General features: G+C 40.2%; 3 protein-coding genes and 1 long non-coding RNA gene across 6 annotated transcripts in view; 2 read left to right on the top strand and 2 right to left on the bottom strand.

The window, feature by feature from the left end:
- The first annotated feature begins 2,021 nt into the window (after positions 1-2,021).
- LOC105057691 (uncharacterized) lies at positions 2,022-13,716 on the top strand. 2 transcript variants are annotated; one of them, XM_073248798.1, is made up of 5 exons: positions 2,022-2,460; positions 5,218-5,327; positions 5,409-5,780; positions 8,002-8,662; positions 11,465-13,275. In XM_073248798.1, exons 1-5 carry the CDS (start codon positions 2,220-2,222, stop codon positions 11,482-11,484), a joined length of 1,404 nt encoding a protein of 467 aa, XP_073104899.1. In that variant the 5' UTR covers positions 2,022-2,219; the 3' UTR covers positions 11,485-13,275. The 2 variants fall into 2 exon arrangements, with proteins under 2 accessions (XP_073104899.1, XP_010938679.1); XM_010940377.4 differs by lacking the exon at positions 11,465-13,275 and adding an exon at positions 13,283-13,716 and having other exon boundaries at positions 2,024-2,460.
- A 1,631-nt stretch (positions 13,717-15,347) lies between these two features.
- Positions 15,348-34,754, top strand: LOC105057692 (4-alpha-glucanotransferase DPE2). Of its 2 annotated transcripts, XM_010940378.4 has the most exons (23): positions 15,348-15,575; positions 16,366-16,743; positions 18,197-18,314; positions 18,410-18,465; positions 18,684-18,811; positions 18,967-19,096; positions 19,221-19,417; positions 19,588-19,666; positions 19,815-19,853; positions 22,360-22,479; positions 22,620-22,721; positions 22,919-23,002; positions 23,127-23,369; positions 23,484-23,609; positions 23,710-23,784; positions 23,880-23,951; positions 32,100-32,219; positions 32,381-32,478; positions 32,688-32,847; positions 32,932-33,030; positions 33,672-33,869; positions 33,944-34,037; positions 34,321-34,754. In XM_010940378.4, the coding sequence occupies exons 2-23, from the start codon at positions 16,390-16,392 to the stop codon at positions 34,527-34,529; spliced, it is 2,901 nt and encodes a 966-aa protein (XP_010938680.1). In that variant the 5' UTR covers positions 15,348-15,575; positions 16,366-16,389; the 3' UTR covers positions 34,530-34,754. The 2 variants fall into 2 exon arrangements, with proteins under 2 accessions (XP_010938680.1, XP_073104819.1); XM_073248718.1 differs by lacking the exons at positions 33,944-34,037; positions 34,321-34,754 and having other exon boundaries at positions 33,647-33,846.
- A 10,086-nt stretch (positions 34,755-44,840) lies between these two features.
- Positions 44,841-48,424, bottom strand: LOC140853694 (uncharacterized). Its single transcript, XR_012136750.1, has 3 exons — positions 47,224-48,424; positions 46,046-46,226; positions 44,841-45,964 (listed from the first exon to the last, which is right to left on the bottom strand). It is a non-coding gene; the product is annotated as an uncharacterized lncRNA (long non-coding RNA).
- A 12,029-nt stretch (positions 48,425-60,453) lies between these two features.
- The window catches only part of LOC105057693 (RNA-binding protein BRN1), a 16,812-nt gene continuing 5,176 nt past the window's right edge, over positions 60,454-72,089 (bottom strand). Inside the window, 7 exon segments of the mRNA XM_019854905.2 lie at positions 60,454-60,875; positions 60,951-61,094; positions 61,197-61,545; positions 63,731-63,913; positions 70,860-70,942; positions 71,121-71,246; positions 71,407-71,458. Of these exon segments, the coding sequence (XP_019710464.2) occupies positions 60,748-60,875; positions 60,951-61,094; positions 61,197-61,545; positions 63,731-63,913; positions 70,860-70,942; positions 71,121-71,246; positions 71,407-71,458 (1,065 nt within the window). The 3' untranslated portion in view covers positions 60,454-60,747.

Raw genomic sequence — 72,089 nt, forward strand, 5'->3', positions numbered from 1 at the left:
GGTATAATAAAACTACTTGTCTATGTTAAGTTGAACATCCAAAAGACAAGTTTTCCATTATTTTTATATCCTTCAATTTTAGCTCAAATTTTTTCCCCATCAAAATTCGATATCTTGCATCTCTTGAGTTCATAATTCCCTTTGATATTCTCATTTATCATCATACAAATAATGTAACACAACTTGGAATTCTAAAAATAGATGCAATTTATAATCATTGCATAATAAAACCTTTCCTCTTATCTGCAGGACCAATTATCATATATATGGGATATAAAAATGCTCATTTCTTGCACATAGTGCATGTAATGCTATTCAAAATGCATCTGAACATTAATCATCATGGAGTATCTAATCCTAGTATTTGGCTTGGATTTTTTTTTTTTTTCCCTTGTACCTTTCTTTTTATTGAAACATAACTTAGTCTTGCATTTGCCTCCATGATCACAGTAAAAGCCATAGAAAAAAAAAAACGTTTTGAAATTTGAGACATATCCGTTCGTAGGCAATCGCCACGCTATCCGGCTTCGTGCCGGGTGGCCCATCAAATCGACCCACCAACTATGGACATCCCAACGCAAAACGATTAAAAAAATACAAAAAAAACACGTCAGTCTCGTAATTCCCACCAAACCCCGCCCTCGGTTCCCAACTCCTCCACCGTCGCTCGTCACTCCCATCCCGTTCAGCCAAAAGATGCAACCTGCGGCCCCACGTCACGGGGTTTATTCTTCGCACACCGCCAAAAATTTTGCGCAAACGCGGTAACGTTCATTGTTGCACATAACGGATTCTTTTGTCTAATAATCATGGATCAATCATTGCTTTTGTGACGAAGTTATCCGATGCTTAAAGACTGGATTTCCTTCCTGCATCCAATTCCCACCTCCTCAGTAACTGCGGTAGTGTTCTTTTCTTAAAGTTGGATCTCTTTTTTCCTTTTTTTTTGTCAAAGTTCTTTAAAAATTTATTGTCAAGAATTATATCTATGCATCACACGTGTAATATTTTACGAGCGCAGATGAAGAAGCGGGAGCAAGAAATTCTTTAGGCCCGTTAATGGCTTTCTCAAGTGATTATTCCGCAAATGGTCACTCGCCCTTAAAATAATAATTATTATTATAAAAAATTATAAAATTAAATTATTTTTATATTTTTTGAATATTTATAAATAAAATAAAATTTTAAATTTTATATCATATTAAAAAGTAAATTTTTATTAAAAATTACAGTATTTTAGTTGCTAGCCGGTAACAGCACACATAGCCCTTCATAATTTGAATAATCTTATCTATAATCATAATACTATTTTTTTAAGATTAAATTATATATTATTATATAAATTTATTAGAAAAATATGTTTTTTGTTATATCTTTTGTACGGTAGAATGGTTAATTTTTTTTTGATGATAATTTTTAAAATAAAATATGATCTATGCCATAGGTAGAAGGCAAAAATTAGATCACATTGAAAGCTGTGTAATATTCGATCCGATAATTAACATTTCAAAAAAAAATCATCCATCCTCTAATGCAAAAGATATAATTTAAATTTTTTTATACATAATTGAGGATTATATTCATCTTACATCCAATGCGCATGCGGTGTTCTAATAAAATATTTTTTTATTTATTATTTTTATTATTTATAAATTAAATAAATCATTTAAATTTAAATCTTTATAATGGTAAAAAAACAATTTTTATTTAATAAAACAGTGATCCGACGAGGGAAAAAAAAAGGCCGTTATTTTTCAGTTAACAACCAGTAACGGCAGTTACATCAGTTAACACGTTATTCCCAATTCCACTACGACGGGGGAATGCCAGTCTCGCCTCGCCTCGCCTCGATTCTCAATTGGGCTTTTTTTAAAAAAAATTTAAACTGATAAAACCACGCTTACCTCCACGCAAAACGGAAAGACGGAATAAATAAATAAATAAATAAGGAAACCTCAGTACTACTCTACACTCATCTGCAGTTTAATTCTCCCTTTCTCTTACCTTCATCCCCCCTCGCCACCCCCCTTCTCTTTCTCCTCTCCTCCTAACACCCCCCCCCACAAAAAAAAAAACCCAAGAAAACGAAACCCTAACTCCAGCCCTAGATTTCTCCCTTCTTCTTCTCCTCGTCTTCCTCCTGTCCTTGGATCTCTTTGTGCGGCAATGGGAGGTTTTGATGAGCAGAGTGGCGATGGGGATTGAAGAGATCTGCGGCGATGGGGAAAACCGAAGACGAGCAATCCTTATCCACCGCTCCTACGTCATCAGAGGCTGCCGAGGGGAATGCCGGTGGTAGCTGCCCCCAGTGCCGATCGCTCGGCAAGATCGTGCGGTCGCGGTGTGTTTTGGCATTGGTTCTTGGTGTTGCCATTCTGCTGCCGGCCGTGTTCTGGCTTCCCCCATTCTTCCGGCATAATGGGAATCTGATGGATCGGAAACGGGACCCGCTGTTTAAAGGTGAGGATTTGGGAGTGTTGAGAGTGGTTGGGTTTTTTTTGGTGGATTTGGGGAGGTTTTGGCAATAGCATTGGAGTGCATTGCTGGATCGTGGCATGATTTTGTTTTTGTAGGGCAGTTTGAATTGGTTCATGTTGTGATTGGTTTGATGCATTCTTTTTCGGGTTAATTGGTTTGTGTTGATGTGGACTTGCATTTGCTGATTTATAGGTTGAAAAATGCAATATCTTCATCAATTGGTTGTTTTATTTCTTAATTTTCGTTAACTTTTGGTGGGAATTTATTTTCCTATTCTTGGATTAGTTAGAAAGGAGTGTGAATTTCTGATTTGATGAAATCACAGTTTTGGATGCTGGATTGATTAGATGGATGCAGATTGTAATGTTGACGGAAGATATTATGCATAGTTTCCTTTTAGGATCGTTGATGAGAAACGCTCATCTGTTTCATGAAGTAAGTTTGGATGGTTAGTGAAGTTTACGGTGTTGGAATGGATCTAGATTTTGAGCGTCATCTAAGTTAGTGCTTGATTGTAGATCTGACTCTGATGATTAAGGACTCTTGATGTTTCTGTACCCAAGTATGTATTTGATCTGAATTTATATCGGAGATTATAGAGTGATCTGATTCGGTTGCATGGTATTAGGAATTTTAATATGTATATGTTGGAAGCTATTCTGGTTGCTTTCCGTATTTTTTATGTTACGGAAGATGGATTATGGTGTTATTTAATATACTTCATCTGGAAGTGGCGTTGCAGATTGTCCTTGATTTTAAGCATTGTTTTCAAGATTTGGCATAGTTTTAACAACTGTGGGGGATTTTTTTTTCATCATGATGGCGGCTTTCTATATGAGAGCCCAATGATGTTCTTCATGTAAACTCAAGAGTGAAGGCCCTGAAGGCTTATGCGAGCTTTGACAATGCCTTAGTTTTGGTTGTAGGGAAGTTCTATCCTCGGACATGTTTTGATCACTGTCAAGTATGCCAACTTGTAAAGAAACTAGCAAGGAAATGTAAGGCTGTGCAAGTATTTTCATTATGAAGTGTCTTTCACCACCTGCAAAAACTTGGTTTTCAACATCCATAAGAGTAACAGCATGGTGGTTAAGGGCACGTAGATTGCACGATTAATTTCTACCACATGACACGCGAATTACATACTTAATTCACATTTATGAGCTTACCTTTGTGAGGACCCCCCATTTCAGTGGACTTTGCATTAACCACTCGCAAGTGGCATTCTTCTAGGATAGCATGTACTTGAGCATCTCACTGCATAAGAGAAAGTTTGCTATATAGAAGAGGGCATGCTTTTGCTTGGGAACAATTTGCTTAAAAGATAATATAATCAATTGAATGATGAGTGGTGCTCCTTTCAAATTGTTAGCAGATTTTATAATTAAAGATTTTGAATGTTCTGGCTATTTGCTTAAGATAATGAAATGGAATGCTGTTCTTTATGCATGTTGAATTTAAAAATGGAGTACTACATGCAGTCAAATGTCAAAGTAAATGGAGTAAGTAGGTATTATCTTTTTTGTTATATTTTCGGGAATACTGTAGAGATAAGTGTTGAGGGATCAGTAATTGTGAGGATGAAGGTGCCAAAAAATTGAATGAGCCCATCCTTTGCTACTTCATTAACAGAGAATGCTAAAATGTTTTCAAGCTCCCAAATGAAATTTGTTTAATTTGATGAACTGGCAAAAGCCCAGCTTCATAGCTTCGGTTCTTGTGTATCTAGTGGAAGAGAGGTTGGAATTATTTTAGCCAGTAATTAGAACCGCCACATAAACCCCATTAACTTTCCCATATGCAAATGACCAAATGACACTTCACTGGATCAGACGAAGGCATGAGTTATAAGCTGAGGCGGTGGTAACTCAATCTAGTGATGGAGATGGGTAGATCTGATATTGTAGGTCTACAAAGCTTGTTGGAAGGTTTCATGATGGGGATCCATTCTCTGATATCGTAAAACTTTGAAGAAGAGATGTTCAAATGCATTCAGTTTTATAGGGCATATACCACTTGTGATAACATGGACTTGTAGTGTTTTAGGAATTTGCCATAGACGTTGCAAATGTAGGAAATCTATGCAACATCTATTTAACTAATAGAAAATAATGGAGACAGCAGATATGGATAAGATGTTTTTATTTTATTTTATTTTAAAGTTTTGATGCATATAAACTGCTATAGCTACTTACAGCCTTTATCAATATTATTTGCTTCCTGATTATAAATATGGAAGGCCCTATAGATGACACTACAGTGTGAGTGCAGACATACCTCTTACTAATTTCATGCATGTTTTCATAGTGCTAGTGTGGAATTTTGTCCAGCAGTTATGGTTAAATTTGGTTGACAATATTACACAGAAACTGTTAAGAGTTTATCAAAGATCATTTAACTTCTTACTGGTGCATCCTTTTCCTAAGAGATTGGATGCTGTAACTAGCAGGCAACACCAGATGGAGATGTATGATGACAAATTGCTTTGTGTTGTCACCAATAAGAGCTGGCTTGTTCAAGTATTCTGCTTTGATGAAGTTGAATTTTTGGGCCATGACTTGTCTGAATTATACCTTTAATTAATTGAAGTTTTTTTCTTTTCCAGAATTCTAGATATTAAAGATGTCAGAAATCAAGAATCATAGTACAATATTTTATGATTTTTCCTGTCTTTTTTTATTAATATTACTATACGTCAAGCATCTGAACCTTTCTTACCTAGAGAGTTAATCATGGCAGCTGATATACTAGCAAGTTTCAGACTGCAAAAGCCTGTAGCTCAGTTAAGTGCCAATGCCTCAAAACTTCAATATGATATCTATGAAGAAATTGGTGTTCCTAATTCCTTGGTAAGTTTGTACTTTATCTAATTTTTTTATTGTCCATCCAAAATGTGCACATGTCCTTACCCAACGGTTTCAATTAATCAGGTGGTTGTAAGTTCTCTTGAACCTTTAGCTGGATCAAATTGGACAACCGTAGTGTTTGGCATTTGGCCTTATCCAAGAAATTCAACTATATCTTCAGCTGAGATAAGTGTTCTCAGAGAGTCTTTTACATCCTTGGTTACGCGGCAATCAACTCTCCACTTGACCACATCCTTGTTTGGGAACTCGTCCTTCTTTGAGGTTCTAAAGTTCCCTGGAGGAATTACAATTATCCCTCCACAAAATGCTTTTCTCCTGCAAAAAGTCCAGTCTCTTTTTAATTTCAGTTTAAATGTCGCGATCGATCAAGTACAAGACAAGCTCAGTGAACTGAAGGACCAGATGAAATCAGGGCTGCTGCTCCATTCTTTCGAGGTTTGCCCACTTATCACATTCTGCTCCATGATTGTTTCTTTCATATGAACTCTTTCTGGCAGCCTATCTCTAGTAATGCTTAAATTTTCTTAATAATTTAAACCAGTGCCTAGTGTTATATATATGGTGTTAACTGGACCTTGCATCTGGCTCAAGGAATCTGTGTCTAACATCTATTGATGAGTCATATACGTGTCAGACAGCGGACATGCTTATCAAATTTCTAGATTGTAACTTTTTAAGATATTAGCAGCTCTTCAAACAATAAGATGACCAAGTAGAATAAAGTTGAAGAGTCCAATTTTTGTCATTTTTTGAGCTTGGTTAAAGATGGATTTTTTTTAATACTTTGCAAAATGTCATGCTTCTTGCATATTTGAGCTCATCTTAGAGCCGAGCTGAGGAGCATGCATTTTGATAACTAATCAACTATCCTTTGTAAAAGCATAATTCTAGCCTCTTTACCTTTTTGAAAGCTTTTATAACATGTGCTATCATTCTCGACACTGAACCTTTAGCAAATGAGCCATCTGATATATTGTTATTTATACTTTTGACTGTTCCACAAGATCACATCACCAATTAACAGGCATTACACCTTCCAGAGTCCACCTCAAACAAGTTGCAACTATTCAAATGTTCAAAATCAACAGTAGCATCATGAATTGACCAATAACTTATAAGATAGCACTTAAAAAAATTGAGCTATTTTTCACACCTTAATATAGTCAATGTTTTATGATGTTTGAGAGGACATACGCCCGAGTCTAACTTCTGTATCTGGGTGAATGCACCATTATATATATCATTTCTGGGAGAATATTTTAACATGCATCATAGTAAAGCCTTTCTGTGACCAGGGGATCTCTATCAAAACATAATGGAGTCTTGATGCTAGCCCTTTTCATTCCTAAAGAAATCGTGATGTTAGAATATTGCTGGCTCAGAATACTTTAGTTAGTGAAAATTGTACTGAAATACTGAAGTCTTTCATTTTCTGATGACTCTCTCAAAACATGTATCTAGTTATAATTCTAATTGTTTTCATTTCTAAGGTGGCTTCTGATGATCCAAATGGGATCATCATGGTGATTTAAGATTGTCGATGATCTAAATCCTAAGATGATTTATTTTGATCCTTAGTCTACTATGGTCCAATGATTAAAGATCCTCAAATATCTATGAGTAACTTATTTGGTACTCCATAGGAATCCAAGATCACTGACCATATAATATCAAAATTATCTCTGATATATTTCATAAAATATATTTATTAATCATATAAAATATATTATAATATATATATATATATATATATTAATTTTTAATATATTCTATGAAAATTATTTATTAGTCCTATAAATTATTAATCCTATAAAGATATAGTAATTATTATTATAGAATTAATATTTTTATTTATACTTATAATATATTATTTTTAATACTAATATTTATTTTGATTAGGAAAATAAAGCAGATAGAAGTAATACATTAAATAATTTTGTTATATAAATATAAATTATAATAATATATTTCTACCATAGTTAAAAACTATCATTGAATAATAATATGATAATGATGTGTTTAATAATACATTATAATATAATATATCATAAATAAAATATATAATATCAATATAATATAATATCATATATATAATATTGGTGTAATATATTAATGGTATATTGATATACTATTTTTTTTTGCTAAATCGAGGAATATTTTTGTTCTTAAATTTTAGTCCAAGATCATTTAGGATGATCTTAGATTCCCGACCTCAAGGATGAGTATGCTATCACTAGGTTGGGTGGTGATTTGAGGAGTGTGGGTGACTTGGAATTACTGCCATGTAAGATTACCGTGGTGCAACCAAACATGGTGATCTCATTGCCTCCATCTACATCACTCTTGATCTTGGGATGATCCCTCCATACCAAATGCCTTCTAAAGAGTTTGTGATGTTAGAAATTTTCTGGTTGAGAAGACTTTAGTCTCTCCATTTGCTCAAAATGCTGGCCTGCTTCTCGAGGCATATAACTACTTTGAAGAAAAGAACAAAACTCCAATTTTTACTGGAGAAACAAGCATCCATCTAGGGGAATATGTGATAATTTTAGAGCATTATTTACAATTGCTAAGCATTCATATTTTAAGAGAAATTTGCTAGAAATTATTGCCTAAACTTACTAATAAACTAACATCCTCTTTTCATGTATTGCAGAATCTGTATGTTAGTTTGACAAATTTAGAGGGTTCGACAGTGGCTCCTCCAACAATTGTTGACACCTTCATTGTGCTTAAAGTTGGGAATAATCAACCCTCATTGCGAAGGTTGAAACAGTTGGCTAAGACCATCTCTAATTCTTCTGCAGGCAATCTTGGTCTCAACCACACTGTATTTGGTAGAGTAAAGCAGGTCCAACTTTCCTCATTTTTTCAACATTCTTTGAATAGCGGAGGCAGCAGTTCGCCTAGTCCAACTCCTCAACCCCGGCCAGACCATCACCACCACCATCACAGTTATCCAGACATTCATCGGGCTCCTGCTGCTCCTCCTCAACGCAGTTACGAAACTCCTGCTCCCTCTCATTGCCGATTTGGTTATTCTAACAAGCCCAAGGGCAAAGCTTATTTTCTAGTTCCAGATGCTGCACCTGCCGCTGCTCCACAGCATTCTGCTGCAGCTGTGGCCTCTCCAGAGCATTCAGCTGCACCAGAGTCTGGCACACAGCATTCTGCTGCACCTGAGCCTGTACCACAGCATTCTATTGCTCCACCAGTGCCTGCTGTATACTTTGCTCATGTACAACCTCCAAATGAGAGTGTAACAGATGTCAAACCTCCTGACAGAAAGCCATCAATTTCACCTGTGCCACATTCATGTGAGTTTTTCTTACCAAAGTATTTTATCTTAAACTCCGAATTTCTGTAGGTTTTCTTGTCATTAAGAAAAACTGTATGTTGTTATGAAAATCCAATGAATGAACAATCAAAGAGAATCAAATGTCCTAAGCTTATTAAGATAGCGTCATTTCTAAAACAATGGCATGGCCTAGTCTGAGTTTATTTTCAGTACAATGCCAAGAGCATATGAAGTCAGCACCATACCCCAATTTACTAGTTAGATCGAAGGTTCTTTTGTTCTTGTTTATAATTTGTCTGTAGTCATAAGTTATTTTCTAGTCCTGGTTAAGTTGCAATTTCACTGCATAAATGCTCTTAGATCCTGATAGGTTTAGTCATTTGTTTGCTGTTTGTATTAGGAGTTTTTAGCGGTATATTTATGTAAGCATGAAACTGTTGTATCCATCTCATGCATGGTCATAGTCGTCTCTTGTCGCATGTTTATCATTCAGCTTGAGGGTTGCATTTTTTAGATCAAGTCCCATGCTGTGCTGTTAATCCTAAGCATGTGGGCAGAAATGTGCTGGATTTTACTGCAATTCTGTTTCCATAATGTTTGACAGTGAGACATGTCATGGTGCTGATTTACTAACCTTTTGATGATCCTTTGTATGATATTGAATACCAGGGTATTATGTAATGGCATGTTGCCCAAGCCTTTTGTTTTGCAAATGGTGTATGCAGCGACTTGGAAACCTGTATCTATTCATAGATCAGACTGCTCCTTTCCTCATGGAAATATTTCTGTCCTTGCTTTAGCAAATTTAAATGTTTAGTACCATCCAGTTTTCTTTTATGCTAGTTGAGTCCTGTTGCATGATGTCATAGATTATGATTTTGTGAGTTCTGAAATAGATAAACTGCCTTATTCGTTCCACATCCGGTTGAGGCAAAAAGGCATTCAAATGTGTGCAAGATCATGCCTGCCATGCTTGTGCTTGTGCATAAAGTGACACATGTAGGTGTGGCATGTGTTTGAGCATGTGTGCTCATGCCGTGATGCATATGTGCTTATGTGTGCATGTATAGAGGGAGTACATGCGTGAAACATTTTGCGCCTGAGTCCCATACTGGCACATTTTGCAGCACTAATTGTTCCAAATTAGGGCACACTGAATGCAACTTAGTGGTATTTTATAAGAGATGGATGTGCTGTAAGAACTGCACAAGCAAGGATTTCGTTAGTTTGTTTTCTCCACCTTGGAATATATTATTTATAGTGATAACAAGAGCAAGTCTAAGTAGTATTAAATTAGGGTGGGTGTAGGTACAAGCATACTTAGACTGGAGATTGACTTGTCTAAGAGTCTAGGGCACCAGGTTGCCAATTCCAACTTTTGGGTCAACCATTCAGATGAGATAAGAATTAAATAATTACGAAAAAAAATTTGTATGTCATTGAAACTTTTTACTTTTGTCCAAATCAATCTGTTTCAGCTGAAATAAATAATTTTTCAGTGGGACTAAATTGAAACCAAACCCTAGTTTTGGGTCGGGTTGGGAATGCTTAACCCAGTTAACCCTTTTAACTTGAGTCAACCTGTTGTGGGTTGGGTTAGGTTACCTGGTTAATAAAATAGTCAAGTTTAGGTGATCTTTGACCCATTTAATAAACAGATCAGGTTCAGGTTGGCTAATTTTTGACCTATCATGTATTTGACGTGATCTGTATTCTGTCCTACTGGACCCAATTGCCACCACTAGTTTTGTGTTTTGGTCAGTGTCGATATTTTGGCCCATTTCCATTAGTTTTGTCCCATATTTGATTGATTTGTCTAGGTTTTGCAGAACCGTAGATGCTTTATCTTTTAAATTTTGTTTGGATTTGTTTGGTTTTCATAAGGTCTTCTCTTCTTTTTTTTTTTTTTAATTTGTTTATTAGGCTATACAGTGTTATTCTTCGTTCTTCTTTTGTCTTTTCATAGAGTTAAAAGCAGGGATAGATGATCGGCATAATCCTTGATGAGCTAAGACTTCTGCAAATGCCCCCATTGTAGTAGTTTACAAAGATTAATATGGGGTGGGTCTCCTTCCATACTCTCAAGAATGCAAAGATTAATGTAAACAACTAAATGCAAGACACCATCGTTCACAATAGTCTCTTTTTTATGCGAAACAACATTTTGCAAGTGATGTTTTATCAATTAGCCAGTTGATAAAATGACATTTTATAATTAGCATGTTTTAACTGGTTGGGTTTTGCTGGTTCCTTCATTTAGGCAGTCTAAAAGCTAATCAGTCAAAGGGCCAATCCTTTGTTTCCTTGGTGGAACCAGAACACTTTGGTCCACATATCATAGCAATTTTATGAGTTAAACCCTTGTTTGGAGTCCTGAACCTAGGAGAGGCTGTATGGGCCATGTCCAATATACTGGAAATATAATCTGGCAGCTACTAGACTAATTTGCACAAAACAATGTAGAAGGGATCGTGACTTTAAGGTGGCATGTGGGAGATTTAAGAATGATAAATTTTGAACTCAGTGCATTATAGGAAGCTTAATAGTAGTGTAATTGTGCTAAGCTCTTTTGCATATGAAGCACTGGTTTGGCTGCTCGATCGCTATGTGTAACATCTCAAAACTTGAGTGATAAGTTGTTACAAGAAGAAGACAAATTAGTGGAGGCCATTGTGTCTTAGTCCAAATTTTTTTTGGATACAAAATCCATTTAACAATATCCAGTTTTTTGAAAATTAGGGGTGGCAGTGTGTCAGTGAGCTTAACCCTTGATAGCAAGGCCTACCTGCCCTGACCTGAACTTGATCCAACCTGTCTGCAGGTCAAACTTGGCTGACTTGAAGCAGCGGGTTGGTTGAGCTGGGCTCGACCCAAATGAGAGCCAAAGCACATGGAAAAAGGGAGAGGAAAGGGTGCATCAAAACATTGGATGTCACTGACAACAAGGTAATGGTTTTAGTAGTGGGGTTGCCAAATGATGGTGGGATCGGATGTCTATACTCAGAGTGTGGTCCCATGGTCAGAGGTGGGCTGGCGATGGCATCTCGATTCCAGGTAGCAGTTGAGCGACTGAGAATTGTTTTGGTGGTCCTTTTTTTTTTTTGTGTGTGTTGGGGTGGGGGGGGTGTGCATGTTGGAGATCAGGTCAAGATGGCTAGGTGGTGATAACAATGTTGAGGCAGGTTTGGAGATTGGGTCTGGTTGGCTGGCTGGAAACACAAGATCAATATTGGAGGTTTTGTCCGGGTTGATGATCAGGCCAGAATAACTGGAGCAGCAGAGGCAGCCCTTGCAACTTTTATAGTCGAACCACTACCAGATCTCCCACAAAAATGACAGGGCTGGAATGCAGGTAGATGGAATGAAGGTGAGGATGAGACAAGATGGGAAGTTAGTGGAGAGAAGGGAGAGAAGATGGGAGAGGGCAAGAAGAGGAGAAGAGTGAGAGAGAGGAGAGGGGAGGAGGACTACGGGGAAGGGGATGTTCAATTAGAAGTTAGCTGGGTTAAATTTAGAGTTAGAGTCTAGATTTAGAATTCATATTAGCTTTTATGTCATATATAATAAGAGCTGATCATAGGCTGGGCTTGGGCATACAGAAAATATCAAATTTTAAATAGGCCAAGTCTGAAGCCCGACTAAAAATGAATATAGTTTTAGGCCTGAGGCCCGGCTCATGATCAGCTGTATGTATAATCTGTTTTTTATATAGGTGGAGTAAATTTAGAGCTGGGTGTTTATATGTAGATTGCATATTTGCTTTTTTGTCATGTATAATATATTTTTTAAAATATTAATAGATTAATTCTACATATTATCTTTATACATTATTTTAGGTGGTCTGGACCCACCTGATCTTACAGCTGGTAAAGTTTACAGGCCTGAACCCAACCCTATGGGCCCAACAGTTCTTCTGAAATGGGTTGGGTCCAGATTTCTACCCTTATTACGAATCTTGTGATTGCAATCCATGGACCCCTTTGATTCTTGGACTTCGCCATCCTATGTCCTTGTCTCCTTGTATGTAAGCTGTCAAAAAAGGCTGCAATGTGTGAGAGTGTATGCTGGTTTATTTACATGCATGATGGGCAGAGCATAAGGATTTGGATTAGATCGATAGGTCAAAAGTTGAAACAAGAAAAGGAATGGGCCTTGGATGCTTGTTTAAACAATGGATTTGAAGACGCTTTTTGTTTTAAAGAATCAGGCCTTGGATGATAATGTTTAAGCACAGATGTCTGAATATGCAAGCCTTGTTATACTTTTACCGATGCCCTGAGACATGGTTTTTTGTTGGAGGTGGATGGTTTTGTAGTACTTGCATGTTGCTCGACTGTCTTACCAAATCAGATGCTATAAGACATTTGGTTTTTGAGGGCTTACATCTTTCATTCAATCCTGCTTTCAAGTTCAATAAAAGCTTAGAAAATCATGTCGTATTTATGCATTCATGCTAGTGCTTGAGGGAATAACAGGAAAACATGGAGTCAGTATAACTAGATTGGAGTAAATAGCCATACTTGCCTCTTATAGCTCTTTTTAACTAGCTCATAATTCATTTGTGATTATCATGTTTTTTTACCGTTAGCTTTTACATCTGAATTTCCTCAGCTTAAAGCTATTGGCATTCTCTGTGCAGCTTCTGCTTCAGGCCTGTCTTCTATCCATTGGGTCCTTGCACTACTGTTCTATTTGTTGATGCGTTTATAACAAACAAAGGAAACATTTTTTTTTTCTAGAACTAAATTACTCAGGTTTGGAGAAGCGGGGCACACTCCTCTGCGGTGCTGCATAAGAGAGACTGTAACTTTGCATGTGGGTGCAACAAAAGTGTTGCATTTTCATTCAGGTGGAAAATTTAATGTATGTATATATTGATATTAATGCATCGCAAATGTATTTTCTGGTCAAAGCCACAGAAGTGGCAGGCCCTTGTTTATGTGTTGTTTCTTTGTACTATTTCAGAGAAAATCAAGTTAAAGGAATATATTTTGCCCCTAACGAGGGCAGGTGCTTGCTCCTGAATGGGGAAGGAATTCTGTTACATGAATTTTGATCGGTTATTTCTATCCTCATTTCTTTCCAGCCTTGTTTCCTTCTCTTGGGTCTTTTTCTAGGGTAGATTCCTCTGTTTGGGAATGGTGGCTTTTTGTTTTACCATTTAAATATGAACTAGGAGGGGAAATTTTTAGGGTCACCTGTTGACAAACCAGAGCCAACATCAACTGACAAATATCTTGTTTGTCGTCTGAGCTCAACCTGTGGAAGTTTTTGAAGATTGAATGTTTTCGCCATACCATATGTTTCATTGGTTGAATATTTAGGTTTTTTGTACTCGGTTTCCTAGTTCACTTTTTTTTTTTTGTTTGGCAAAAGGTTTCCTAGTTCACTTAATAAAAGGAACTTGTGGAGATCTTAAATGAAAGTTTATAAGGTTTACTCGAAGAATTTTGATGTCAAAAAAAATTATCTCTACTAAAGCTTAGTAGGTTCTAATAGCAAGCAAGAAATACTAGTTTTCACGAGTAATGGATTACTGGGGATCATCATGAACACACGGTCCTTCAAATGCATCTTAGCCATCGGTGCATTCGTCACGCATCTCAAGGTAAGTCAACAAGTACTCACTGCCTAAACAAGCCATTTTGGCGGGCTGATGAGGCCAGCCGACAGCTAAGGTGAGTCAAGAAGTGCTTACCGCCGAAAGAAGCTATTTTTGTGGGCCAATGGAGGCAGCCAACAGCTATCATAGAAGCCAGGGACAATACAAAACGTGCATCAAGTTTCGTACTTGCTTATGATCCTACCAAAGCTAGTCACTAATGTTTTTTAAGAAAATTTCACACAATGTTACATGGTGTACAACTTAATTTCAGAAATTTGGACCTAGGCACGTTCATGACCACCTTAGCAGCCACATTACCCAAAAAAAAAAAAAAAAAAAACCACATTACTTCGCTGCAGTGGTATAAAAGATAAAATCAACAAATATCTTTGATTTCTACCAAAAAAAAAAAAACAAATATCTTTGATCATTTGTTTTGGTAAGTTCAGGCAATGACTCGTTTTCAATAGCATCCTATTTGCTTCGTCTTATTCTTTTTCTGCCTGATGGTAATGGAGCTGAGACAAAATTTCTTGGCTGTCATCATAGGCACAAGTTCCCTTTCCACGCAAATACAAATAAGTCATTTTCGTCACTTTGTTCCCTTTCTTCTTTCTTCCATAATATCACATGCTTCCCCCCCCCCCCTTTTTTTTTTGTTTTTTTGTAGATTTATATCCATCGTCATTTATTGAAGGGGTGGGATACAAATTTGGAAAATGGTTTTTTAAGTCTGAGTTTAACTTGATGTTTATCAAAACAAACTTGAACAGTCTGTTGCTAACCCCAGCCTGGAATGTTCATGAACGATTTGATGTCTTCACAACTAATAAAAGTTTTCGTGACATTACTAATGATTGAGTTCGGTTTCTCTCCAATTTGGAGTTGCAACGGATGGGTGGAATACCCATCATCACCAATCGTTCAATGATGGAGAAAAATTTAAACAAAATGAACTCGATGATCCGCTGTTTGATAATAAATGGATGGCTGGTGATTGTAAACCAGATCTTTCTGTTCAACCTGAACTCCATTTGTTAAATACCAATTATTCCTTCCGGAGATATTCACGGAGATCAGGAGAGCAAGAGCAATATCCCATCTCTCTCTCTCTCTCTCTCTCTCTCGTTCACGCTCTCTCCCCAGCCAACCACGCTGCATCCAATTTTGTTTCTGTGATCGCTCTCCCACCACAGATTCATAGATTTTTTTTTTTTTTCCCTTTTTGTTGCGTCTCCTCACTACAAAATACTTAATGCTATCCCATTTAAGAGAGAAAAGTCGAGAAAGGGAGAGTTGAGAAACCATTCGTATTGTTTCTGATTTGGTAATTCACAGATCTCATGCTCTGTTCTCTTTAGCTCTTCATGTCAGCTGGATTTTGCTAATCTTCAATTTGTGTTTTTAGTGATTGTTGCTTTTTGATTTTTGGTAGATGAACAGGTTCATTTACCTGAATTGTGATTGGTTACAGCTAGGTCCACTGCATCTTTGCTTTTTTTAAAGAATCATTCTCGATTCTTTCTTGTATAAGAATTAGCGCACTTGAGTTGGCTTTTGATGAGTTCTGGTCTGCTTTGTTTGCTTCCATGGAGTTATCTGGGGTCCTTCTGTGGTGCTAATTTGGCTGGTTCCCAGGAGATTTCAACTGATTTCAGATGCTTTTTACCTTTTTGCTTGCTAGGAGTTCCAATAACTTCTTTGTGGATTCTTATTGTGTTGAGCTGGTTTTTATGAAGTTGGTTATTCAATCACATTGCATCCTATTGTTGCAAGATTTTGGATCTCCATGCTTGTATCATTTAGTGGTGGAGTTGTGTATGGAATCTGATATATTTTCCACATGGTGAATCAGTTTTTTGGGGAATGATATGACACACTGTAATAAATTTTGCTGTATCATAATTTGATACGTCAAACTGTTCTTATAAAAATTATATCTCATGTTTGGATAATTCTCGTCATACAAGCATAAGTTGTTCGATGTTATTTTTATTTTTCATCATCTGCAAGAAGATTGCACCTCTTTATTTATAGACCATTTCTGTTGTGTTATTCCTTGACAAAATTCTTGTTGATGTATTAATTAGGATGTTTGTGGTTTGCTATATTTTTAGTTGGTTGACTTAATTTAAGAAGACATGGTGAATTTGGGGTCATATTCTGGAAAGAAGTCCTTGAGTACAGTGACTTTGCTCTTCAAAATACCATATTATACCCAGTGGGGGCAGAGCCTGCTTATTTCTGGCTCTGAAGCAGCGCTAGGATCTTGGAATGTGAAGAAGGGTCTGGTTTTAAGTCCATTTCATCAAGGCAATGAGCTTATCTGGTGTGGAAGAACTTCTGTCCCCATTGCTTTTACATGCGAATACAGTTACTATTTGGTGGATGATGATCGGAATATTTTGAGATGGGAGGGAGGGAAGAAGCGGAACTTAATCCTGCCTGAAGGACTTCTGGAAGGAGAGGTAGTGGAAATTCATGATCTGTGGCAGGTATGGAGATTTTCTGCATTTCTTCAACTTTCTTCTTTTTTGCTTGGATCAGAATTTTCATTCTGTTAAGCTTGTTCTTATCTGGATTTTTTGTAGCTTCTTTGACTTTATTGACTAAATTTGATCTTCATTTTTATACTCTGTTGCGTTTATACTGTTGTTTGTTTAAGTGTAGACCTACCTTTTATTCTCCTGTGTTTGTATTTGCTATAATCAACATTAATTTCTCAAATCTGGAAATTCTACACTTCAACCTACAACTTCATGGTGTCAAATCAAAGGGTCCTTTTTTGTGAATTGCAAAGGATCAAATATGTCGTAAGCAAGGTTAATCAGCAAGTTGAGAGTGGATATCTTGATGATTTAACTTCTGCAAAATGGAACGGTTATGTAACTAAAACCTAAGACACCATCGAAGTACAAGGCTGAAAAATATTGGCCATGAAAGCTTGTGTAATCCTTTGTTGCCATGCATGATGCTGTACTTATAATATTTATGGCAAATATACCCAAGTTACTAGCAAATTCATTGAAGTGCTCATCCTTTGTGTGCTACCAAGTACCAATTGATAGTACATAATAATGTTAGATCCATATGCCCATGAAAGCAAAGCATACCTATATGCGCTTTGCGCACAGAGTTTGGTAGTTGCTGTCTGGGTCTTAGACCAAAAAATCTCTGTGCTGAAAAATCCTTGGATTGGCATGGTAGATTTTAAAGGTGCCATTCACCTCGTTGCATGTCTAACTTGCCAGAAGTTTGAATCTTGAAAAAAAAGGGAAAGGATCCATGAGCTGGATGCAATATTCGTAGGAGCGAAAAAGCAAGTATTGAGTTTAAAATGCCATGAAGTAAAGCAGAAAAGAATTTTATGAATAAAAAATATGATAAAAAAAATAACATTAAAAGATCAGCATTGTCTCATTTATTTGGGTTCGGTTTTATTTTCTGTTCTCGTTAATGAATCTGTTAAGGGCTACATTAATTGCGATTGCAAGTTTGCGAAATCCTTTGTCGTGATTGCTTTCTTAGATTTTTTGCAAAGTCACTCACTGTGCAATATCTGCATCATATTTTTCTTTTCATGGGCTACAAGGTAGAAGATTACTTCTTAAATGTGCCAAGCAATGCAAAAGCCCTTGTGGCTTGTGATGCTGCATTTCTGCAATCTTAGCAGCTATAAGATGGCAATATGAAACCATGGAAGAAAGATAGGGAAAAAGTAAGGATCGACCTGGAATTTATAAGACTGAGACATGATTGGAGGCTCTTGAGAAACTTAAACCAACTATTCATGATTCAGTTCTATTCTTGTGGATTGACTTTGCACCTTTCCCTTGCATGTTCTGGCTACTGTCCAAGATACCCAACTTAAAGTATTATGCTGGAGCTCTTCACTTTCTTTACATTTCCTATTTGCTTATTCGATGTCTTTTTATAATCTAAATCCAGAATGCTTCAGAAGCTCTCTTCCTTAGAAGTGCTTTCAAAAATGTCATCTTTGGTGGAGATAAGAACTTGGAAGCAGAAACATATTCTGGGGCTCTTCAGAAAAACCTGGAACGGAAAGGTATATCTCCTCTAGGTCTGAAAAAAGTTGTTTGGTTTTATTTTTATCATTTTACTTCCAAAGTTTCTTACTCTTGATTCTTCAATTGCAAACAGATTCCATTGTTGTCCAATTTGTGATTAGCTGCCCATATTTAGAAGTTGGATCATCTGTAAGCCCGAATCTTATGTTTTTTTACTTGTTTTCTTCTTGCTCATTACCTTAAACGGGGACATGCTTGAATATCCCTAGTGCTAGTGTTTGTGCCTCTCTCTCTCTCTCTCTCCCCCTCCCTCCCTCCCTACATCCCTCCCCCACTCTACCTCTCCTGTCTCTCTCTCTAGTGCATTCACATTGTACTTAGATATCTAAAGAATGGCAACTTTGCAGGTTTGTGTTACTGGTAGTGTGCCACAATTAGGACAGTGGAAGGCTGAAGATGGACTGGAACTTAGCCATGCAGGAGGATCTATATGGAGAGCAGATTGTTTAATGCGAAAAGATGACTTCCCAATAAAATATCCTTTTCACTTTCTCTCTCCCTTGAGAGATCATAGCATTTGATTTTTTTTTTTTTTAAATACACATTGGTGATGGTTTAAAACATCATTTTTTTTTAATCTATGTTTTTATAATTCAACCTTCTATATCTATTTCCTTAACAGTATTCCACATACAAGTATTTCCGAGTTAGCAAAGTTCAAGGTGCTTCTTTGGAAGTTGGCCCTAACAGGGAGCTAGTTGTTGAGTTGGCATCAAAATCTCCACCAAATTATATTATATTATCTGATGGTACCTTCCGGGTAATGTATAAAATTGGAGCTGGGCTGACGTGGAAACATCTTGTTTACATTCTTGGAATATAAATCTAATTATTTGATAAGCAAGTAACAAATAGATCCTTATCAGTTAACCTTTTTCCCCCAGGAAATGCCATGGAGGGGTGCTGGTGTTGCCATACCAATGTTCTCTGTTAGGTCCAACGATGACCTTGGAGTTGGAGAGTTTCTCGATCTAAAATTACTTGTTGATTTGGCTGTGGATTCAGGCTTTCATCTTGTTCAACTCTTGCCAGTAAATGATACTTCAGTCCATGGGATGTGGTGGGACTCATATCCCTACAGGTAATTGAGATATCCTTCTTTGAAACAATAAAACATGCATAAATATGTGTTTTATTCTTAAAAATTTTTATTCTGGAAACTTCAAGCTTATAAATGTTTAAACTAGAAAAACTCATTTTAATCAATGCTCTGGTATTGAAATAGTTCTCTGAAACTTCTTACATTGACAGCTCTCTTTCTGTATTTGCATTGCATCCCCTGTATCTGAGAGTACAAGCACTTTCGGAAAATATTCCAGAAGAGATAAAGGTGGCCTCTTTAACCCTTTTTAAGTCAACATGTTGAGTTCATGTCAATATGTGGGGTTCTTATCTAGCCTCTTCAAGTTGAAAAATTCAGTGTGGAACATTTACTTGAGGTCTTTGACATTTAGCTTCCATATCCTCTGTAATTGCAGCAAGAGATCTCGAGGGAAAAAGAAAGGCTGAATCAAAAGGTAATGCTTTTTCTAGGTCAACATCATTCATATTGCAAAAGCAAAACATTGATGCTTATTTATATAGAATCCTTCTTTTTATTATTACTCTGAAATAGCCAAAATGTATGAAATGCACCAAAACTATAATAATTGGCTTTTGGTTGGCACAAGATGGACCCGACTGCTCAATGGATTGGTTGTCGGTGCTAGTAACTTTCCATAGATTTCTTTGGTTTGTCTATCATGGATGTGATTAGCCTTAAATTTGTAAACAAGCTCCCTGCTTGGTTGTTGAGGTAGAGAATATCAGTGACTATTAACCCCCAAGGCATCAATTTTTGAGAAGTCACAGTAACTTGACCTACAAACTTACCAATCACGAGTTATGGAACAAAGAACAATCTCTTAAAAGTTACAAGCTTCCTAAGTCTGTCTCTACTTGATGTCAAACCCCTATAAAATGATGCTGAATTCATGACCAGTGGGTTTTTTGGCAGGAGATAGGTTTTTCAATGAATCCTCAGACACAAGTTTGATGGAAGAGAGATCTTCCTAATCTATGCACTTTAATTTGAGCTGCAGGTTTTGATGATTCAAGATTACCATTGACTTGGCTGACGGGACATAGTTTGAAAGGAAAAGAGCAGGGGATTTTTAATTATGTTTTTGATTTTTGTCCCTGTAACTGAATGAATGTCATAGAGGCAGAATGCCAGCTGGTTATTTTTAAGTTAAAAACTAATCATGCCTCTTAAATTCTCAGGTAACTAAATGTATAAAATTACTAAGTTTTTGTGATCCAAAATGAGGCCATGTAAAGGCCTCAGTATTCTAATGTTTGCATTGTATAATTGATGAATGAAGAGATGCTCAATGAAAACTCTGACAAGAGCATGCATTGAAGCCATGGATATGTCAAATTAAGGGTAAACAATTCTAGTAGCGCATTTTTTGTCGGTTGAGATGGTTTGGTTGAAGGGTGAGAGGATAGTTCATTGTCAACCTCTTTCGCTAGTGAAGGTTAGGATGGAGAAAAGAAGGATGTATCACAAATGTTTCATCATTGGAGACCATTTTGGGCGTCCTTAAGACTAATTGAACTATAGTTCCTTTGAACTTTCCAGAATGTGAATGCTTTTCCAGTACCATTTGACAACCAGGTCCTTGATTACCAGTTACTGACCTGAGTGCTGAATATGAACCATGGGGATGTCATGATGATTTAATCCAATATGGGATATCCTCCATAATTCGGCAGGTCAGACATGTTAGCCCACTAATGCTTCCATGGAGGTCCCAAATGACTTCCTGTCTCTAATACAATCAAACTTCAACGATAGCAATATTTCATTATGCCAAGTAGACATAATTACAAAGGATTATCACCATGCAAATGGTGAGAACCATGTATAGGATTGATGCAATCCATATATGACTCATATAAAGCACAAATATTTACATATGTTGATGACATGCTATGGAATCTGTAAATGCCAAATATTTCTGATATGAGAATTTATTTGTTTTGTAAAGCAAAATTTGCATGACATGAATCTAAGGTGGCAATTTATGACCTGACTCATGAATGACCCATTTTAAGTAGGTTCAAGTTTGACATAAATGGGTTTGGGTCATAAACAAGTCAACCCATCTAGAACTGTTTATTAAATGGGTTGAATTCAGATTTGGACTTTTGACCCGTTTAACTCGTTTCGACCCATTTAATAATTGGGTCAGCTTATAACCTGATCCATTTAACATGTTTAAAACTTATTTAACCTTTTTAAAACTTGCTTAACATGTTTCTTTTTTTTTAACCTGACCCTCTTAACCTGTTTAAATTCATGTATTCTGTTAAAAACCTACTTTATCCGTTTAACCCATTTAACATTACTTGACATTTTAATAAATGGGTTATGTGGGTTAGGTCAGGTTACCTTTTTAATAAACAGGTTGAGTTTAGACCTGAATTTTTAACCTGTTTAGTAAACATGTCAGATTCAGGTTAACCAATTTTTGATCCGACCCAACCTATATCTAACTCGTTTGCCACCCCTACATGAATCCTGATTTCAGATATGTATATTGTTGAAACAAAGGTTAGATATTACACACTTACAGCATGATGTTTGTCAGTCCAGCAGAGTGCCTTGATTGTTATACTCCCCTATATATTGCCTTTTGATTGAATCTCCCCTATATTGTTAGCAATGTATATATGTATAGTTATTCTTTTATCTCTTGTTGTATCCTTACCATGGTGGTGACCACATCCTACATGTGTATTGTGCATGTAATTGAACACATTTTCCACATATTTGGCTCCTCTCATTTCTCTTCAAATCTATCATAGTATCAGACCGTTCATGATAATGAATCCTAGACAACATTAGACCATTATCATCTTATCAAATTAAATCAGTTGATGTTGGTTGCTTCTGTGATTTCAAAACTGTCTGATTGCAATTTCTTGTATTTAAATTTTATATTCAGATTCTCTAATATAAATTGTTTATTTATCCAGAATGTTGATTATGAGGCTACAATGACTGCTAAATTATCAATTGCAAAAAAAGTATTCAATCTGGAAAAAGATAAAATTCTTGATTCCAGCTCCTTCAAGAAATTCTTCTCTGAGAATGAGGTATGTCTTATACATTTTGTGGCTTATGTTTTCTCATATATTTACTGTCATGATAATTTCACAATGCAGCTTGTTTTGTAACAGAATTTCATCCTTCTAACTTTAAAATTTACACATTATGAATCTGTCACTGTACACAGGAATGGCTGAAACCCTATGCAGCATTTTGTTTTTTGAGGGACTTCTTTGAGACATCAGATCATACCCAATGGGGTCGATTTTCTCATTTTTCCAAAGAAAAGGTGTGCAAGCTGATAATTTTCTCATTAGATGTTTTAGAGATTTCTCTGAATGGTTTGTCGAGCAGGTGCCTGTGGATTATTTTGATTTGAATTTTTCTTCTATTATTTGAGTTTTCTTCTCTGTTGTTAATAGCTTAGCACCTAATAGTGCATCTGATACAATTTTTTCCAAGTTTTCACAAGTTTTCTTTTTTCAGCTTGAGAAACTTGTTTCAGAGGACAGTTTACACTATGATGTCATATGCTTTCATTACTATGTTCAGTTTCATCTGCATTTACAAGTAAGTATAATATCCTATTGTTTTGAGGCAAGCATTATGAGTGTCAATCGTTAGTTTGCTTGCATCATTGCTTCTGCTAGGACGTTGTATAACTCCTTTCATTTTATTTTTTGCCCATTATTAGTTATCAGAAGCAGCAGCCTATGCGAGGAAGAAGAAAGTAGTCTTGAAAGGAGATTTACCAATAGGTGTGGACAGGAATAGTGTGGATACTTGGGTATATCCTAATTTATTTCGTATGAACACATCTACTGGAGCACCTCCAGATTATTTTGACAAAAATGGACAAAATTGGGGTTTCCCCACATACAACTGGGAGGAAATGTCAAAAGATAACTATGCATGGTGGCGAGCCCGATTGTCACAGGTTATCTAGATTTAATCCTTATTTTTAAATGTTTGATCAGTTTTTTTTCCCCTTGTTTCCTTCTGCATGTTGTTTTTTTTCCTCAAGCTGGCCTCCACTTTTGTGGTCTAACAGATGGCAAAATATTTCACTGCCTATAGAATAGATCATATCTTGGGTTTCTTTAGAATATGGGAGCTTCCTGATCATGCTGTTACTGGTTTACTTGGAAAATTCCGTCCATCCATTGCTTTGAGCCAGGTAGCATCATATGGTCCTGGGTTAAGAAAAATAATGCAAAATGTATAAAAGAAGCAATTTTTCATCTTATCTTACTTCATCTTTAAAATTGCCTTCTTAGGAGGAACTTGAGAGGGAAGGCATTTGGGATTTCAATCGCTTGAGCCGTCCATATATCCGGCAAGAAATTTTACAGGTTCCTATGTGATTCTTTTCTGTGTATTGTTGGCTTCTGAATAACATTGTACCTGCTCAGTCATTATTATTTAATATTAAATAACTTTTTTTCAGGATAAATTTGGATCCTTGTGGACTGTTATTGCTGCAAACTTTTTGAATGAATATCAAAAGCTATGCTATGAGGTATGTCACTGCTTGATTCTTGGATAATACATTTCATAGAGGAGAGATCTATGAGTATATCAGTTTAACTGGAACAATTGTCCAGCTGACTGTGGATAAATGAAAACAATGGAGGACTTTTTAGACTACTTTTCCTAATCAAGTGTTTGCATAGTTAAAACTGAAATCCCGTTGTTGCATGAGTTCTCATAGAGAGATTCATGCAGAAGAATTGCTACTTTTGAATCCAAATGATGGGCTGATTTGAACCACGAATGATGAAATGATGCATTTACTAGCACAAATATGACCTATCACATGGAGACCTCATCAAAAATATGTTGCTTCAGGTAGGTTGTTAATGTTGTATGAATGCCAATTGCTCAAAAGCACAACTAGTAACCACAGGAAACATCTAGAAAGGAGCTTAGACTTTGTTTAGATATTTGGCCATTTTGGATTTGTTAACCTATCTTGCTCATGAACTTTCTGTTAAGTATGACTAGCTGCTCTTTAGATGCCATTAACACAATTCTTTATAGATATCTATAGAAAGATCTTTTTCATTGCACAAGTGACCCGGCTTCTCACAGGTAGATTCTGCTACTCATGGTTGCATATTTGCACACATGTTATGGACTCATTTGGTTTGCAGGGAAAACTTTTCTTCCTGGGAGGTTATTTATTTACTTCTCAGGAATTTATATTTGGTCGATCATAGAAAAATGACTTGTTATAGAGTGGTATATGTCTGGTTGAGCATCTACTTTCCTAGAAAAACTGTATAAAATATCTATTATATCCTTAATATATATAAGACCATACCTTTTTGCTCCCAAGTTCCAAACTCTATGTAAATATTAATATAATATTTATATTATATTATATTATATAAATATAATATAACAATAGATCATAATAATTTATTATATTAATACAACATTAATATATATATGTTGATATAATATTAAATATTTTAATATAACAAATTTATTAATATAGATATTAATATAATATTAATATAAATATTAATCTATTAATATAAATACTATATTAATATTAATAAAAAATAATATTAATATATTATAAATATTATAATATTTATAATAATATGAATATTATGTTATATTAATAAAATATTAGCATAGTATTAATATAATATTATATTAATATTTATAAGGATAATATTAGAAGGTTATTTTCGGAAAGAAAAGAAGACCACCAATTCTCATCCCATAAGAAGTCTCAAAACCCACCTCCTCCATAAATCTATACTTCCTATGAAATGTAGGGAGTGTTTTTCCATAGGAAGAACTTTTTATATTCTCTCTCCTCTTAAAACTCCAATCAAACAAGGAGACTTTTCTCCACTGCCCAAGAATTGCCACTGCCCCCCCTCCCCTTCCAGCGAACCAAACGAGCCTATATGAGTTCAACAAGCTCCACTGATATGTTTTTGAGGAATTAACAATGCTCTTAAAGCATTGTATAAAGCCATAAATAAAACAAACCGATTTGATCACTTTCTTCAAGCACCATGCTAGGAAGAGTCTTTACATGCTCTTAGTTTATGCAAGTGATATTATTCTTATTGAAATTGAAGAAGTTGGAAATATGCTTAAAGTCATGGAACAACACCCCGATTTAAGGTTTGACATGAAGATCATTATTTCCTAGGTGTGAAGGTAATACATTGTTGCAGGAATTTGTCATGTGCCATAGGCAGGCTTAAAAACATTTCCAATGAAATTTTAGTCATAATTAGTGAGAAGCCTGCTGACAGCCTTCGATATGTCACCTTCATTGAAATTGATATTATTCTTTATATTAGCAGATTCCTAGCTATATTTGTTGTATGACAAGCCAAGTCTGGTCCTTTGGACTGCCACATCAATTTCTTGATTCCCGGCCTATTCAAAATAGACTGAGCTTAAGTTACCATAGTCATTCCAATCTTCATTCTGGATTGAGATAGAGGACTCGGCTACCAAATGAGGCCAACTGGTGGCGAAGCTAGGTGGCTGGTAAGTCAACAAGTAGCAATGCACACTGGCATAGTGTGGCAGCTGGTAAGTCAACAAGCAGCAATGCAGTGCTACAAGCATATGATATTGGAGAAATGCTGGAAGGAAGTTTTAACCACAAATGAACCATCCATGAACACTAACCATAGTGAACAAGATACTTGAATCTCAAAGAATATCAAGTTATCAACTCTTTAATTTGGCAGATATCCAGGTGGTAAAGACAATGGTTTGGTATTTGAAGTAGATAGCTTATTATGTAATAAAGTGTGAAGCAAGGTTGGCGGAATCGGTACCGGTGGCCGGATCGGCCGGCCGGCGGTACGGCACACCTCTGTTCCATTTCGAACCGAGGCGAACCGATGAAGTAAAACACGGACGAACCGGAGAAGAAAAAGAGAGAAAGAGAGAGAGAGGGAGGGAGAAAGAAAAAGAGGAAGGAAAATCCGTCGGAGGGGCCGTCGGAGGGCAGCCGTGACCGTCAGGTGGCGGAAAAGGCTCCCGCGGCTCCGCGCGGGGAACAGAGGCGATCCGCCCCTGTTTCTCGGGGCTTTTTTTTAAAAAAGCCTCTTCAAAGTGAAGTCGGCAAAACTCTTGCCGGCTTCACTTAAGTGAAGCCGGCAAAACCCATGCCGACTTCACTTTGAAAAGGCTTTTTTAAAAAAAAGCCTCGAGAAACAGGGGCGGATCGCCTCTGTTCCCCGCGCGGAGCCACGAGAGCCCTTTCCGCCGCCCGACGGCCACGGCTACCCTCCGACGGCCCCTCCGACAGATTTTTCTCCCTCTTTTTCTTCCTCCCTCTCTCTCTCTTTTTCTTCTCCGGCACCGGCATGTGCCGTTTTGCATGCCGGAACCGTCTCGGTTCTCCGTCGGGACGGTTCGGCACGCCTCGTACCGGGCGGTTCAATCCGGTACGGCATTCCTTGGTGTGAAGGATAAGTTGTCACGTCCCAAATCCGGGACATAACACCATCATGCTACCGAAAGGTACAGTCTATGATAACACGAAGCCAATCAATCATAATCAATTAAAATTCTTCATAAATAAAATATAATAAAAAATTCAATTCTATTGTTCATCAAGTAATTAAACTAAAATTGGTTTAGAGCATCTAAATCTGAAACCAAATACCAACCCATATCTCAAAATTCATAAATAAGTAACTACAAGTTTATGAACATTAAATAAACTAATTTTTAGCTACAAAATAAATAAGCTTGCTACGCAGATCCTCAAGCCTAAATCCTTTATCGATCCTAATCTTATTTCTCTGTAAAAGAAAAAAAATAAAAAGATATGCGCTATACTAGCTCAGTAAGTAGAACCTACACTTCTTTACCGGATCAAGCATAAGTTTTTCGATGATAATGCAATATTTAAAAAATAACAGATATTATAAAAATTAAAGTATTTCATAGAGCATACAATAAAACAAACAATAAACCAATCATGCATGCATAAATCATGAACATTTCATAAACATGAATTGTAAATCATTCTTATCATATGTCCATATCATGTTTCAAAATGTTGCTCTCAGATATTCATGCTACAGTTATTGTATATCTGTGATAGGGCTAGTGTTCTTAATCAATAGAATTCTTATTTCGTATGCCAACTTTATACCCATTGGCAGGGCCTATGTTCTTATGGATATTAGTTCCGGATGTTGATCTTCCCAAAAAAATTCATTCATAGCTACCTTAGAACCTTTTAAATCTTTATATCTTTTTTTTTAAACATACATATATATAGGCAAAAAAATCATAAATTCAATCTTCATAAACATACTATTTTTATAAAATATATTCATGAAATCAATGGTCATAATAAAACATGCTTTTTCATATCTCATATGCTAATCTTTATTTTTTAAAAGATATGATTCATCAACGAGAGGTCATATGCATGAAAAATATAAAAATTTAAAAACAGATAAGGAGTGTGATCCACTTACCTCGTTCGTTCTAGATCTTCAAACTTTGTTAGATGAATAAGATAATCTTATTTAAAAATATTAAATTATAATTATTTTTTTTTAATTTAATTAAATAATAATAAAAGGAGGTTGTTGATCAGAATATTGTCCTGATAGACCATCTGGGCATCAAAGTGATTCGAGGTTATCTTTTCGGGGTCAACTCAAGTCCTTAGAAGAGGAAGGTATGACTCAACACTAGAGTTTTTAGATCTTCTTAGAGAGAGAAAGTGGAGAGAGAAAATAGAGAAAGAATTTTCGTATTCCTCAAAAAAAGAATCCATGATTCCGATCATTAGGGGTCATGTTAGGGTGACTCAATAGGGGTTAACTGTGATCAGATGCTATGAATTTTTGAGAAGGATCGGACTGGGATTCGATAATCTATACAACTATTGAAGCAGTCCCCGATCATCTTGTTTTCATCTCAAGTCCGTACTGGAGATCATAGATTAGATAGAGAGAGAGCGGATGGAGAGAGAAACCCTAGAGAGATAAGGAGAGAGACAAGAGAGGGAAAATTCTTTTTCTCTCTTTCTTTTTTTTCTTTTCTTTTCTTCTTTTCCTTTTCTTTTCTTTTCTTTTTTCCTTTCTTCTTTTTTTCTTGGCCAATCAAGGAAGGACTTGGAGGTGCATGGCTGGAAGTTTGGCAGTGGGCGGCGAACAGGCGGCCGGCGGCAGCGGAGCAAAGGACAGCTAGTGGCAAGTGGCCGGCCAATAAGAAAAATTTGGAAAAATAGGAGACCACCCCTTTCCTTGAACTTTCTTCAGTCGTTGGCCGATCACCGACAGTCATTACCTTCGGGGAAGAAGGTAGGGAGGTAGGGGGTCGTGATCTAGGGGTGCGGCACCACAGGCGGCAGCGCCAGTGGTCGGAAGCAGGGGAAAAGGGCTCGGCCAAATAGTAGAAAAATAGGATCTTCATTCTCTTGAGTTTTCTGGCAACTCCGATGGTTGGTAGCCATGCGCATTAGCATGGGAAGAAGGGGAAGAAAGAGAGGAAGAGGGGCCGGGCTTATCTCGGGCTCTGGTGAGGTCTTCGGCCAGGATTTTAGGCCGACACAGTGAGGGTATCCATGGCTTCAGTGGGAGAAATTGAGGAGAAGGAAGAGGAAAGACTAGTGCTCGTCATGACCGGCTTTGGAGGAGGGAGGGGGAGATTTTATAGAGGACTTCCCAGGGTCTTTGGAGGCCCTTAGGAGTCCAATTCTAGTCGGACATGAGGGAGAAGAAGACTCCCATTGGGAGTCTTTGTCTCAGACTTTCCTTTTTTTTTTTTTTTTCTTTTTTCATTTGGCATGTGGCTGGGTATGGGCTAGTCCATGGTGGACTGCCCCAATTGGACTGGGTTCTTACATAAGTGAACCAAAAAATGCAGCATGAACCAATAATAGACTCCATGTTGGAGATGAGAGCTAGGCTATTGTGCATGCAAAAGCCTGAGTCCTAAGAAGAGTTTATAAAATGACAATAAAGAAGTGGTACCAGAACATGTTAAAAGGAAGATACTGTGAGGCAGGCAAAATTGGAAAGGTCAAGGACATGAAAAGGCCAACAACATCTCTGAATGAAGTGTTAACCATGATTCGGTCTGTGTTAAAGTCCAAAAATATAATTTCGAGGTAATGGAATACCTGAATGCATGATTAGGAATGAAGTGGACAAGGTGCTTGCAATAACTTATGGAAGAATTCAATGACAATGGAAGCACTTAAGAGTTTTAGATATAAAAAAAGCCCATTAAAAAGAATTGAGCACGTCTACAATCTGCTAGATGAGTTAAGTCTTTCAAACAAATGAGAAGGATATACTGAAGACTAAAAACTCAAAAAACTTTTAATTTGGATTGTTAAAGCTCCAAGGGCTACGAGGAGGTCATAGATCTTGCTAGATAAATGTTGGTTCATATGTAACCCTGGAGCTGGTGGAAGGTTTCTTGATCATGTAAAATGGAGAATAGAAATTGTTATGAATTAATGGCATGCTACTCTAGAATATATTTCATGACTTGGCAAGGTAGTATTCCAAAGTGGGATTTACATAGATAAAAACTGTGGAAGGTACCACAAGCCCAAGAAAAGATGACTAAAATGAAAATATTACAGTAGATAGGGAGCAAAAAGGTGATGTTAGAGTTAACTTGGGTAGGCTTTCATGGGAGTTAGAGAGAAAAAGATGGCTTCATAATCAAAATAGGCTACAAAATAGAAAAGGGAGAAACGGTTAGGGTAGAATTGGAGATCAATAGGGCTGAAAGGATAGCTTAAAAGATCCTGGAAATTATTTTGACCAAAGACAAATTGAAGCCTAAAAAGTCCTAAATTTCCTTGATTTGAAGCGAAGGGGGATGAAAGCTTGAAGATATCATCCTAAACAACCATGATATAAAGAAGGAATCCTAATATGAAACAATCAGATCATAGGATCTTGATACAAAAATTGATTGTGCATATTAGGTTGCCAATTGACATATGCTTGCTACACTTTAATAGGGGCAAGATAGGACTGAGGAGTGGAGATGAAGGTTTGCCGTGCCAGATTGAATCAGACATTATGAGGTGTGCAGTACCATACTGGTTTGGTACCAGAATGCGGTATAGCGAGCATACTAACATTCGGTATGCCGAACCAGCCTTGTACCAACATAGTAACAGGTTGGCACCGATACAGGGCCTGGTACCGAGACAGTAAATCTTAGTGGAGGCTGTTAAAAGATAAAACAGAAGGTTTATGCTTCTGTTTTACTGAATTTCACTAGTTCTTTGTTGGCTACAAGAGGGAGAAATGGCCATATAGAATGTCTATAATAGCAAATGTGCTAGACTAAATGTTCTATCAGAAGCTCTACAAGTGGTCTAGAAGCTATGGATAGTCTGCTAAGATAATAACTCCAAGATGCGCTGCCCCAGCAGTTTTAGACTTTGACTAGCCTAAGTTTCCAGATTCTGGCAGCTGTTGCTGCATATACAGGCATTAATAACAGTGGAGGCATCATTTATTCATTGTAGAACTGAGATTAGCCTAATCATTGCTAAAGTGCCTTTCTGAAGCTTTTTGATGATGCGTGTTGGGATTTGGGTCTTTGATGGCATGACAAATAAAGAAAAATGTTGGATGTGTACTTTCTCTCATTAGGTTATGAAACTGGTGCTTACATCACAAAATTTACACTCTTGGACAGCACCATGCTAGGATGTAGCGTGTACAAAGTCTATACAAAATCCATCACTAACTCATACAAAGAATAAAAGAATGCATGAATGGATGGATTGGTCAACATATACTTGCTATGGAGGTATGAATATGATAACCTGGCATTCTGTCTATAACAGGACAACATACTCCTTTGTTAGATCTTAGTTATCTAATAAAGACTCATGAAATTTAAGCTAAGGAGGTGCAAAAGAAAGCCAAAAAAGTTGATCATAGATTGGTTTTGCCAGTTCTCTTTTCACAACAGTGTCTTTCATGATCATTTACCTCAGTGTTAGCCATTCGTGACTTATCATCTGCCTAGAGTTGTGCTGTAATGTTGGTATGCATCAATGCTATTTGTAGATATTTTGAGTGTTCTAGTTTTTGGCTATTATTGTCTAATGCACTCTGCCCATACCTAAGCCACATGCAAGTGCATATTAGCCTTTCTAAGTTCTGATTTATAGAGTTAATATACATGGCCGGTTTTTATAATATGATTTGCATTCAATATGTTATGACATACCGGTCTCCACATGCTGTGTAATATAGTCTGCACATATAGCATAGTCTGCACATTTGTGTAGCGGGCTTGAGCCCAGAAGTTGCACCCCTCCTCCAAATGGAGGCGGTTCCTTTTACCACTCTTCGAGCTGTTTTATCGAGAATGACGTGCAGGTAATCCTTGCATCAATTCGTTTAAATGATTTTTGGCCCTTACGGTGTTTTCTTGATAAAAATTATGGTCTGTGTGCATATTTGAATAATCCAAAATATGATCCTGCATGTTTTTGTTCCCCAGAGTATCCTCTGTCGAAAAACCAAATATAGTCTTCTTAATTCCAGTTGTTTGGTTCTGCTGTGTTTACATTCTTATATATCACCTGATTTGTTCTTGTTTTACCTGATTAAATCAACACATTATATTACTAGCATTTTTCTGTTTTTGTCTTTGGTTTTGATTTTTTTAGTTCAAAGAAGACTGCAATACAGAGAAGAAAATTATTGCGAAGCTTAAATCCAGTCCTGAGAAGTTATTGTGGTTGGAAAAAGAAGACAAGATACGGAAAGACCTTTTTGATCTTCTACAGGTAGATCATCTTGACATGGAAAGAAGCCAAATGGGTTTGCATGCTGTAAATAGTTTTTGTTTAGCTATCAGGGCTGTTAGTCTCATATTACAGTTAACTTCTTGAGACAGCATTTTCTGGACATGTTAATGATTGCTCTGCAAATTCTGTTGTCTCTGCAGAATATAGTTCTAATTAGAGATCCTGAAGACTCAAGAAAATTTTATCCTCGTTTCAATCTTGAAGATACCTCCAGTTTTAAAGATTTAGATGAACACAGGTACTTCTACCATGCTATATTACATGAACCTGTAGTGCTTTTTTTTCAAATGAAGTTAAGAACTGATATCTGTTTGTCCAAGATCTCAAATGAATAAGGTGATTCAAAAAGTTTTCTTTTCTTGATTTCTTATTAGTTATAAAATATGGCATCATACCTTCAATTTGCTTTGTGGTAACTTATTCCTGACTAACTCTTCCTTGTTACAGTAAAAATGTTCTCAAAAGATTGTACTATGATTACTATTTCTGCCGGCAAGAAGCTCTTTGGCGTCAAAATGCACTGAAGACTCTGCCTGTCCTATTGAACTCATCAGATATGTTGGCTTGTGGAGAGGATCTTGGCCTTATTCCTTCCTGTGTCCATCCAGTATGCTCAACTGCAAGTTTAACCCTGGTTTAAGCCTATGAATTACTTAATTAATGAATATGTACTCTTCATGCGCTTATCCAGGTCATGCAGGAACTAGGGTTAATAGGTTTACGTATTCAAAGAATGCCAAGTGAGCCAGGCCTAGAATTTGGTATTCCATCTCAGTACAGCTATATGACGGTACACTTCTTGACCTTGTGTAATGGATTAATATAGTCCAATTTTCTTTCTGTTAGTTTATTTTTTTGCTCATGCATTTATCATACATGGTAGTTGCTTTTAAATTAGATTCAATAAAGTTTACATAGTATTGAAAGAAAGCTTTCGTAGAATGTTGAATACTGTGATAGATTCTAGATTTAAAACCTTTCTTTGCTGTGTCATTTATGATATAATTTAATTATGCAAACTATTCTATCAAAACATACCTTTCAAATGACTTATAGCTATAAATATCCATCTTTCAAAAGAAAAAACATGCGTAGACTTGGATGGTTTGAACAAAAAAATTGTGGATTGCTAATGGGTCCAAAAGGTGAACTGGCACTTGGGGCGTGATATCTGATTATCTTTGTAAATTAGTCAAATGCAGCATCCTTCCTCTGTCCTTACTGAATTTTAATATATCAGTCTTAATTGAAATGATATTATATGTATTGAATTTAAGCATTTAACTTCTCAAATAATAGAATGTGATTGAGAATTGTTTGATGTGATGTATCTATATATATATATTTTTTTTTTTTACTGAAGAGTTAAGTTGATTGTCTTTAAATTTAATAATCAGCAAAGATAGATTGGGTTCCTATGAAAATTTCTAGGTATGTGCACCATCATGCCATGACTGCTCCACTTTGCGTGCTTGGTGGGAAGAAGATGAAGAGAGAAGCTGCCGTTATTACAAGACTGTGGTTGGATGCAATGATGTGCCCCCTTCTTGTTGCACCCCAGAAATAGCATACTTCATCATTCAGCAGCACTGTCAAGCTCCATCAATGTGGGCAATCTTCCCACTTCAGGTACTGAAACCTGAAATATACTCTGTACTCAGACCACAATAGAAATTTTGTATTCATCTGAGTGCTGTGATTAGGACTTGCTGGCACTGAAAGAGGAATACAGAAGTAGACCAGCAGTAGAGGAAACAATCAATGATCCCACAAACCCAAAGCATTATTGGCGATACCGTAAGTAAAATTTTACTTAACATATTCCATTTTTTTTCTTTTGTCTAATGGGGCTGAAGTTAAATTACCTAAACCATATAATGAAATTAGTTAAAGTGGAAAAGTTCGTTATAATTAGCAAATTTTCTGAGCACTAATATTTATTGATAAAGCCTTACTGATATGATTGCTTACCATTATATGAGGACCAACATTGCCTTTGTTATTGCATATGAACTTTTAGACTACAAATGAATATTCCTTGTCATACCCTCATTTTTATGATCTTTGATGGTGCATGCAGGTGTACACGTGACATTAGAGTCCTTACTGGGTGACGAGGATCTAAAGACAACCATAAAAGATCTTGTGAGAAGTAGTGGGAGGTCATTTCCTGTGACTGTAGGGTCTGACGTGCAAGAGAACCAAAACGATATTGCAGGCTTGGTGAAGAAGCAAATTAAAAATGAGCAGGAAAAGATTTCTATGGTCCATTTAAATGATCATTCATAGAACAGAAGCCTGTGATTCCATGCCATCCTGCTTTCTCTCTTTTCTAAGCTATATTGTAGAATGTTCATAAGAAATAGTCAGTACAAGCCAAATGCTATATCTATTAGAAGATCCAGATGACCCTAATCGTGGCATAAACTTTTATAGAATTAATGTAGCCTGCACCGGATAAATAATTTGAATATGTCTCATCAAACATCTATATGATTCCTTTTTTTATCAAAAGATACTGCTGTTCCTTTGTCACAGTGAAAGATGAGGAGATAAATCTATTTGTAAAAGCTAAAACCTATTTACCGGATAATGCAAATTAAGTGGCTATCAGTCCGATTTTTTTCCCTGTAAGTAATTTTGTGATGATGCGGACAGAGATGATTATGGCATCTAAGTTTTGTTTCCATCTAAGCTGCTGATTAGCTATAGAGCATTCGTTACAGTGAAAGTATTGCCTTATAAGTGTCAGTGGTTTCTTTTAAATTTAAGCGCACTTCATCTACTGTTCTGTTGAATGAGGATTTTGTTGCTGTCAGAGTACACTGTAGTCCAAGGGGAAACAATGCTCCAGAATGTACTTAAGGATAAATAAATCTACCAAATCCTATTCCATTTGGGTCTGTAATATCAATATTTTATCTATCTTTACAGTATACTTGAGAAAAATGGGATATTCAATATTCTATGCCTGAGGATGGGGTGTTTGGTTTACAAACGATATAGGAATCGGAATGGATTAAAATCGAAATTGGAATAGTCAAATTAGAGTCGGAATGAGAATTTGAATCTTTAAGAAAAATTGGAGATTGAGTTTTAGATAGATTGTCATTCCATTCCGTCCTGAAATTAGAATCAAAATAGGATTTCTCTCAATCAAACAGTCAAAATAGGAGTCATCTATTTTTATTTCAATTTCAGACTTCCAACTCTCCCCAGTCAAACACCTCCTAAGTGTTCTTGAGTCCATTCTGCTTCACTCTAGCCCCTCCTACCACCCTTTTGGAGTGGGGCCTTGAGTTCCCCAAGAAGGATCTTGATCTCATGATCAAGGTTGAGATCAAGGTTCTTCCGGAGTTCCCCAAGAAGGATCTTGATCTCATGATCAAGGTTGAGATCAAGGTTTTCGCGGAAGAAGGCTGCATTTGCTATCAAATAGCTCTGTTTGCTATCAAATAGCTCTGTTTTCTTAATGCGTATCCTATCTATTTCAGTTCCTTCCATTATCGGTTTTGTATAAGATGTTGGTTTCTTCTTGTTGCTAGGTGTTAGGGTTTATGGTGTTTGTATGAGTTATATTGGTGCTTGTGCTGGATTTGATATTTGTGCAAGATCTAGTTGTTCTCTCCACCATCGATTCTTCTCTCTCGAAGCTGTTGGTTGGTATATTCTATATCTTCTCTCTTCTTTATTGTACTAGTGTACAAGGCTCGTGTCATTGCAGAGTTTGGGATACATGGAGAGACTGTTTTTTTATTTCAAATCCATAACATCCAGGTTATAAGGGAGCAAGCTTACTATTGCAACGAGGAGAAATTATATCTTGCATCACGTCACCGTGTACCACAGGAACAGATGGGGACAAGATGCGCAGGGTGGCAATTGGAGACAAACTCATGGTGAATGGTTTCCTGTAGTGCACCTATTCACCATTTACCATGCATTCGTCTTCGGTTGCCACCCCATATTTCATCTCAGTTTGTTCTACGATGCACCTCTTTATAGTGTATGTGGTATAAGATATAATTTGTCATTAACAACCATGCCCTCTCTTTCTCTCTCTCTCAATTCTCCTTTTCTTCTTCCTCTTCCTCTCCTCCAATTCTCTCTCTCTCTCTCTCTCTCTCTCTCTCTGCCTCCCTTCTCATGTTGAAGTCAAATAATAACCATCAAAGGCCTCTTTTATTGCTCCATCTTCCTCGCTTGCATCGAAGCCAAACTATCATCACCAAAGGTCTCTTTCACCACCACTCGGGCGTTAGCCTAGTTGGAACGGGCCAAATACTTCCACTCTCTCGACCACAATTCAAAATGCGCATGCGTCGATTAAATGGGGGAGCGGGTGCCCTATACCTTGGTCAGGGTGTGTGGAGTGGCACCTGATCCGACCGGCGCTCACGCGTGGCACCAAGGTGGCATACTTACTTTCGTGGTGGGGAGTAGCGGCCTGATGCTATGAATCAAACATTCCTTGATGGGAGGGGGCCCTCATATTGGAGATGTCTGGTTAGGACACCATCTCCATAGGATCTTTTCGATACCGCGCGTCACAGTAGGAAAAAAGAAGAAATAAAACAGAAACAATCAAATACATGGATCAGCCAAAAAAATGCTCACCTCCATGAGGCATGCAAGCTTCACTATAAGAAAAGAGAAAAATTACAAGAGGAGATCACACCCTCAATCCTCGTACACCCAATCTTTCCTTCACAAGAAGCTCTCCCTCACAAAAATTCTCTCTCCAAGAAGACCCCCCGAGCCCCTGAAATGACCGCTGTCCGCCGTCTGACAGTCTGCCTGAAGTATCCTGCTCCTACTTTCTGTCAGTGCCTCGTCTCTGCTACTCTGGATCCTCTGCCAAACAATCAATCACTATTCACATCTCTGTTCTGTGAACAGGGGCTTTAAAGCCCTGAATCTGAGTGGAAATAGGAGTTACGGACTCCTCACAGCATCCAAACAGGTCCCTGAACCATCAGATCAAGATCGGCAACGCTCCAGACCGTTCTATCGCATAATCGGTCCATGAAAAATCCTGTGGACCGTGAAAAATTATAGAAAAATGCCTGTCGGTCCATGATGGACCGTGAAAAAACAAGGAGAAACACCCTCTCGATCCACGCAGATCCCCGTGGACCGTCGGTCCATGCACTATGCATGGACCGTGTGGAAACAACTCGCGCGGGCCGTGCAGCGCATGCCCGCATGGGCCTAGGCCATGCCTGCGCGTGCCCGCCCGAGCTTGGGTCGCGAACCGTGTGCGCCCATGCATCCGTGCACCGAGCCGCATGCTTGTAGTCTGGTCGTGCACTGCCACGTGCGGTCGCATCACCGTGGCCTCCGCCGGCCTCCATCATTTTGATTTTCGTACCATCTTCTATCGAGCGTATCTCCTTCATCCGATCTCCATTTGGACTGATCTTGGGCTTGTCGCGGATCTCGCTGTGAGATTAGTGTGGACCAAATCTCGAAGCATCAAATCCTAACAATCTCCACCTCGACTCGACATTCGACCTCCTCCTAACTCTAAGAGCTTCTGAATCTCCTCGTCTTCATATCTTTGGGCAATCGCCTACTGATCATAGATGAACAGATATAGGAGTCAAGCCAGACTGCTCGATCCCATCTCTATCGTCTGCTGTGCTCCTCCTAACTTGAGACCTGCTCGGGGTATCATCCTGTGGTAATAGAAATCTCACATTGTAATATCGCCTCTCATCTTTTCGAATCTCGCATCTCATATCCGATCTACCTCCACCTGGAGCTCCACCTCGTACTAAGCTCTCCGTCAGGTAATAGTATCCTCTCGTCCTCTTCTTTCCCTCCAAAATAATCCTATCGCCGCACAATACCTTCAGGATTCTTCCAACAGCTACCGTCCTGTAGCCTCTCAAATCCAGTCTGCTCAGTGAGATAAGATTCCATCTGAAATTTGGTATGTATCGGACCTCTCCCAATCTCCTTACTATACGATCATGTGTCCTCTAACTGACCATCCCAATGTCTCTGATCGCATAGCTCGATCCATCCGGTAGATAAATAGTACCCTCATTACTCTCCAAGAAGTCAAACTGCTCCTCTCTGCAACATACATGATAGGTACATGCAGAATCTAAAATCTATTACTGTAAAGAAATAGATATCTCCAGGACATCACCTTCTGACTCGCTACTGATCGTTGCTGTAGTAGCCATCGTCCGATCTCTGAGTTGAGAGCAATCTCTGGCTAGATGCCCCAACTCGTTACGCCGATAACATTTGGTCTTGCTCAAATCCCTCATCCTGGACTTGGACCACCCTCGTCGTGATCTTCTGTCGCTCTGTCTAACGTCTCCTACTCCTCCATAAACCACCAAAGCGGAGCTGTTACCTGAGCTCAAAATTAGATTCTCCCTCTTGAGAACCTCATTCTGAAGAATCACCATAGTGACCTTGTCCATCTTGATGGTGCTCTTCTCCACTAGAAGAGCAGTCACCAAGGACTCATATGAAGGAAGAAGCGACGCTAGCAAGACCAGCACCCTGATTTTTTCCTCAATTTTTTTGTCAATGCTGAGGAGGTCGGTGATGATCTTCTGAAAGTGGCTGAGATACTCCTGCACGCTCTATCACTCAGTCATCCGCAGCTGGTAGAACTGTCTCCAAAAAAAAAAGATGTTGGTGAGACACTTCGCCATATATAACTCCTCGAGCTTCGACCACAGCACCGTCGAGATAGTCTTGTCAAGTACATAGATCACCACCTCATCTACTAGGTACATGCAGATGGTACTCACCGCTTACATCTGGAGCCGCCTCTAATCCTGCACCTCCATGGTAGTCGGCTTCTCCTCGTACAAGAGAACATCGATCAACTCTTGCTGGATGAGCACGTCCTTCACCCTTGCCTGCCACAAAGAGAAATTGCTCTTTACATCAAATTTGTTGATCTCCATCTTGATTGGACCTGTCTTTTTCATCTTCAATCTTGTTCACCACCACCGTCGCAATCTGCATTCTGGTACCGTCTTGCTTTGATACTACTTGTTGGAGATGTCTGGTCAGGACACCACCTCCACAGGACCTTTTCAATACTGCATGTTGCAGCAGGAAGAAAGAAGAATAAAACAGAAACAATCAAATAAATAGATTAGCCAAAAAAAGGCTCGCCTCCATGGGGCATGCAAGCTTCATTATGAGAAAAGAGAAATATTATAAGAGGAGATCACACCCTCAACCCTCGTACATCCAATCTCTCTCTCACAAGAAGCTCTCCCTCACAAAAGCTCTCTCTCTAGAAAGATCCCCCTGAACCCCTGAAGCAACCGCTGTCCGCTGCTTGACAATTTGCTTGAAGCACCCTGCTCCTGCTCTCTGTCGGTGCCTCACCTCTGCTGCTCTGGATCCTCTACTGAGCAATCAATCACTATTCACATCTCTGTTCTGTGAACAGGAGCTTTAGAGCCCTAAATCCGAGTGGAAATAGGAGTCATGGACTCCTCACAGCACTCAAACAAATCCCTGAACCATTAGATCAAGACCAGCAATACTCTAGGCCATCTGATCTTGCAATCGGTCCACGAAAAACCCTGTAGACCGCGAGAAGCCATAAGAAAATGCCCACCAGTCCACGATAAACCATGAGAAACCAAGAGAAAATGCCCTCTCGATCCATGTGGGTCCCCATGGACCGTCGGTCCACGCACTGCACGTGGACCGCATGGAAAAACTCGTGCGGGTTGTGCCCGCGTGCGTGCGCTCAGGCTAGGTCGCGAACCATGCACGCCCGTGCGCTGCCACACACGGTCGTGCCACCGCGGCCTCCGCCGCTCTGATTTTCGTGCCATCTTTTATCGAACGTATCTCCTTCATCAGATCTCCGTTTGGGCTGATCTTGGGCTCGTTAGACTCCATTCGTCGTCGCGGAACTCACTGTAGGCTCAGTGTGGATCGAATCTCGAAATGTCAAATTCTAATATCTCATTCGAAGGATAGCTACATCAGGCCCACGCTGCCCCCAAACCACCCACCCCACCACTGCATCTCTCACGTTTATGCTGAAGCCAAACAAGCGGCACCGAAGGCCTTCTCCACAACTTCCCCTCCCGTGCTCATGCTAAGGTCAAATGACCATCACCAAAGGCTTCTTCTTCTTACCAAAAAAAAAAAAGTCCTCTTCCACTGCTATGCCTATTTTGCCCATGCTAAAGCTTCCACTTCATCTCCCATGCTCACATGATGTTAAACGATCATCACTGAAGCCATCTTCCCCTACTTTACCCAAGGTCTCTTTCATTTGTTGATTTTTATTTTTGAGGAAACTATTTGAAAATATTATAGTTACTAGAGATAATGTTCTTGTGTGTATATACTTGATGGTAATTTAAAGTTACATTTTTGTTGCGGTATGGCCTTTTTGAAATTTGATTCTTAGAAATAATTTTGCTTGCAGGTTCTACTGACATTGAACTTCTAGATTCACATCCTTTAAAAGCCTTTTTTTGGTGCAGTCTTCGCAAGCTAAGTTAAAGCTCGTTTTCTGGGAGAGTCTTGAAGAGTAACAACAATGCCTAATTAGTTATAATAAAGGTAAATCTTGATGGACGTGTTTGGCCAAGAGATATGATCATATCCCCTATTAAGGATTTACAAGAAGGATATAGTCAAACTATCTATCCTACAAATAGAATTATATAGGAGTATAATATTGTCTGCTTTCATCAAAATAAAGCATATTAATTATGTTGCATATCATTGATACTATAAAACAAAGTCATTGATGGAGAATTAATCCTATTTCCCTCTTGAGGTTATGTTTTTTCTGAAGCTTGCATGGTGTCATTTCTTTGAGCTCAAGCTATGCTAAAAACTAGCTGCAAATGATGGCAGATATTGTCCCGCAACAAATCAACCTAATTCAGCTGAAAGTACTTAATTGATTCTGCAACTAAGAAGTTAATCCAAAATTTATGAAAACTATTCCACACTGGTGCAGCCTTTTTTTAGTTTCTTCATAGTTTCTTAGTCACGTACATGTGACATATGGAGAAGGAGTTCATGAAAACCAAGGCTAAATATTTACTTATAGCTTTTAAACCGGCCCATCATTATTGCTTCCATACTGCTTATTTCTACAGCTTAATTCTGACTACTTGGACTAGTTGTTTATCATCTAAGATGAACTATTTATCTTGCACCTATTAGTGTTTGTTCTCGAGGGATAAGCTTTAATTACCTTTCCTGTACTCCTTTTCTTGTCCTTCTTCATTATTGTTTAATCCAAACCGATGAGATCTCTCTACAAGCTTAATGAATTGAGTTAGCATCATGAACATATTTATTTTTGTAATAGTTGGTCTTGTTAGCAGCAAAATGATTTACCCATAATGATGTGAATGGCTAGGTGGTATTGCCTAGTCTTATGTTGTGATAACTTTTAGGTACTGTTTGGTATATTACTAGATCATTGGGGTGATGTGATCACTGATATTGGGGTAATTACTGTGTTTGGTATATTATTGGGAATAGAATTTTACTATATTTTGTATATCACTAAGTAATGATAGTGATAATATATAAAATACTATAAATAGCCTTATACATCGGTATGTAATAATTATTTTACAACTTGATTAAATATTTTTCATTCATAACTCTTTACAAAAATATGTACTAGTTGTAATAGTAATAATATTTATTATTATTATAGATATCTATTTTAGTTAGGCTATTAAAATAATATTACAATAATATTATATGTAATTGAGCTTAGCTAGCTTTAGCCAATTTTGACTATCAATATCAGGGTTGCCTATTAGGAATGATTTAGCCCATTAAAATAAAAATGAAGTAAAAAAGCATGAAAGATTTTGCATGATCCATCCATATCAATTAACCATACCTGCCTATAGAAATAAAATTAATATCTAATAAATAAATAAAAAGCATCCATGCTATTTAACTAAACTTGCCAATAAAAGTAAAATAGGCATTTAGTAAATAAATAAAATAAGATTTTATTGAAAATGAAATATCAGAGAAAAGAAAGCCATCCTAGTTCATACATGTCTACAGAAATAAAATAGGTATCTAATAAATAAATAAATAAAAAGTATCCATACTATTTAACTAAACCTATCAATAAAAATAAAATAGATATCTAGTAGATAAATAAAATAAAATTTTATTGAAAATAAAAGATCAAAGAAAAGAAAGCCATCCTGGTTCTCTTTTATAGAAGATGTTATTAAAGATGAAAGGTTAAAGAAAAGAAAGAGATAATGATGATTTTTTTTTCTCCCCAGTTTAGTGACTAGGGACATTTTTGTTCCAAAATAATTTCAACACATTACCAATACTCGGTGTTGTGCTATCACTTAGAGTATATGTGGTGATAGCATCACCGTATAATGCGGTAATGCGATCATTAAATTTATCACTAGATTCTTTATTACTGGATGGAAGTTTGTAATACCATACAAGGTGATCACATCACCTAACTCATATCACTGGGACGATATGTAATATCGTCTTCTACCAAACAGTACCTTAAAAGGTAAGTTGGATACATGCGATGGCTTAGAATCTTCTAAAATCCTGTTCCATCCTTAATCCCGTAGGTTTTTGCTTATGCCAACAAAGTCAAATTACTTTTTTTAGTGCAAACTTAATTGGCATGTGCTATAACATATCATTCTGCTTTAATTGTTCATTCTATAAGAAATTTTATCATTCGCCACATAAAAGAATGTAGTCCAACTTTGAGCCTTATCATTTTTGCAGTGTTCATTTCCGTAGGATTACTGTTTATTTCTACAGCATTAGCATTTACTACCACAGACTAGGTGTTTATAATTTTAGGTTAAATGTTTATCATACAGTGTTTATTACTATAGGATAAGTATTTGTCTGCCATCTAAAAGGAAGGTAGAGATGAATTCTTGAATTTCCTGCTTATCCCTTGGACCATTAGTGTTTGCTCTCAAATTGTTAGTGTTTACTTCCGAGCAATTAGTTTTCATTCCATCCAAACTTTCTCCTCATCATTCTTCATTGCTGTTCACTTCTATTTTTTTACTATTTATTTCTACAGTATTAGTGTTTACTACCGTAGACCAGAAGTTTATTGTTTCAGGTTAAATATTTATCATAGATATGTCAGTTTTTATTGTTGTAGGATTAGTATTTGTCATGATCTAGAGGGCAGAAAGGTGGAGGTGAATTCTCGAATTTTCTGTTCATCTCTTACCATTAGCATTTTCTCTTTGTTAGTGTTCACCCTCACCCTAGTGCTTGCAGACTCTAGTCCTCTTTTTGTGGTGAGATTCCTTTCCTTTTCCTCATCTCAATCACCTAACAAAGGAACAATAGTGGTGCGTTAGTTCCAAGTCTGTTTTGGAGGTTAAGTAAATTGCAGATGGTTGATGAGAGCGAAGGAATCAATAGAACCACTAGTATTACTGAAGTTGGAGGGGTGTTAAAAAGGAACCACCATGAAGTGAGTACCGTGAGCGAAATAATCACCAGCTAGAAACCAAAGCAGATGGGTTCCACACCTACTCCCAACTCGCCACCCAACCCCATCCAGCATTAACTAACCCAACAGCTTCCCTCCCAGCTCCACGAGACCCTCTTTATGATAAAAGAAAGCACACAAGGGCATGGGAATTCCCATGAAAAGAGGCTAAACCCACAACCACCACCCCATCATCACCTCAACAGGTCTTGCACTCCTCCCCCACAGTGAAAGATGGCTTTCTCCACCAAGTTCTCCTACCAAAGGCTAAGAAAACTACACTCAGGTATTGAAGAAGATGAAGCAGAAGAAGGGGTGGTGGCGAGGAGGAGGAGGGGGAGGAGGAGCTGGCTGAGGCTCCACAGCGGCGCAAGGCGGTGGCGGAGGCCGAGGGTCCAAGTGGCAGGGCTGAGGAGGCTGTTAAGGAGGAAAGCCAAGGTGGTGGGGACTGCAGTGAAGAAGGTGCTGAAAAGATTGAAGGAAGGGAGTCCTTACGTGGGGGAGTTGTTTGCAGGAAACTACATGTTCATGCAAGTGAGCCCTTCGCCAACTATGGCCTCTTTGGAGAAGCCATGCTTGGCTAGCCACCAGCACTATGCCATCATCCCACCATTCTCCATCAGATTCAGTATTCCAAGGGTTGCTTCCTAGTTGTGATGTCCTATATACTTCTTTGGGATTTAGAATCTTCTTCTCGTTGTTGTTCTTCTTGCGTGCTTGAATCTTGCACAGAAGAAGTAGAGGAAGAGAGGGAGGACAATAATGTGCAAAATGTGTGTTTCGCTCGTCTGTAGTACTATTATGAGGTTGTTACGTGGTTAATTGTCTTTGCTTCACGGTCATGGCACTTCCTTTCAATGCATTTTCCTTGTTTTTTTTTTTCCTTTTCTTTTTCTTGTTTCATTTTTCTCTGAATCTTGTCTGGATGTTACTTTTTGTTTCCCGTGCTCTATACTGAGACTATGAAGCAAATGAGTAAATGATTAACATGCTAAACATGAGATTTCATCTCTTACAGTTAATATATAGGCTTGATACGTTTTCGGCCATGTTTTTGATTCTTGAGAAATTTTAATTTCTGTGGCTCTAGTTTGATAGGATTATATCTAAGCTTCCATTCCAAGTCTTTTAATTCCCTTTTAATCTTTTGTTGCGAAGGTACATTTGCCATTCTTCTCCTTAATGTGACAAGCCTCCTATTCAAGATTGGTGACTGCCAATTTCCCCATGTAAAAATCGAAGGGAATAGTATTAGAGTGAGAACCAGGTTTTTTTTCTTTTCTTTTCTTTTCTTTTTTCTAAGTTTCTGTTTTTTTGGAAAGAATTGGGCAGAGGCCAATCCAATTTATTGAAGTAAAAAGCAGCAAACAATACAAGCTGCCAGCCGACGCTAAAAGCAAGGAGATTACAATTGTATACAAAGCTTACATTAACAGATCCAAAGCAGGAAAAAAAAACCTTAATTTCCTATTATTAGCACCCCCAAACCAGCTGTTCACTAGCCTCGTATGCTGGTTCATCATTTGATATGCAAGGCTTACATTAACAGATTCAAAGCAGAAAAAATAAACCTTAATTAGCACGGACAAACCAGCTGTTCACCAGCCCCCTATTATTTCTTTCCCACAATCAGCTCCAGCTTATCACCACTTCGAGCACATCCCATCCCATATGCCATCCAAGTTTTATCCACTTAGCTCTCCATGTTGTCAATAACTCCCTCAAACTAGCAAGGAGATTCAATACTCCCATCTTCTAATCCATAATAGAGCCGTATCTCTCATTGTATAGCAGAAGATGAATCAAAAGTTTCATCGGTCTGGCAACATAGCAGGCATAAGAAATGTCCATAAAACTCTCTTTTTAGCGAAGTTATTTTTTTCCTCTCAAGATTTTATTCTGAATGGCAGGCCAAAAGCCGAAGGTAGGCACAAAAGTGACTTTGCAAACTGAGCATGAACACGGTTATATGTTAAAATCTTGTAAGCAACTTTGCTTCTGAATTCTTTAGCATGATTCCAATGTCATATTACTCTGTCATTCCCAGGACCATTCCAAGCATCCTGTAGAAGATCTTCTAGCTGTATTGCTTGCCCTGCCAACTCCCCTTCCAACACCACATTAAATCGAAGTCCATTTTTTTCTGACCGCCTATCTGCAAGTAATCTTTCACAAGGCAATGTTGTTGAGCTGAAACACAAAAAAGTCAACCACTCCCACACCATGCGTCCTGACAAAGATCAGAAAGCCAACCCCAAAGTAAAAATTGATGTCAAAATAAAAGAAATTATAGCAGCAAAGAACTCCCTACCAGAATTGAGAAGCTGTAGACCTCAATACTCACTTCCAGATAGAACTACCTAGTAGTTACCATCAGGGCAGTGATGTGGGAACTGGTGTACAGACTTTGCAATTGCTGGCGCTGGTCCACCACATGATATGTGCCATGAAGAACAGGGTGCCAATAGCTAATTCATCATGCTCATCTTGTGCTGAAACCAATGCAGTAACTTTCGTAAGAGTTTTCGAAACATATGCATGGATTTAATAAACTGAGTATGACACAGTATATTAACACTAAGGTGCTTCAGATTTTTGAGTTTGTACAAATGCTGTTTATGATGTTGCTGGAGATCATAGATAAGTGGTTACTAGCATATTACTTTGATTGTTTGCTTACCGACATCACATTTTGAGAATTATAAACAGAGGATCCAAACTAATTATGATGTTCATGATTATCTGTGATGGTCTGATATAATTATTAACCCACAAATCACATAGTTATTTGTGTGAAAGCTCCAAAGCCAGAGCTGTCTTCCTTTCTGCTGGGAAGTATGCCTTGCCACAGCACGGCCATAAACATATGCAACAAAACGCCCAGGTCAGGATGCCCTTATGATTTCAGGACCATGTAATCTATGCATGGGAGACATTACCTGACTCTGAAGCTTGCAAGACTGGAAAAATTGAGTGACTAGAAAACAAACTATTATGCTTTTTAATGTTAGTTTTCGTTTATAGATCTTACCAATTATCAGTGCACAATTAAAACATATCATCACCTTAGGCGACAGTCAACAGAAAGCCAGATAATAAGGTTTGAGCAGACAATTTGTGCATCCTTCAAAGTTAAAAACACTTCTTTAAAAAAGTGCAAGAGAAGCAGGAAATTGTTCCAAGAAGAACCGAGCAACACAGGCCAAAATCTGGGGGAGACAACTGTCTAAGATTTCCGTGTTTCAATTTTGACACTTCAGCCCCAGTTGCATACCATTGCAGTAGATCACTTTGACTACAGATTGAAATGGAATTAAAAATCAAAAGACCACACGACAAAAAGATTGCAGCCATCAGGTTTTCCAAAAGGCATTGAGAAATTTTCATTATAGGCATATGTTTCAACATATCCTTCTATTTTCTTACCCGAAATTTTCTGGTGATGCTGGACAGAGTAAATAGGTGAAACTCAATATATTCAACATTTACCAGTTTGTAGTGGAAACCTCAGCTTCATCAGTGTGCCTCATGACCTGTTGTCATGTTTGAATATAAAAGAAAGCAGGTTTGAACCTATTGTCATAAAAGAGACCAGCTAAGATGTGGCATTCTTTGAATCTCAGAAACAAAGTTTCTAGCATACAGCTAGCTTCATAAAGAGTCATATGTGCACAGATGTCTTATGATTAGAAATGCCAGGGAAAGACATTATCTAGATTTACCTTTTTCCAAGTCAAAAGTACAAATTGATATATACTTTAAATTTGATAGTTTGATATTGGAGATGGAGAATCTTTTATAATTAAGACTTCAGTAAGAGCCAGTGCATTGTAAATCTGAATCATCAATTAATACCTAACTCCAAAGTGTAAGCCTTCACGGTCACTTGTATCCATTCTATAATTGCCACATACTGCTAATTTTAGAATTATCTCTTTAATGGGGTATATGGGGAACAGACTGCTAGTTTTAAAATCAATGTATTGTCTTAATCGTGTCATCAAGTCATCAATCATACTAGACTATCTAAGACCTCCTGAGAACAAGTCAGCATGTACTTCATCAGAGTCTTCTGGTCCTTTTTGATCCTCAAAAGGCTCAATCCCTAACAAACCAAAAACTTTTGATACTTCCTTGAAAAAGCAATTTAGATTTCACATAGGTTTTCATTTGTTTGCTGGATTATTTAGCTGTTCCTCGGCTCAACAAACATATTGGCAAGGTTTCCCAGCCATCCCTTCCTGTTCATGTGAGAAAATGAGACCAAGGATGGGTTCGAACTCCAAAACCCATCCACATAGGAAGAAAAGAAGAAAGAGGGAAGAAGGAAAGGAAGGAAAACGAAAAGGGAAAATTGGAAGGACAGAAAAAGAAAAATGAAAAACGAAAGCAAACGAGAAGAAAAAGAAAAGGAAAGAAACAAAGGTAGAAGAAAATAAAAACAAGAAGGAAAGAGAGAGAAAAAAGAAAGAAAGAAAAGAGAAGGGAAGAGAGATAGAGGATATCTACCGAGATGCATAATCAAGACTGTTGGGTATAAAATACCCACAGCCGAAATCCTCAGCGGAATCGACTACGAACAGGACAGCTCCGCCCGGACTCCTACGGGAGCCGGGCTCCGCCGCCGACATCGACTACAGGACAGCTCCGCCCGGACTCCTACGGGAGCCGGGCTCCGCCGCCGACATCGACTACAGGACAGCTCCGTCCGGACTCCTACGGGAGCCGGGCTCCGCCGCCGACATCGACTACAGGACAGCTCCGCCCGGACTCCTACGGGAGCCGGGCCCCGCCGCCGACATCGACTACAGGACAGCTCCGCCCGGACTCCTACGGGAGCCGGGCTCCGTCCTCAGCGTCGACCGCTGGTAAGTCTCGTCCGGACTCCTACGGGAGCCAGACTTCGTCTTTAATTGCAGGAAGACTCCGCCCGGACTCCTACGGGAGTCGGGCTTTGTCCTCAGCTCCAACAGCTGCCAGTAACCTCCGTCCGGACTCCTACAGGAGCCGGACTCTGCCAACAACGTCAACTGCAAGCGGACTCCTACGGGAGCCGGGCTCCACCCACGACCCCAATCGCAAGGAGGACTCCGCCCATATGAAGGCCGAACTCCAACCGCTGCCGAGCTTCGGCCCGCAGATCTGCACTCCCAGGCCACAATCACGGCCACGATCCTGCTCCACTTCCTGCGGCGAACTCCGCGCAGCTCCATCACTCCCTGACAGGCTGCAGTAACGGTCGCAACACTGCTCCACTCTCTGCGGCGGATCCCGCGCCCACGCGGCTCCATTACTGCCTGACAGGCCACAATAAACGGCCGCGATCCTGCTCCACCTCCTGCAGCAGATATCGCACGATTCTCCCATCCGCTGGCAAGAAGCCGCAGCATCTGCATCCCACTTCCCACGGCAGATTCCACGTGGCACGCCCCAGTGATGGCCACGGCTCCGCTCCACTACTCTTCGCAGTAGATTCCTCCTGACTAAGGACGGCCCACTACATGGCGGTTACAAACGTCGCCATCAACCCGTTACCTCCCCCGCCTATAAAAGGGGGACCTAGATACGTTATTCTCGAGGCTCATTTTCTTATCTCAAAACTCTGCTAAATTCTCCGTTCGAGCACTCCATTCTTGTTGAGGCAGAGAACTGACTTGAGCGTCGGAGGGTCTTGCCGGAGCAACCCCACCTCCGGTTTAGACTTCCTTTGCAGGTCCCGGCGGCGACCGCGGCTTCCCCGACTCCAGCTTCTCCGGCGCGAGTAGATTTTTGCACCAACAGGATTGGCGCTAGAGGAAGGGCTGTGTCTTCGCAGTACCCTTGTTCTTAAAGGAGTGTTCAACGGAGCCGTCTCCGACCGTCTCTCCGTCACCCACTCCTAATCTTCCCTCGCGAGATCGACACTCGATGCCTCCGCGCAAGGCGTCCACCCGGCGGTCCACGGCCTCCGCGGCCAGATCTCAGGCTCCGGCCTCCCCTCCAGTTTCTCAGCCTCCTCCTCCTCCCCCTCCGACGACGGCGGTCGGCGCGGAGCAATTTGACTTGCTGGCACAGCAGGTCAGAGGCCTCGTCGAAGCCGTACAAGCAATGCAGCAGCAGCAACCGCAGGCGTCGGCGCATCCGGAAGGGGCATCTCCGGAATGCCAGAACCCGACGGCAGGGCGGGCCACCTGGGCCAGCCGCCCCGTCCTTCCCGGGAAAACAAATCCGAGGGTAGAGAGCCCTCAATCGGATCACGACTCCACCCCTGGAAGATCCCTGCCCCCGTTCTACCAAAGGACCCTCGAGACTCGAAGTCGAGAGGATTTCCTGGACCGGAGGCTCCAGGAGATGAACCGGCGGATTGAAGAACTCCGCCACGCGCCCCCCGCTTATGGTGAGGATATTTGCACTGACCCTCCCTTCTCCCAAATGATCATGCAGGAACCGATCCCGCCAAACTTCAAGCTTCCCCAGTTCGAAAGCTACGACGGGACTTCGGACTCGGTTGATCATCTGGAGGCCTTCCGGACGATGATGCTGCTTCACGGCGCTCCTGACGCCATCTTATGTCGGGCTTTTCCGTCTACTTTGAAGGGAGCAGCGAGGAACTGGTACTCGGCTTTGAAGTCGGGTACCATCTTTTCCTTCGATCAAATGAGCCACCAATTTGTGGCCCATTTTGTCAGCAGCCGGCGTCCCCGGAAGGGTTCGGAGTCCCTCATCAACATCAAGCAGAGGGAAGGGGAGTCCATACGGGCCTACGTCAACCGCTTTAACATCGCGGCGTTGGAGGTCCGGAACTTGGACCAGTAAGTTGCCATGGCCGCCCTGAAAGGTGGCCTTCATAAGAATGATCTTTTGTACTCCCTGGAGAAGAAGTACCCTAGAGATTTTGCCGATTTACTGGCTCGGGCTGAAGGATACGCCCGAGCGGAAGAAGCCTTCAAAATGAAGGACGAAGAGACTGCAAGGGAGCGTCAAGCGGGAGATTCGAGTAAGCCCGCAGTTGAGAAAAGGCCAAAGGAAGTCCGGCCGCGTTCCCGATCCCCTCCTGGACATAAGCGCGCCCATACTCCACCCCGGGCACGCAGGCAGAAAAGCCCGGACCGCGGGGTTCGGCGGGGCTCCCCACCAGGGAGATTTCGCAACTACGCCCCCCTCAACGCCTCGAAGGCCCAGGTATTAATGGAGGTCAGGGAGCAGCTCCCTAGGCCGGAGAGGATGCGCACACATCCCGGGAAGCGCAACCCCAACAAGTTCTGCCTCTACCACCGCGGCCACGGCCACGACACCGAAGAATGCATCCAGCTCCAGGACGAGATCGAGGACCTCATTCGGCGAGGTCGACTCGACAGATTCATCCGCCGCAGGCCTGAGGGTAGAGGAGACCGGCCAAGAGCCCTCCCACAGCCTGAACCGAAGAAAAGGGAGGAGCAACCCGGGGACCGGCCTCCCATTGGGACCATCGACTCCATCACCGGAGGGCCTCAAGGAGAAGCGAAAAAACTGTAAATGTATCACTTACGATTTCGCCTTGAATCTAATTTTCTTTCTACCTAACGTGCTCTTCCCACCTGGCATGGATTTGTTACGACTGGATACGACCCCTCCAAAAACCACAGCCATGTCAGGAACAGGAGGAGAACCTCGTCCTGACATGAGCAAAGTCAAAGGCCCGGTTCTTTTAGACCGGATGGGGGGAGAGGCCTTACAACGCCCCAATGTGCCCCCACAGCTCTGTTAGGGACAGGAGGAGAACCTCGCCCTAACTTGAGCAAAGTCAAAGATCCGGTTCTTTTAGACCGGATGGGGGGAGAGGCCTTACAACGCCCCAATGTGCCCCCACAGCCCTGTTAGGGACAGGAGGAGAACCTCGCCCTAACTTGAGCAAAGTCAAAGACCCGGTTCTTTTAGACCGGATGGGGGGAGAGGCCTTACAAAGCCCCAATGTGCCCCCACAGCCCTGTTAGGGACAGGAGGAGAACCTCGCCCTAACTTGAGCAAAGTCAAAGGCCCGGTTCTTTTAGACCGGATGGGGGGAGAGGCCTTACAACGCCCTAATGTGCCCCCACAGCCCTGTTAGGGACAGGAGGAAAACCTCGTCCTAACTTGAGCAAAGTCAAAGGCCCGGTTCTTTTAGACCGGATGGGGGGAGAGGCCTTACAACGCCCTAATGTGCCCCCACAGCCATGTCAGGAATAGGAGGAGAACCTCGTCCTGACATGAGCAAAGTCGGAGGCCCGATTCTTTTAGACCGGATGGGGGAGAGGCCTTACAGCGCCCTAACGCGCCCCCACAAGCCAGGCTGGTAACGAGAGGAGAACCTCACGCCGGCTCGAGCAAAATGGAAGGCCCGGGCTCCTACGGGAGCCGGATTCCGTCCACAACGCCGAGGAAGACTTCACCCGGACTCCTACGGGAGCCGGGCTCCAACGCCAAGGAAGACTTCATCCGGACTCCTACGGGAGCCGGGTTCCAACGCCAAGGAAGACTTCACCCGGACTCCTACGAGAGCCGGGTTCCGACGCAAAGGAATACTTCACCCGGACTCCTACGGGAGCCGGGTTCCAACGCCAAGGAAGACTTTACCCGGACTCCTACGGGAGCCGGGTTCCAACGCCAAGGAAGACTTGACCCGGACTCCTACGGGAGTCGGGTTCCAACGCCAAGGAAGACTTCACCCGGACTCCTACGGGAGTCGGGTTCCAACGCCAAGGAAGACTTCACCCGGACTCCTACGGGAGCCGGGCTCCAACGCCAAGGAAGACTTCACCCGGACCCCTACGGGAGCCGGGCTCCAACGCCAAGGAAGACTTCATCCGGACTCCTACGGGAGCCGGGTTCCAACGCCAAGGAAGACTTCACCCGGACTCCTACGGGAGCAGGGTTCCGATGCCAAGGAAGACTTCACCCGGACTCCTACGGGAGCCGGGTTCCGTCTACAAGGAAGACTTCACCCGGACTCCTACGAGAGCCGGGTTCCGCCTACGAGGAAAACTTCGCCCGGACTCCTACGGGAGCCGGGCCCTAGCCACGACTTCTGCAGCGGGGGTTAATGGTGACGAAACCCGGCCGCCTAACAAGATCGGATGAAGGGAAAAAGCCCCCACCCCCCGACGACGTCTACATCAAACAAGTCAAACGACAAGAAAGGTTCAGCAGACAACAATATTAGTGCAGCGCGCGGACGAGGTAACGCAAAATGCTCTTTTCATTTCATTTCCGATATGCACACTACAAGGCCAGGACGGCCAAAAAAAGAAGAGCAAAACTACAAAAAGGAAATAACTACATGATAAGACAGAAAGACAAAAGAACACTAAGGAAGCCCTGCTCCCTCCGGCCTAGAGTTATCTGTTCCGTCTCTTAACCAGGACTGCCTCAGGTTCTCTATTGCTTCTTCTAGTTCTTCCCTCTTCCGCAGCGCGTCCTGGAGCGCCCGACGAAGTTGCTGGCTCTCAGCCTCCGCTTCTCGACGCCTCTTCCGCAAAACTTCGGACTCCGCCTCCGCGTCTGCGACGGCTTGCCGCTCAAGTGCCAGTTGGATCTTCACTTGTTGCAGCTCGGCTGTCTTCTCCCCGAGGGAGACAGAAATACCTTCAACAGTGCCTCTCAGGGCTAGGAGCTCTTCGGAATCTTGGGCGGAAGTAAGCTGCGCCCTATTAGCCGGCTGCCTCTGGAGACGAACGACTTCGTCAGCCGCCGTCCGGAATCTCCCTTTATACTCTTCCACTTGCCGGCGCCAGCTGGCCCGCTGCACGTCGTGGCTCATCTAGGCGTCTTGAAGCTGCTTCTGAAGGTCGGAGACCTTCTGCGACCACTTCTGTCCATCATCAACCCGGGCCAAGAGCCGAGATGAGTTTCCTTCCAGCTGGCCGATCTTCCTCTTTGCAGCTGACAGTTCCACCTTAAGGGCGCTGATCCTGGCTTCTTGAGTCCAAATTCGATCGCTGGTGCTCTTCTTGCATTCCTCGAGCTCCTTTGTGAAGTTCGCCTTCCTCCGACTGTAATCCATGATCGCCTTCACATGGAGACTCCGAAAGTGGACGACCTTAGCGGCGGCTTCAGAATGGCCTTCTCTTGATTTACGGAGCTCGCCTTCCGTCTTCTTTAACTTCTTCGTCAGGTGAAGGACCTCCTTTTTCAACCGCTGGATTATCGATTTCAGCGGGACCCCCAGGGGCAAGGGGAGTGCTTCAGCAGGGCACTGCCATCGGAAGGTGAAAGCATCAAAGAATGGCTCATTGCAAGGAGAAAAGCAGAAAGGAGGAGGGGGAAGGAGAAGCCATCCACAACAAGAAATTCGACTTTATTGATTGAATAATTTTGAAGACAAACAGAAAGGAAATATGGCGACAAAATAAGGGCACAAGGTCAGAGGTCTCAGACCTCAGGGGCGGGAGGTGGAGAACTCGGCGCGAGGGGTGCGACCGCGGTGGCGGCGGACAAGGGGCCGGCCTCGTCTTCAGACTCCTCGAGAAAGCCGAGGTCGACTTCGGAGAATTTGCTGGCCACCTTCTCTTGTGGTGAACGCCTCCTGGCCGAACTGGACATTCAGGTCCCTCATCTCCGCGGAGGCCTTGAATTCCTCCACCGCAAGGGCCCTGGCCTCCGAGACCAGAACCGGAGTTTGCTCGACCAAATGGGCGACCTCGGCCTCCGCCTTCCTCGCCGACTCCTCCAAGATCCGTCTCTCCTCTTCCCGGGCTTGCCTCTCTCTTTCCAGGGCCTCCTGGAGGGCGACTACTTCGGCCGTCTTCGCTTGGAGGCGAGCAACCTCGGCTTGGCAGCGTTCCTCCGCCTGAAGGAGGTCCCTCCTCATGCGGCTCGTCGCCTCGACATAGGCGAAGAGCTGGTGCCCAATCTGCAAGGACGGATAGAGAATTACGACAAAGGCCGAGTGACCGTGTAAATAAATATCCGCTTACCTCGAGGAAGGACCCCAAAGAGTCCCAAGCCCGCTACTCAGGATCGGCGCGGTCGATCCTCTCCACGACGTCGGACAGGATGCAGTCGTCGAGCAGCCGCCTGATCAAGTCCCTATCGTTGAAGGGATTCTCCGATCCCTCCTCGGAGCAGACGGACTCGTCTACAGCAGCTCGGTGGCTACTCGCCCTGCGAGCCACCGATTTCCTCCTCCTCCCCGCGGCGGGCGCCTCCGTGGGGCGAACCCCCGGAGCGGGGGCCCCAGTCGGCGGGCTCCTCGAGGAGGCCCGGGGAGCCACTGGCTCGGCATCTGAAGGAATGTCGATGGCCGGGGCCGCCTGGACGGGGACGGCCAAGCTCGTCTCCTCCGCCCTGGCCCTCTTCGTCGATCCGGAGGCCGCCGCGCCCTTTCTCTTCTGAGCTCTCATGCCCCTGGCGAGCATCCGCGCTGCTTCGGCGTCCATTGCTAAAAAAAAAAAAAAAAATGAATGATGAGAAAAGAAAAAAGGAGAAGGAAGGAGAAAAAAGGAAAAAAGAAGCAACACCGATCAATCAAGAGTCAAAAAAAAAAAAAAAAAAAAGAGAAAAAAAAAAAGAAAGAAAGAAAAAGAAGAGAGTGGGAAGGAAAAAGAGGTAAAGAGAAGAAGAAGAGGAAGGCAAGAAAAGAAAAGATAAGATGAATACTCGCTGGATCCTGAGGGCTCAGGCCGATGTTGAAAAGAAGCTGCTCCCTCAGAAGATTAGGAAGGGAAGGAGCGAGATAAGTTAGAAGCTTCTGGGCGGCCTGGAGGTCGTCCTCCCCCAGGCTGGGAGCCCGGCGGACGGAATCCCTCAGAGAACCTCAAGGGGGCAGGCCCAGTTCCAGGGTCGGGCAGTGGACGAAGAGGTATTTCTCCTTCCAATTGTGAATCGAAGAAGGGGCGCCCTTCAGCAACCCCTTCTTACCAAACTGGGGGGAGAAGTACCACCAGTCCTTCGCCGAAGGATGGCGTTTGAAGGTATAAAAATACCTAAACAAGGAGAGGGACGGCTGAACCTCGACTATGTGGCAGAGGGAGAGAAACCCTATCAAAAACCTAAAGGAATTCGGGGCCACGGAAGCGAGAGAAATGTCCAAGAAGCGGAAGAAGGCAGCGACAAAGGCAGGAAGCGGAAGCCGGAGTCCGGCACGGAACGCTTCCTGATACAAACAGAAGCGACCGGGAGGAGGAGTGCTGGCCCGGTCAGAGGGGCCAGGTAGCTCCAGGTCGTACTCCGGAGGAACCCCATACTGAACCCTTATTAGAAGGAGTTCCTCCGAAGTCGACGAACATTGAATAACGTCCGGTGCGAAAATCGGGCGAGGCCCAGCCCCGGACGCGGGTTCGTCCATAGAGACAGGGACCTGGGGGTTTGAAGCAGAAGAACTCTCGAACCTGCCGGAAGCAGAAGAGCCAGAGGACATTTTGAGTAGTTTCGAAGGGAGGATCTAAAGGACCCTAAAAAGACGGACCGAAAGGGAAACGAGAGGCCGAAGGCTAACTCGGAGGGACGCACAAAAGTAATGATGAGAAGAGAAGCCCCTAGGCGGTGAGAGAAAAGTTGGCACTAACCTATATTACTCTGAGGGACCTGGGGGACGAGAAACAGGAGGCGCCTACGGCTCGAGAAGACGATCACTAAAGCAGGGCTCTCGAAGAGAAGACAGACACCAGCGAAAACTCAGGAATGGAGTAGGACGCCTAAAAGAGGGAGGACGGATTTAAATAGACCCTGGGATCCGGCGCCATAATGATCGCGAATCCCCCAGGCTAGTCCGCATCCGACACGTGTCCCACTCCCCCTGACAGACGGCTAAAAGCGGCTGACGATTGGCAGGATCATAATTGCGCCGTACCTAGACCAGAGTACCTGCGGGATTTTCGAAGCGTCCCCTCGTACCGCTCCAATTCGAAAAGACTCCGGCACGCGCACATTTAATGCCAAAATATCCGGAGGCGGCAGTACGCAGGATTCGAAGGGACGGTTTCAGCTGTGCCCATCTCTCTCTCTCTGTACTTCCTTCGTTTGAAAGTCAAACTCGAAAGTAGGGGGACTGGTGTTGGGTATAAAATACCCACAGCCAAAATCCTCAGCGGAATCGACTACGAATAGGACAGCTCTGCCCGGACTCCTACGGGAGCCGAGCTCCGCCGCCGACATCGACTACAGGACAGCTCCGCCCGGACTCCTACGGGAGCCGGGCTCCGCCGCCGACATCGACTACAGGACAGCTCCGCCCGGACTCCTACGGGAGCCGGGCCCCGCCGCCGACATCGACTACAGGACAGCTCCGCCCGGACTCCTACGGGAGCCGGGCTCCGTCCTCAGCGTCGACCGCTGGTAAGTCTCGTCCGGACTCCTACGGGAGCCAGACTTCGCCTTTAATTGCAGGAAGACTCCGCCCGGACTCCTACGGGAGTCGGGCTTTGTCCTCAGCTCCAACAGCTGCCAGTAGCCTCCGTCCGGACTCTACAGGAGCCGGACTCTGCCAACAACGTCAACTGCAAGCGGACTCCTACGGGAGCCGGGCTCCACTCACGACCCCAATCGCAAGGAGGACTCCGCCCATACGAGGGCCGAACTCCAACCGCTGCTGAGCTTCGGCCGGCAGATCTGCACTCGCAGGCCACAATCACGGCCACGATCCTGCTCCACTTCCTGCGGCGAACTCCGCGCAGCTCCATCACTCCCTGACAGGCCGCAGTAACGGTCGCAACACTGCTCCACTCTCTGCGGTTGATCCCACGCCCACGCGACTCCATTACTGCCTGACAGGCCACAATAAACGGCCGCGATCCTGCTCCACCTCCTGCAGCAGATATCGCACGATTCTCCCATCAGCTGGCAAGACGCCGCAGCATCTGCATCCCACTTCCCACGGCAGATTCCACGTGGCACGCCCCAGTGATGGCCACGGCTCCGCTCCACTACTCTTCGCAGTAGATTCCTCCTGACTAAGGGCGGCCCACTACCTGGCGGTTACAAACGTCGCCATCAACCCGTTACCTCCCCCGCCTATAAAAGGGGGACCCAGATACGTTATTCTCGAGGCTCATTTTCTTATCTCAAAACTCTGCTAAATTCTCCGTTCGAGCACTCCATTCTTGTTGAGGCAGAGAACTGACTTGAGCGTCGGAGGGTCTTGCCGGAGCAACCCCACCTCCGGTTTAGACTTCCTTTGCAGGTCCCGGCGGCGACCGCGGCTTCCCCGACTCCAGCTTCTCCGGCGCGAGCAGATTTTTGCACCAACAAAGACTAATACCAAGACAGGAGGAGCTAGGGGAGTATTCCGTTCCATGAAAAAATTGAGACACCTACAACCCACGGGATTTAAAACCTTGCATATTGCTTTTAAGAACCCAAAGTTCCTCTATTTCTAAGGCTGAAACCGGATCGGATACAGATTGAATATCAGTATATCCATATCCATATTTATTTTGTCGAATATAGATATGGATATTATTCGGATGCAAAAATTCAAATCCATATTTAATTTAAATGGATACGGATACAAAAATTATATATTTATATGGTTGTATATTTCTCTCAAAAATTAATAAATGCTATATAAAATTATATATGGTTACGTGTAGATTCAGATATTTGAATACGGATCGGATAGTTGTCTATCCATTTCCATATCTATTTTTTTTTTTACGGATATGGATACGGATACAGATATTAGTCGGATTCTCAAATTTCTGTCCATATCCGAATTGATTCGGATACGAAAACGGATTCAAATAGATAACATCCATACCACTTTCACCCCTATCTATTTCTGACATGTTTTGCACATCATACTCTCTCTATATGGTTTTACCTCATTATCTTTAATACTTGCAAGCATTCATCTTGTATATTATCCCATCCTCAATATTCATACACATGCAACTTCTAGATGCATGCAACCTCTTAATTGACCATTGACAATTAATATCCTAAATTAGGCAACAATTAGAACCATGCAGTTGCTTATATAATTTCAGTCAAATCATCTTGATATACAATCTTTTAATATGATATTCCAAAATAACATCTTCATTTTAACTTTCTCGTGTCAGTTCCATCAAAAGATGATATTTCTTATGCATAGTAGATAAAGAATAAATATCTATCAATTAAGGCACCCTGAGTCATTAGTTTTAAATGCAACCACATGTCCATGTAACCCTCTAAATGTACTTATACTGAGTTTTGATTCCATTAGTTTCCAAACATACTGTGCATAACGACTAAGTATCATATGCCCAAACTGCACCAACAAATCAACTAGATGTCCATGGTCAGCAGCCAGTCATGAGCAAGCATCATGCTGAGGATTACTACCCAAGAGGTTAAGCCGAGCACTAAATGGATAAACAGAGGGAGAAGAAAAACCAAGCACCTAAACAGAAAACAAATGATATTAAATAAAAGAAAACCAAGAGGTAAAATATTTGCTCTTTGAACAAAAATAATAGATATCAACAAGCCATAGAAGGATGACCAAAAGAGCAAGAAATAGACCCAAGTCAGCATAATGACAAACAGCAGAAGTCAATAATTAGAAGGTTCTCAAGAAGAAGGTAGAAAAGAAGTCCCAAAATCTAACACTGGAATCCAAAGGTGACAAAATTTCATCAAATGTAAATAATATGATGGTGAAAGAGGATATCTCTAATGGAAAAACATAAGAAAATTATGGTCAGAGTCAAAATAAGTGAATCAACAAATATCAAACAACAAAAAATTGATGTTGTTGTAAAATATGAATTCATAGGGCAAAAAAAAAAATGGATTGACATTCGACAGGAAGGCTGGATCAGCCACCTGGTTGCAAGGGAAGCCTGTTATCTGAAACTACCACAAATCAAGCCTGGCAACCTCTTGTAGAAACAACAGAATGTTGTGAGCTCTTTAGTTATGAAGACAATTTCTCCTGGTGCACCAATAGCCAAAATTTTTTGCAGATTACCTGGAAGACCTCCAAATGTAGTGATTTAAGGTCACTGAAAATTAGCGGGCAACTTTGATCCAGAACAGCTGAACCCTGTGCTGAATAACCACTAAAAAGAAGGCATCTTAGAGCTTTCTGCAGAGTAAACAGAAGAGGATGAGGTCAATTCTATAAGTACAAGAAAGATTGATAGAACTTTCATAACATATGCATCCATGAGACCATTACTTCTATGTATGACGATGTATAAAACATTCTGTACATACATAGAACACATTCCTGCTTTTATGTAAACCTCAATGGCCATTGTGCAGTCTAACAGTGACTAACAAATACAGGAATCGGGTATAAAAATCTCACAAAAGATGACATTATAACAACATGCGTAGAATTTGCTAAATACCTGATGGCCACTGCACATTTGAGATGTGCTCTCAACAGAAATAACACAATGGACAAAGTACTTCACAAAATGTTGGACTTTTTTGAAAGCCCTGGTCAAGGATACTGCTTGAATAGGGAAGCCCATGCGCTGTGGCAACTCAACATCTTGGACTACTTTCTCAGAGAGATGAAAACAGGTGGTGGGAAAAAAAACATGCAGGAAAAAGGAAATCTAAACAACAAGAGCTATCACAGCACTTGCTTTACACAGACACCACAAGGTACATTTCACAGTATAAAAATTCTTTTCATGAACATTTCTACAGTTGAAAGGTTCTTCTGGCCAGTAAACTGCACAAACTAGAATATAAATTTCTAATGATTTTCATAAGAACACCAGGCATGATTTTCACCATTCCGTGACTGGCCCAAAATCACTTATAAGCAAACCACTTTTGAGAATTAAATGAATTTAATTGCTGCTGTCTAATAAAATTTCCATGATACATAAATTACAAATATGCTGCAATAGAATACATCAATCATGACTCGTGAGTTTGTAAGACATGTCAAGAATTTGAATTCTAGTAAAGAAGCTATCAGTTCCCACCTTCAGACATGATGGGATGGAGCAAAGTATAAATGATGAATTATGTTCCATCCACTTGAATTGTATTGCTGACCTTGCAGTCATAAAATTCTGAAACTGGAAGGGCCAGATAATGTAGGAAATTTTGTTTCCTTACAGAGAACTTCCAGCATCAGTAAGGTTTGCTCTGCTTGTTGTCTCTCTTAAGCTGTACCTTAAGCTTTTTACCACCTAATTGGGAACCATTCATCGCATTGATAGCAGCCTGAGCAGCAACAGGTGAATCATAACTTACAAAACCTGCAGACAGAAGCCAATTTAATGAACCATCCAAAAACTACTCAAATAGCTTAGAGAACAGCATAAGTTGTTTACCAAAGCATTTACTAACACCAGTTGCCTTGTCAATAAAAACTTTAGCACTCAAAACCCTGCCAAATCCCTGGAAGGCATTTGAAAGCTCCTGGTCGCCAAATTCTTGGGGGATATGATATATAAATAAGTTGGCTCCAGGAGGACCTTAGCAGTAACAATTGAATAATCAGCCCGCAGGACAACAAACATAAAAGAGTCCTGCTTAAAGGACTAACAGAAAAGTGGGGGGCAAAAAAAGCCCGTTACCTTCTGCTTGACCCCCGGCACTTGTATTGGTGCTTGAAGATGATGCTGGATTATTCTTGGTGTTTACCGGTTGGACCGAGCCATGGGAATTGCCAGAGGGCCTGTGGCCCATCATACCACTTGGATAGGCTAGAGAGTATCGAACGCCAGGCATGGCAGGATAACCCGAGCCCATATAACCAGCAGATTGCATTGTCACAAAATTCCTGGGCACTGTGCCTGGGGAAAGATCTGGGCTGATTCCACACATTGTATTTCCTTGATTAACAGGTGGAATCATATTATTGAACGGAGCTTGATTTTGCATTGAAGCTAAAGGGTATTGGATGAGTCCATAAGTTCCAGTTGGCTGCACCAGAAGAGGGGAAGAAAAGACAATTAAGGAAAGAAAGAAAAAAGGACAGAGAATCCAACACTGTCTTGATGCGAAAGGAAACTAATGTTGGAAAAGAAAACAGAGCGTGCAATCGAATAAAACTAATAGAGAATGCAGATACCATTTCAGGGGTGAAAGGCAAAAACCATAGTCTAAAGAAACCATAGGATATTGGATATGTTTCCTGATTTTTCAATTACAGTGTTTCAGAAAGGATAAAAATGGCATAGAATAACTACAGATATTTCCAATACTTGAGGAGTGCCAATCAAGTTGATATTCCACAATATGATATGTTAGTTTGTGATATACAATATATTTAACCTCAATACTTAGAAACTGAGTTTGGTAAGAAACAAGGCAGTGCCATGAACGAAACATTTGTTTGTACTCCATATACATGCATGCTCACAGGATAGCTTTACCGTTTCCCAAGGCAGCTAAGATCAGCTGACAAAATGCATGGTGGTTGAAGTGACCCATTTCCCCCATTACCAAAAAACTAGAAAAAGCCTATTCAGAAAACGAATATTGCATGATCGCATCTATAGGACACAGAATGGAATTCATCAAAGAAGACCCTCTTAGGTCTCATTCCATGAGTTATTAATCAAAATTGTCAACAAGGCCATCCTCTACATAATGTAAATAATTGGATAGTGGGGCGACAGCTAGCTCACCATTAGTGCATGGAACATTTCTAAACATCATTAAAGTTTTCAGAGTCAAAGTTCTTGTTGATGACCCTAGAACACCTAAACATTGAGTGCCTTGCTATTGTAGCATGAGAAAAGCTCTATATAAGGCCCAAGCACGTAAAATCCACATTATCTATACCAGTATCTTATATCTATTCTCTGGTGACACCATCAACATGGTATCTCATCAGCCCAAAAAGCCAGGTGCTCAACAAGCTCAAGATCCTCTTTGGATCTCCAAGGGGTGCACTAGGCTTGGAGTCATTATTACTATTGCAAAATGCTTATTGGGGCACATGAAAGTCCACTAAATCTTTTCACACTTGAACCTCCTTAATCCTTGCACAATAAGCTTATTGAGGGCAGGTACCTACATCCAAAATCCAAGTGTTTGGGAAACACAGCCTTGGACCAGAACTACTCGTTAATGTGCAATTTTTGATTTTCTGATCGATGCATAAGTCACTAAAACATTTGAATTTGTTATTCAGTTGTTTTCAAATGCGCAGGTTTATTCTTCAGCATCAAACAGTCCAAAGTAACAGACATAAACAGGAAATTGGTCACATATTATGTATTTACAAACAGTCATGTAGATTGCCATGTCAAGGCATACTGGTAATCTCAGAATGTTACAGTATGTCATATGATGCTGAGGGTAGCCTGATACATTGCGTGAGACATGGTTTTTCAAATGCTGAATGTAAACTTCATTGACCATATCTTACAGGACCTTTAAAGTTTTCTTCTGGTCTGATATGAAGCTAAGTGGCCCAGGAAGCATATGCTTAGATCACATTATGGCCTCTTTGTCAATCTTCAGATGAGTGGAGATGTCATAGTAGGTAATTGGTGTATAATTGCCTAGACTGGGATACACCTTTTGTGGGGTGGGCCTGCTAGTTATGCATTGCGGCCAAACACTATTTAAGTTCCTTCATTATTCCTATACATGCCCCCTAATGCCTCTTCCTTTCTCAATTTCCTGTGATTATCGTAACTAAAAATAACCATTTTATCAAACAAAATATTTTTCTAATAAATTGCAGTCTAAGCAAACCATCTAAGCTGTCTAAAACAATCTAAAGCATTTTACTTAACACCTGAATCTTCTAGTAACTCATAAATAAATAGTCCATGAGCTGAAAAATCTGATGAAACCCATAGACTTATATAAACTGGATAAAGCTGAGATGGATTATAAGCAAAAGTTGTTCAGATCTTTTACCTTCATTTTCTACATAGATCCAACACTAATAACATAAACACAAAAAAGCAGTTAAGACATGGAAAAAAAGTGAAAAAGCACGCAGAAAGCAGAAGCAAGACATAGATTACAAAAAATATTACCATGTAGCATGAAAATATAAGCAACAACTAACAAAATAATTTACCAAAAGATAGCTTCCAACACTTATATTTTTTGGAGAAATCTATTCAGCCAAGTGAATGAATCTCACCTGATAGCCAAAACCATTATACTGAGGAATATATCCCATCGGTAAAGCTCCAAATAATGAAGGCTGCCGTATTGAGTTGGTATTTGGATGATTGGATGCCTGAGATTGAGCTCTTTGTGCCCTTCGAGCTTGCCTTTCCTTCTCCGTGTCAGCCCACTTAACAACCAAAGGCATGCTTGAACCCTGCACATGCAGAACAGCTTTTTGTAAGTTTCTAAAGAACTCATTTAAGATTGCAACTGAGAAAGCATAAAGAAGAACATCACTATCCTAAGCCCTAAATGGACACCAATAAAACAAACAATTACTCCAAAAAAAGATGTAAAATGGTATAACTGGGATGCTGGACTTTGTGGCCAATTAACCTTAGCTGAAGCATCATAACTTGCAATGCATTATCAAAGGCACTAGTCACCAGGTGGAACCAGTTCATTGCATGTATTCTAAGAAATGATGGCTAACTTGACTCATTTCAGAAATATTCCTCTTATACTTATGAGCAAGGACAGCAGAACCATCCCGAACCAAGTGGCTTTGGGCATATTGAACCACACCAGCTGCTAATCTGGACAATTCCAGTTGGAACAGTATAAAACCAAAAGTTTTAATCTCCCCATCTCCCGATCTCTCCTGAATCCCTCTGGCCTCTTCCCTCTGCTCTCTGGAAAAAAATTTGGTTCAACATCTCAAGTAATAAGACACCATAGGCTAGAGGCTTTTGACCAGGGATTCAAGTACAAATGCATATCCCTATATATTGGCCTTATCATACCATACTTGTACCCACTATTTTAAGTAATTGTTTTAGTGCTCATACTTTTATCCAACCAGTACACCCTAGCAAGTGTCAATACACTATATCCCTTGGTATTGACACTCTGTATGATTGGTGTATCATGTAACAGTTCCTTATTGGTTGACTCAACATACCCGATATGGATCAAGATTTGCAGTACCTGTTTCAGTACCCATACTAGTATGCAACTGATGCAATACTATTATATTCAGATTCTTGGTACCGACACTCGATATGTAGGGCATATCGAGTATCAGTTTGCTACCAGTATGAGTAGATACACCCAGTATGGATTGGTACGGTTTGGCATTGCAAAACATGATATAGTCTCATGCAATTTAACACGTAAATCCATGCTGATACTTATACCCATTGATATTAATCCATACCATGTGTTGGTACAATTACTGCCCAAATATGGACAGCAGTACCAAGACTTCAAAGTGGTTCGCCGTACCGGGCCGAACCGCCCAGTTCGGGGCGTACCGAGCCGGACCGATCCCTTACCGGTCCGGTTCGGGCCTTTTTTTCGGAACACAACCCCGAACCGCACTGAACCGCCCGGTTCGGTGTGGTTCGGGCCCATACCGCCCGGAATCGGGCGGTACGGCTCGGTTCTGGATCGATTCGGGGTGAACCAAACTGTACCGCCCAGGGGAAGGGGGGAGGGGGGAAGGTGGGGGCCTTTTCACGTGGTTGGGGGGAGAGAGGGGGGAGAGAAATGGGCGTGGCCCACTTCACATGGGGGGAGGGCCTGGTGCTTTAATAAGCACCAGGCCTTCGGTGTTCTTTGAGAGTTCTCAGAGAACACCCATGGCCGTGGGCAACTTAATCGTTGAGACCTCCAAAAAATTAGAAAAGAAGGCAAAATTTCGTGAAATTGGAGGAGTGATTTGAGAAGAGACTGATCTTTGGCCGGAGGTAAGATAATCTATTATTTTGTTAGTAAATATTTTTTTATTTTTGTTGTTAGAAATAGAATAAAAATGAGATAAAATAAAAATAGGAGAAAATCATGCCAAAATCTTATGATTTTGGTATGATTTAATTATATGTGATAGATCTTTGGAAGATCTACACGATGACATCAAAATTGATAATTTTTGTTAATTATATATTTTTTAAATATTTTTAAATTTTTATTTATTTAAAAATAAAAAAAATTAAATTTTAGGGAAAAAAATTAGAGTTTGAGAATCATGTTTAGAATGATTCAAGCTACTTAAATCTAATTTCAATTTTTTTTTTCAAATATTTGAAATTAAAAAATTATTTTTTTAATTATTTAAATTAAAAAATTTAATTATAAAATAAAAAATATATAAAAATAGTGTTATAGTTTAGTTAATTTAAAAATATTATTTGAAGCATATAACATATTTATTTTGAATTTATAAGTTTTAAAATAATTATTAAAATTATTTTAAAATTATATATAATTATTTTAATTATCATTAAACTATCGTGTTTTGTTATACTTGCATATATTTTAATTATATATATACTGTGGACGATCTTGTACGTGGAGTAAGATCCATGGATGTATCTGGATCATCCCGTATTATGGATCCTATTATCCACAGCCACCTTATGATCCATATGCATATGGTGCATCCGAAGCATCATCTTCTAGTGGTTACTACTCTATGCAGCCTGGAGCATCTTACGGATCAGATTTTGCTACTGGCATATTTGGATGGGCTCCTCCACAACCGTACCATCATCTCGAGGATACTTCTCAGAGTCAGAATTTTAGCGAGAGGTCTGAGATGTCTTACAATCCAGAAATGATGCCTTATGGGATGATGAATATTCAAGAGTACGGTGCAGCTTGGCTAGAGGGTTGGACTGATATCCCTTCAGACTATGTTGATGATCCAGACATCTACGAGCGTCACAGACACTCTACAAGAAATTAAATGCAGAGTACATCTTAAGGTTCGTATATCAGTTATTGCGTTTTGTACTTAAATATTTAGATATATTTTAATACGTATTTTATATATTTTTTTTTTAATTTTAAGATGACATAGTTGAAATATAATGTAAATAAATATATGTTTGAAATTTTGGATCAAGAGTCTTTGTACCGCAACCTAACTCCAAATTGAATCTAAATATGTCAATAATATGCAATATAATGCCATATTGAAGTTGTATTTATCAATTATTAACTTCAAAAATCTAAAAAAAAATTTAAAAATCGAAAAAAATAGTGTACCGGTACCGGACCGGTACGCCTAGGCATACCATGTGTCGGTACGGTATGGTACCGATACCGTACCGATCTGGCACCGGCACGCCGTCCGGTACCGATACAGCGAACCTTGCTTCAAACCTTACTTTCAAGTCTATAAAAGACATATACTTGGGAATTGTTCTTCTCAAAATCCCATGTTACTAATAAGCTTAAGGATTCAAGTATTAGTTCATGTTACGCCCACTTAGCCAGCCAGAATTGGGTCAATAGAGCTTAATACTAAGCCAAAAAGGTTTAAAAACATATTTTGTTTTCACTTTTCACTATCATTGCCTTGAAAATGGAGTGGGAGGACATTGAATTAAGCAGCCTATGAACCATGAAAAACAAATCTTGTTTACATGAATATCATTGAAGCAAACAAAACACATCACTTGAGATTTTATATGTAACTGAGAAACGACCCCATTAGAGTTCAATAAATATAGTCAAAAATTTAAGTTCCATTCAAATAAGGTAAACTTTCCACTTCAAAAACAAACTTCAGATTTTGGGGAATGGATCAAAATACAACTCTTAAATGCTAGTGAATTTCCGAAATCTTACTCTCCATTTTTTTCCCATTGAAGATTTTATGAAAGATTACCATAAATATTTTTTTGAGTGGATCATTAACTGAATTATTATAATGTCAATGTTAGCTTTAAAAGATGCACTAGACAATGTATGATAGGCATACAAAAAACCACATTTTTTAAAATTTGACACTATGGAGGGACTTGAAGTATTCCTTTACTATATGAAACAATTATTATGTACACTAGAAAAATTTTAAAGGAACAAAATTTTCAGAAAAAGTATAAAACCCATCCCCTTGCAAAATATGTGTTCTAGTGCCATCCAAATTGTGCCCAAGTTGTGCCATTTGTCAGATTGACATAGTATGAGTTATTTGCCATCTTAGCCATTGCCCAATACACCCTGTGCCACTGGACTTAAAAAACAACTTGGGCTTAAGCTAAGATATCTACTTATTTGTCCATGCCTTGATGCTTGGCTCAAGGCCCCTAGCAACTAGCACTGCAGAATCATTTTCTCCACTAGGACCATGGTGAGGTTGATAAACAACCCAGCATTCTATTTACATGGTAGTGCATGCTGGCTCAATTACATTACTTATGAGCTAAAGATAAGCCTTGCAAGATTAAACAAACCTATTTTAATCATGTTCCCTCTAAAGGCATCAATGTTCTCTCAAATGGACTAAATGTGCAAGTGTAACCTTTAATAAGAACCAGTTATAAAATGATGGTCTTCTATTTAAGGTTTTATCAAGATGATGAACATTATGTTGCATTTGGTAGCTAGCAATTTATCCAGATTGCTGACAATTTAATGTGGTAATCTGGATTACTACGTTTGGTATGCTTTTTGAATGGTAATCCAGATTACCTTGACAATCCAGATTGGCAATCTGGATTGCCTTGGGGAGAGATGGCTATCCAAATTACTATTTCTTTGGCAATGTTGCAATAAAAATTTTAGACAAAATTATCCTTCAAAAAAATCACGCAAAATCCATTGCCCAACACTCCCCCCCATCCCCCTCCGTGTGCACCCCCGGCCTAAGGCTCCTCCATCTCTCTTTGCCTGCCTGCGGCTCCTCTACCCTTGCCCCCCCACCACCCCCTGTGACTCCTCCACACCTATCGCCACCACCTCCACAGCTCCACATATGCCCGCCTCCTCCCCACCCCTTAGTGCTTACGGTTCCCCACACCCCTCGGCCCGTCACTTCTCCGCGTCACCACCACACCCACATCACTCCCGTTACTTCTAACCAAGGAAAAAGAAGAGCATCAGGGTAAAATTATTAGGGATATTTTGAAAATTTGATTTGACATTACTGATAATCTGATTGTCATACCAAATATGTCAATCAAGATTTTCAGTAATGTTATTACTACATTACTTGTGTACCAAACACAGCAATCAATATTACTAGCAATTCAATGGTGGCAATCCACATTACCTTTCAAGATTACCTGACGATGCACCAAACACAACCTTAGTGAAATCCCACATACTCTTCATTTTCAAGCGATCTCATGAATCTCATCTTAGTTATCATCGATTATCTTGAAACTGCTTACATGGTAATTGCTCGACAAAGTTTATTATGGTTCCTTGACTCAATTTTTATGTGATTGTACTGAGGAGTCTCAGTTAACTCTGAAGGACATCTCTTTGCTTAATCCTCTCTTTCCCACCTTTTGTGTAGAACTTAAAGATAACTAAAATTCCATAAAACCAAGTCTACCATTCAGGCTAACAGGTTGGACCATAGATTGCTAGGCATTAGGGTCAGATTGATACAAAAACCATTTTTACATTCACCCATTCAAAGTTTCAAAACATTTTTAAGTCATTGATCCTGGTAGTTTAACCATTCGAACTGCTTACACCAAAAGGTTGAAACATGCTTGCATCAATGGATGAGATGTCGTAAGGAAATCAAAAAAAAGACATTCAACACCATCCATCTGATGACCTGATGCCATCATATTCTCAATCCTAATGATCCATTTCCATCTTTCAATCTTTTGGTCCCTCTCCCATTCTCCCTTAACTTTTGTCCAACACCATCATGGGCTATGGTTGACTCCAAGAGGCAGCTAATTACCTCTCTCTTATATTCCTTAATCGTCATTCTTTATCTTCTAGAACTTTGATGCTTATAGGAATCCATTGCCATCAAGGGAAGCACAAAGAATTGGAGATTGTTGATTTCTTCCTTTTCTACAAGTACAAGAGGCACCAGAGATTACTGACTTCAAGAAAGAACTTAGCTAACTATTAGAATAGCTAAGTAGATTCTTTTTCTCTTTGGAGAAAATCAAAACAGTTTTTGGATGAAGGACTTTGTCAACCACTGACCAACAGTACCCGCAGTCGAACCACTAACCCCTGCCAAAATGGACCAGCATGTAGGCTAGGTGTTCCAAGCACAACTAAACAAGCAGTAATTCTACAATTGGCAAACTACTGCTTTCAAGTCTTTGAAGGAGATTTCACTATCTCCTTCAAAAATCAATAGCATAATATCATTCCCCACCTCAATGCCAAAACTGAATATCACGTAGTGGCTATTAAAGGCATAAGTAATGTAATGACTATTTCTCCAACAGGGTTTCTGGATATCATATGAAATTGTTGGAAATTTGGGTTTTCGAAAGCAAGTAAAGCATGTTAAGGTCAATGGTCACATTATCTAACTCTTCAGTCTTATTTTTCAACCATTTCTTGCATATATTCAATTGAATATCTCACTGGCTTCTGACTTTCTTTGTGAAGACAAATTACTCATTATATCATATATTCATATGGAAGATAGCCTGTTACAATAGTATATGTAAGGACATTAGCCCCATTGAAGGATTGTATTGCTTTTGAACAACACATCCACCACTCTTATAGCTTCAAAAATAATATGATTGTAAAATGCCAAGACACCTGGACCTTCAAGATATGCTCGTATGCGCACCATATGCAGCAATTCATCCAATACAAAGGCCACAATAAGGTCCGCAATCTCAGTACCAAGTACCACACCAGAACCTTAATGGTTTGGTGTGGTATAATAAATACCCCTTACTGAAACAGCCATCCAACATTTTTTTCACTTTTTATCATAGTATGCTTCAATACAGGTCAGTACACACCTAGGTATGCATCCATATGGGGCGGTACAAGGAGATACAGGGCCTATACCAATCCAAACATGAGTTTTGTACCAATTCCCATCTGGTACAGTATTGTATGCCCCATACCAGGAGGCACAGCGAAGTACAGCAATCCATGCCACAACGTATCAGGTGGTTGCCATACCATACTTGCAATTGCAAATCCAAGAATATGCACTGTGACATGTTTCTAGAATTGTTTCCTCAGATCTCTCTGTCTGGTATGAGAAAAGTAGTCCCTAACATTAAGCGATATGCATCTCATGAAAATAGAACATATGAATATCATGTTGTTGTATTCTTTATGTCATTTGATTAAAAAAAGGATAAAGAGCTAAACAAAATAAATGCAAGATCAGTTAAAGTCTCTAAAATGAATAAAGCACAGACCTCCATTCTGTATTTCCCATTTAAGGTCTCAAGGGCTGCAAGAGCTTGATCTTTAGTTTCATACTTCAAAAAGGCACAGCCTGCTGTAGTAAGCAAAAGAAAGAGATAAGCGTCTTTTCTCAGAAAAAACAAGAAACATGTAATGCTTGAATATTGAAAATTTTAATCCAGAACTACAATCTGCTAGGTAGAAAAAAGAAAGAACCAATAAAAAGTGCATCACGTTGACTAGTTAAAAATATGTTAAAAAGCAATTTGTACCTTTGCTTGTTTGTTGGGGACCTCTCAAGATTTGTAGGTCTTTAATGTTACCATATTTTGAAAACAGGACAGAAACTTCAGCTTCAGTTACATTCTTTGGAAGCATACCGATGAAAAGTTTGTATTCTGCATATGTCAATAACAAGGATATAAAAAGATTCAAGTAAAACAGAAATATCATCACCAACATGAACAATAAAACTATCAATCAGGAAAAAGGACAGGACAATATCATATTGCTAGGAAATGCAAAATGAAGGGTCTTGGTTTGCACAATATGAACCACCTAGTCTTTCCAGCTCACCATCCGCATACTTCACTTGCAATGGACTAGAGACCTGAATTAAACAGAGGAGAACACCCATCAATCAGAACTAGAGAAAAGCGAGCAGAAGCTGAAGGTGGAGACATACCTTCATCTTTTATTAAGGCCACAGAAGAAACAATAAAAATATTACTCAATATATAATGGAAACAAAAAAGAGCAGAAGTTTATTACTTGGACTTGGAGTATTACTAAACTCATTAAAAAGCAGTATGGCAACCAATCTCTCCCAAGTAATTATAATAGAATGAAAAGTGTGGTATGAAAAAATTATGTTAATTAACATAAAGTCATTGATGCTGGCATTTGAAATTTCTTTCTAAATTGTAGCCACCATAGTGTTCAACAGGAATACCCATGAGGCTTTCATTCATTAGATGATCTATCCCAGTTCAGATATATCATGATTTAATATCATGCAAAGAAAGCAATAAAAAAGAGGGGGAAAACTGCATATATAACTACCAGAAGTCCAGTTTAATTTGGAAGAGCATACATGAAGGTCAGTTCAACCAATCCATCCCACAGAATAGTGCCATATGACATTATGACAAATATGGTGGTGATATGCCACCATCCAGATCAAACCTGCAACCTCTCCCCAAGAAGATGCCCCACCAGCCCGCCATCTCTTGTTCACACTG

Source organism: Elaeis guineensis, chromosome 14, assembly GCF_000442705.2.
Source record: "Elaeis guineensis isolate ETL-2024a chromosome 14, EG11, whole genome shotgun sequence".
NCBI lineage: Eukaryota > Viridiplantae > Streptophyta > Magnoliopsida > Arecales > Arecaceae > Elaeis > Elaeis guineensis.

Coding starts and splice junctions, on each gene's coding strand:
- LOC105057691 (XM_010940377.4), top strand. CDS start 2,220: ATGGGGAAAACCGAAGACGAGCAATCCTTATCCACCGCTCCTACGTCA. Junction 2,461..5,217: donor ACGGGACCCGCTGTTTAAAG/GTGAGGATTTGG, acceptor TAATCATGGCAG/CTGATATACTAGCAAGTTTC. Junction 5,328..5,408: donor TTGGTGTTCCTAATTCCTTG/GTAAGTTTGTAC, acceptor TCAATTAATCAG/GTGGTTGTAAGTTCTCTTGA.
- LOC105057692 (XM_010940378.4), top strand. CDS start 16,390: ATGGTGAATTTGGGGTCATATTCTGGAAAGAAGTCCTTGAGTACAGTG. Junction 19,854..22,359: donor AAGAAAGGCTGAATCAAAAG/GTAATGCTTTTT, acceptor TTATTTATCCAG/AATGTTGATTATGAGGCTAC. Junction 32,479..32,687: donor AAAGATTTAGATGAACACAG/GTACTTCTACCA, acceptor TCCTTGTTACAG/TAAAAATGTTCTCAAAAGAT.